The sequence below is a fragment of the Coenobita brevimanus genome, chromosome 6, assembly GCF_032717465.1.
Source record: "Coenobita brevimanus isolate Jiangsu-jjx chromosome 6, ASM3271746v2, whole genome shotgun sequence".
Lineage (NCBI taxonomy): Eukaryota > Metazoa > Arthropoda > Malacostraca > Decapoda > Coenobitidae > Coenobita > Coenobita brevimanus.
In genome coordinates, this window is record NC_136959.1 from 36941154 (window position 1) to 37013242 (window position 72089).

Below are 72089 nucleotides of genomic sequence, written 5' to 3' on the forward strand. Positions count from 1 at the left end.
ACCAGCATCATATCACAGTGTTCTTTGATTTGGAGAAGGCGTATGACACTTCCTGGCGTCATGGTATATTGCAATCTCTTTATGAGTTTGGTCTCCGTGGGCAACTCCCCACTTTTATCAGGGAGTTTTTATCTAATCGTTTTATTCTGGTCCGAGTCGGGAGTGAGCTGTCTACTGCACGTCCCCTTGAGGATGGTATGCCACAAGGGAGCATACTAAGTGTTGCCCTTTTCGCAGTGGCAATTAACAGTGTTATTTCTGTGCTCCCTGATGGTGTTCGTGGCTCTCTCTATGTTAACGATTTATCAATCTCTGTCACTGCCTCACGGATGTCAATGGCAGAAAGGAGGATGCAGATGGCTCTCAACCGTGTCTCTAGATGGGCTGATGAACGAGGTTTTCGATTTTCCTTCAAGAAGACCGTTGCCATGCATTTTTGCCGCGTTCGTGGAGTCCACCCTGACCCAAACCTTTTTTTAGATGGGCGTCGTATTTCGTGTTTAAAGGAAACCCGGTTTTTAGGGCTGATTTTTGACAGCCGGTTGACTTGGGTCCCTCACTTGAGGTACGTAAAAGCTGAGTGTCTCAGAGCATTGGGTCTCTTGAAAGTTTTAGCGCACACATACTGGGGAGCCGATCACAAGACCCTCCTCCTCTTGCATCAGTCTCTGATTTTATCCAAACTTCATTATGGATGTGAAGTTTATTCCTCCGTCTCAGAAGCCCGGCTTCGTATTTTAGATTCCATACATCATGCTGGTGTTCGTCTCGCCACAGGGGCATTCCGATCTTCCCTGATTTCGAGTTTGTTGGCTGATGCTGGTGTCCTTCCTCTAGACTTGCTCCACTCTTCCCTTTTGATGAGATGTTGGTATCGCTTATCTCGTCTCCCAGACTCTGTGCCCTTTGTCAAGGTCTCTCAAGATTCTCGGTCACCTATTTTTGTCACTCGGCCATCCTTTCCAAAGCCCTTTGGTTTCAGGGTGCAGTCAATTATGTCTAGCTTCTCTGTTCCTTCTGTGCCGATCACTCCCCACCGTGTCCCGAGGGTGGACTACTGGCTTCTCCCCAGGGTGACATTTTGTCGTTTCTTCTCATCTAGTAAGGCCTCCCTTCCTTCTCAGGTTTTATTTTCTCTGTTTTTAGAGCATGCCTCTTCTCATGGGGACTCCATACCAGTTTATACTGATGGATCTAAGTCTGATGCGGGTGTGGGCTTTGGTGTGGTGTTTCCCACCTTCTGTCGAGGTGGGAGCCTCCCTGTGACTGCTTCTGTTTTTACGGCTGAGCTGACTGCTATTTTATTTGCCCTTCAGATTCTCTTCACTCTCCCCCACACTGCTTTTACTGTTTTTAGTGACTCACGAAGTGCTCTTTCTGCAATGGAGTCTTTTAATCCCTCTCATCCTTTGGTTTTATCCATTTTAGAGTGGCTTTTCCTTTTAGGGCGTCGTGGACGTTGTGTAGATTTCTGTTGGGTTTCAGCTCATGTAGGAGTGTCAGGGAATGAACGAGCTGATCAGCTGGCCAAGGTGGCAGCGGCTCGTCCCCCTCTTGCACAATCCCCTCTGTATCGTCTGCCTGCTGCAGATATGCGCTCCTTTATTGCCTTCAGGGTTTGGTGCTGTTGGCAGGAGCATTGGGATGCTGTGGGTGCCAATAAGTTGCGCTCGATTTGCCAGAAGGTGGGCTCATTCAGTTACCAGGGCTTCCCTCGTCAATGGGAGACTGCTTTGTGCCGCCTCTGCATTGGCCACACCCGTTTCTCTCACGGTTTTTTAATGGAGAGGGCTCCTCCTCCATTCTGTGATGACTGTCTGGTTCCCTTGACTGTTCGGCACCTGTTGGTGGGGTGTCCTAGTCTTGAGGATTTGCGGCGTCGGTTCCTCTCTGACCACCAAACGGATGGTGGTGTGTATCATCTTTCCTCCGTGCTTGGGGAGGATGCCTGTGTCTTGGGAGGGGCAACCCTCTCCTTTGTGAAGGAGGCAGGACTTCTTAAGGATATTTAGAATTTCTCCTTTTTGATTGTGTGGCTTATCCCCTGTTTTTTGTTTTTTTGCCTTTTACTTCTTTGTTATACGGCGGCATATGACCCTGGCAGTTGCCCCGCCATGATTATTATAAAAAAAAAAAAATATCAGATGAGTCTGATGTCATCAGCTTCTCCAAATAAAATACATTTAAATGCTATTAGGGAGAGAGTGTGCTGAGCAGTTCTTCCCCCTATAACTGCTGTATACTCTGGGGAATCGATTCTAGAGTAAGTTCCTGCGAGTCCACTGCCAATGTGATTGGAACCGTTAGTGCTAGTTTTGCCAAATCTTGCCAACCATTATGTTTGGCAACTCACTCGTTCTCGGCCTACTGGCAGAAATGCTATAGAGGAATCGGTTCTGAAGTTTTAAAGCATATTCTGTGGCAACTCAGAATCGCAGGAACCAATTTTGAATTCTATTCTTGTCCAGCTTAACTGGCTGGGGGTAAGCCAGACCCAGACATGAAGGTTTGGGGAGCTGGACGTGATGCCCTCAAACAAGGTGCTGGATCATTAGGAAAACTGTTTATTAAAAACTATGCATAATACAACGCCAAGATAACACAAAAACCAAATCTAAGGAGTAAAAAGGACACACCCGCCTTCCTTATTTCCATAGTTAGGGGAAAAATCAGAATTAAAGCAACAACAACAACAACAAAAAGGCTATCTTGGGAAAGCTGGGTAGAACGCGTCTGCCTGATACACTGTAAGTCAAACCAATGGAGGTGCTACTGACAACCTCTCCCAATTACCGATTAACAGTACTCACGTAATGGTACCCCTGTCCCAATGGTTATGATACAACTATACATATTAGTCAATGTACTTAAAATTCATCTTGTGTTTAATGCATAGAAAGAAGATAACAATGGCAAGCAACTTTCTGACATTCTTCCTCTCTTATATAATGCTGTTAAATTGTTAATGCTTAACTGGCATAGAACCACAAAACCAGTAGAAAGAAAGGACAGAAGTGGGAACGAAAGAAAATTGTAAGTCAAAAGTGAAACTGAAGAAAGAGAAAGAGGCTATATGATACAGAATGGCAAAAGAAAGACAGGTAGGAGAAAAATAAAGGGTAAGAGTAAGAAGAACAGGAAGAACAGAGGAGAGAAAGAACTATGTAGATTGGAAAAGCTAGAAGGGAATGGGGCACACGAATGAGGAAAAAGATGGGAGCGAGCATAGTAATATAATGAGATAAATAATGGCGAATACAACAGCAGGGGAGAAGGAAGGAAATTATGATGACAGACGAAATAGGTCATGGAGAATAAGACTGGAGGATTGAAGGTAGAGGTAAACAAGAAGACACATGAATGAAGCAGAATGAAAGGTAAGGGAAACAGGCAAGAGGGGAATAGGAGAAAAAATTAGTTACGAAGAGACTAAAGGAACGGAAAGGAACGATCAAGAATACGTTGGAACAGAGGATAGAAACGGCAAATAAAATGGCAGCAATAAGGATGGAGAAAAAAGTGTTAAAGGAAAAACAGTTAAATAGCCACGGAATATGGAAGAACTGTGGGAAAGACTGAAATTTCATTCTGTTCTGTGAAGGAGCGCTGCCTCAGGAGTGGCAGTGGTGGAGGGATTGTGGTAAGGAGGGGAGGCAGAGAACAAATAGGCCTGAGGCCGGGAGGGAATGGTAGTGACTGGCTAGAGATACTGGAGGGGGGGAGAAGAAGGATGAACATGAATGAGGAAGAAACTGTGAATGGGAAAATGAACGAAAGACTATATGGGAAGGACGAAAGGATTAAAAAGAAATTATTAAAGGTTACAATAAATATCACAGCCTGGAGTTGATAGAAACGACAGCCCCATTTTTTGTCATTTAGGAGTAACATACATCATTTGAGGTGAGGATACCATATTTTGTCAGTGGAATACATACAGTCTTCTTTGTTTCGCGTTCTTACTTAGTATGTACAAAAAAAACGAAGATGAGATGGGAGACGAAGATGAAAAGAATGTGGGACATGAAAACGGGAGAGGAAAGAGTGATTAGAAAGGAATAATGGGGTAGGGAGAAGTAGATAGGAAAGGAACAGAGAATATAACCGTGTGATGGGAGGGAAAGTGAGAAAAGAGACGAATGGCGAATGGGAATGTAAAAGGAAATTAGTTGAAGAGAAGGGGACTGTGAATGAATAATATGATGCGTGTAGAGGAAATCAAAATATCAGAAACGTGAGTGAAAAGGGATAACGGGAAAAAAGAAGAAAGCTGGGAAAGTAAAAACATGCAGAAGAATGGACAGTGATGAATGAAGGATAATAAGGAGGAAAACGAGGGACGTCGATCGGTAGAGAATCTGGTATAGCTGTTATGAGTCCATATTATATTTACAAATCACAATAGATAGATAGATAAATAGACAGATAGACAGCTCTATGCGAGCCTGGGAATGGGAAATGATCTTGCAAGTTAAACTGAGGAAAAGCTGGCGACAGATTAGGAAGTAGCAATGTCAGGAGATGATGCAGGTAGTTTGTCTGCGAAATAGCAGGAGAACAAAGCCTAGTGACATACACACATACTCACACACAGGTTTCTGGAACTTTCCAACTACAGTGTAACACACGTGACACGACCCCTGTTTCACCAGAAGTTAGGAAAGAGAGCTCAGAAGGAGACAGGCCATAGAATCGGCAGGTAGTAGGGAGAAAGGCTTAGCAACTTGGAAGAGAGAGAGAGAGAGAGCGAGACAGGGAGGTACCTAGCGGGACTCTGCTTATACTTCACTCGTGTGTGAGAGATTTTGTTAATATTTCCAAGACATATAAAAATAGTCCCATACTATTCTTTACCTCTCCTGTCATTGCATGACAAATGGGAACCAAGATTATCTACTTACAAACAACTCAAGTATAACAACCGCTCGTCCACAAGTCTAATATATAACTTCTCTACAAGTAACTACAAAGTCGTTTATGACATTTGGTAGCAGTGAAAGAACGCACCTCGTCTTCGAATCAACAGTGAATTTCTACAAAAGCAGGCGACACTCTACAAGATTAACTTCAGTTCTACAGTGAATTCCTACAAAATCCAGCCTACAATGCAAATACCCTACAAGTCTACAAAACAACTCTATAATCTTCACGTAACTTCAAGCAGCAGCGAGAAGAATAAAAAAACAAAGCAAGTAAAGAAAAGGAAATATTAAAGCAACAAGCTAACATACCCCTACCACTCTCTTCCGCCTACCTCCATCACTGACGCAGAGGTCAAGACACGCAGCAAAACACCAGAGCCACATTTATAACGCGACTTACTCACCTTTCTTCACCCAACTTAAGCATCGCTACTCAGTATTCACCACAGCTACCAGTGTGGGAAGCCGACGTCATCATGTGCTGAGATGACATCACAACGCGAGTTTGCCACGCCAAGCAACGTTTGACTGACACAAGGCACTTCTCACCCACTACTCATTACTCATTATTCACATAGCTCCTACTCATACTCATTTACTTCCACAGTATTGAGTTGGAAATTCGATGTTCTATGCTGAAGTTTGCCTGGGACAGCTGTTAACCACCACAAGCACCAGGCCATGGAATTTCCTGAGTAATATCGTCCATCAACACAGCACTAGAATCATCAAGAGATCTTCAATCAACCCTGCATTTTTCTTCCGAGATCGACTTTTGTATCGACACACCTCTACGATCTGTATCAAGTGGGTAAAATTATACTTACTCATTTCTTCTCAGTGCTAAAATTAGCTATATTCAACTTTTTTACTTATTTCCATATATACACTTATACACTCACTATCTATCATTTATTTCAACTTATTTACTCATCTATTTTGTTAGGACATAAATAAACAAAAGGCGTATTTCATAACACCATATCTTAATGACAGGAATATTTTCGCCACCACCCACGTTAATACCAGACGACACACAATTAGCCACAACAACAGACTCACAATTAAGAGAGCACCAAGGCAACCCACCCCTTGTACAAACCTCACCACAAACTAAAGACCAAGAAACAAATACGGCAGTTTCAGATGATGAGTGGGAAATCCCCCCTGACGTAGCAAGTGAGGACTTAATTTCTGCCTTGCATACCTATCAGGATATACTTGATATAGTGCAACGTACAGGCGAATCCTATTCCACCATTCCCTCACACAACGATAAACAAGTCCAAGTTGAATTAACAGAGCAAACAGTGAAAATGAATCAAGAAACAAATACCGCTGATCTAACAACCACACCTCAAGTGTTTGTGTACCATGAGGATAAAACTGCCCCAAAATTCTCTGGCACGGAAAAAGATCGCATTGATGTCATTTCATTAGTCAGTCAGTGAGAACAAATGTTCATCAAGCGCCACATACTAGATGAACAAGAGAAAATTGCTATTTTTTCATCTTGCATAAGCCAGGAAAGATGTCCAGCAAGCAATTTATTGTGATCAGATAAGCTCCATAAAGCTAGGACATATGATGAATTTAAAACTGAATTTTTAAAGAAATTTTCTGGAGGTATGAACTTCTTGCCAGGTATAATTCCAGAATTACATAAAATTGTAGATCTTGTAAGGGAGCACACTACAAACCATGTGCTCAGTGAAATAACTGCTGATGTCTCCACAATCAAAAGAACATTGTTAGTTACTTTGGAAAACTCAAATTGGATAACAGATGATGGAAAGATGTCCCCAGACCTCGTTGTAGACATCATTGGTTATGTAGCTGCCTTGTGTAAATTACCTGATAGGACCCTTAAGATCGCCAAGACGATCGCGTACACCCCAGGCATGTGCTTGCTAGACTTAATGAACGAGGTAGAGATGCAGTGCAGTAAAGCAGGTATGGTCGACACACATGCACATTCTAGTAGAATAAGGGTACCTGAGACAGTATCAGCTGTGAAAACATCTACACCGACCCCAAACAGAGAACAAAATCGATCGCGACCCGAAAGCAGGCAGACCAAACAACCAAACATGACGAGGCCTCGATCACAGACGCCAGGCTACAGGCAGTTTCATAAGTTTTCGCGCAGCCCGAGCAGGTCTCGCGCCATAAACAACACTACTTATGGGAAATCACATCGTAGGTCACAGTCAAGGGATAGGTCCATTCTATGTCATTATTGTGCAAAACCAGGACACACAAGGTATGAATGCTTTATCAAGGCAAAAGAGGACAAACAAAAGACACAAGGATTTGGTCCTTACTGTAGGCATCATAGATATCAAGGGCACTGGACCAGTGATTGCAAAACAGTAGAAAAAATTGTGTCTATGTTCAGATTGGGGGAAGACCAAGTCATGACAAAAAATGAACAAACGTAAAGAAAAACAAGTCTAAAATTCACATAGGAGGCATGTTGGGAAATGAGTGTATCTTGATACCAGCTGTATGTGAGGATCAGAACGTTTCCTTATTTTTAGATACAGGCTCTCCAGTGAACTTAATAACACATGAAGAAATAAATAGAATTCTTAAAAATAAAAAGAAAGTAACTTTTCTGGATGAAGCTGATTTAGATTTATACACGGTAGATGGACAACAAATTACAGTGAAAGGTATGATAAGATTAAATATCAGTTTCACAGAGACTACAAGACCATTCTCTGCATTTTTCTATATCTTTGAAAACTTAGCAATTAAAGCTCATATGTTACTGGGCTTAAGATCCATGAGAGCAGAGAACATATCTATACTCCCACAAATGAATGGAACAGACTTTAACACTGAATTCATAGAGGAAATACCTTCAGAGCCCTCACCGATTGGTAAAAGAGAGCCAAAAAGAATTGGTAATATTAAAGGCTTAAACAAACATACACAAACGGATGAGTGTATAGATACACTCCCACCACCAACCCCATCCTCCAGAATTTGTGACCCAGATAACAGTACTGATTTATCAATTTTTCCAGCCCATCTCACTAATGATTTAGTTATACCACCTAATTCCTACATGAAAGTTACCATAAAGAGCAAATTACGGAATAGTACTGTTCTTGTCTTAGAAGAATTATGTAAGGTAAAGGGATTGTCAGTAGAAAACGCATTATGTCATACGAACGACGAAGGGCAAACTCAGATATTCATAATTAATCACATGATTGGGGAAGTTCAGTTGAAAAAGGGGACTTGCATAGTTAATATTGAAAAATGTCCTGCCCCTGTGAAGGAAGTAGTTATAGCTGGAGTGACAAGTGAGATAAAATCTACGAATAGAGAAAGAATAAAAGAGAATTTAATTCACTCAGGTGAATTTGATGAAGAAAATTATTTGTTAACCCTGCTGGAAACACACAGGGACACCGTAGCATTGCCCGGAGAACAATTAGGGTGTACTAACTTGATTAATCACATAATTAATGTGCACCCAGAAACACCACCAAATTTCGTACCAGCTTATCGCATACCACACTCCCAACGTACACTTGCAAATATGTATGTCGATGAAATGTTAAAACTTGGAATTATTGAGCCTTCAGTCTCCCCGTGGAATGCCCCATTATTCTTCGTGCCCAAACGAAATGGAGAAATGCGTGCGGTAGTAGATTACCGTAAACTAAATAATCACACAGTCCCAGACAGATTTCCCATGCCATTGCTAAGCGACGTTCTACAGAATATTGGTCCTGAGAATAACATATTCTCAACCATCGATCTCCTAAACGGCTATTATCAAATCCCGGTATCGAAGGAGTCACATAAATACACTGCCTTTTCCACAAACAGAGGCCATTATCAATATACAAGAATGCCAGTGGGACTGAGGACAGCCCCAGGCACATTCCAGCATCTTATGAATTACGTATTGTCCGGAATTTTAGGACAAGGAATATTTGTTTATCTTGACGATATTATAATCGCAACGAAGAATATTAAGGATCATCTCAGGAAATTAGACTTACTCTTACAAAAGCTTAGTGATGCTGGTTTAAAAATTAAAGTTTCTAAATGCAAATTTTGCTTTAAGGAAATAAATTTCTTAGGCCACAAATTAAGTTCTAATGGTATTCACACCACTGATGACCAAATACAGGCAGTGAGAGATTTTCCTGAACCCACTACGACTGACGAAGTTAGACAATTTTTAGGTCTGGCTGGGTACTATAGGTTATTCGTACCACAGTTCTCTCATATAGCCTTTCCTCTATTCCAACTACTCAAAAAAGATGCTGTATTCCAATGGGAAGAAGAACAAAAAAGGGCATTTAACAATCTACAAATTAAACTAACAAATGCACCTTGTTTAGCATATCCAGATTACACAAAATCATTTCTTATTTGTACAGACGCATCAGTTAAAGATAAAAGAGGAAAAAATCAACCAATTGCATTTGCCAGCAGACAAACAAGAGGTGCAGAGAAAAATTATTGCACTACAGACTTAGAGGCACTTGCAGTAGTTTTTGCATTACAAAAGTTTCGAGATTTGGTATATGGTTAAGAAATCCACTTATTCACTGACCATAAACCACTGGTGGGTATGTTTAAAGAAAAACTCCTTTCTGGGAGGAGAGCAAGATGGAAATGTACAGTTGAAAACTACAATGTACAAATTCATTATATACAAGGTAAAATGAACATAGTAGCTGACGCATTATCTAGGAACCCGAACACAATTCAGGTCGCGGCGTTGGATCTCAAATGAAATATCCCAAACCACGATGATATCGCAAAGGCACAAAGACTTGACCCAATATGGTCTAAAGTTATATACAAGTTAGAAAGTGGAGATGACATACAATTACCCAAACTGCATGTCCCACTCGAACAATTCACAATGGTCAATAATACATTATACAAGATTAACTCTAAACGACCAAAACGCCAAAGAAATACTAACCAGTTGGTAGTACCTAATGACATGATACCCCAAGTATTACGAACGATACACGATAGCCCACATGCAGGACATCCTGGAAAGGATAAGACATTCAATCAAGCCCAGCTGTTATATTACTGGCCTTCATTACGAAAAGATATAAACAATCATATAGACAGATGCGAATCATGCTCGAAACACAAAGGATACCCAATCACACCTGCACCGATGGGTAATTACCCTGTACCACATCAACCATGGGACGTTGTCGCTGTTGATTTACTCAAGATGCCATTATCATACAATAATGACCTATACTTATTCGTAGTAACGGATCATTTTTCTCGTTATGTCATTTTAGCTCCAATTAAAGATATGACAGCAGAGACAGTAGCAAAGGCAATAACAGATAATGTAATATGTCGCTTTACTACCCCAAAGGTACTAATAAGTGATAATGGAGGAGAATTTAATTCTGAGATCTTACAAGAAATATGTAAACAATACAACATCAAAAAGGTTAACGTTTTAGCCCATCACCCAGCATCGAATGGGTTGGTAGAGAGACAAAATAAAAAAGTATTAGATGTGCTACGACACATTCTCAGTGAAAATTATGCAAGCTGGGATGATTGGATTCCCAGAGTAAAAGCCTCAATTAATGGATCTATAAATAAATCCATAAGTGACACACCACATTTCATTATATATGGAACAGATAAAAAATTACCATATGAGCTCCTAGAAGGTGACAGTATGCCCATATACAATTACGATGATTACTCTAAACTCCGTTTACGTGAATTCCAGGACATTCACAAAAGAGTCAAAAAACAATTAACGATGTCCAAGGAAGAAATGACGGAGGCATTTAACAAGAAGGCAAGAGATTCACCTATCAGCTTAGGAGACATTGTTTACGGAGTCATTCATACGAGAGACAATAAATTATCCCCAAAATTTGAGGGCCATACAGAGTAATTAACATAAAAGCAAACAAAGTTTTAATTAAGTCACTGTCAAGTGGCGAAGAGAAACAAGTTCATATTGACCATTTAAAACGAGTTTCAAGGGAATTATCCAATAATTATTCAGCCTCGGATACAACCGAACAGGCGAACGTACCTCAAGAAACCAAGCAAGAACACAACAATGATTACAAAAAGAAATTAAGGTCATATACCAAACAATCGAACATAGGTGCAACTGTTCCAATAAAATCTACAGTACATCATTTACGAGAATTAAATATCGGTTTAAACTCCTTCTATAAATGAAATAACAATCAACCGTAACGCAAATCATCACTATCATCGACCACAGCATGACCATATTAGGAAATTAATAGATTTTTTTTTTTTTTCGGTAGGTTACGATGAAGGAACTTATGCTATGGATTCTCCTTTACATAGCAAGAGGATATGCGCACTTAGACCCCCAACACATAGTACGACAAGGATGCCTCATAGCTCCAATGGCCACGACTACAATCGTTAAGGACGTCATGAGTACTGAAATAAGTCTAGATTACTTGTATGAATTACCTACTTATCTAGACAGCCTTGCAAAGCCGATGCGAACTCTGGACTTCATGATAGGAAATTATGTTTCACAAGCACATAACACTAAGGATGTGAATGAAATGGTAAAGTTAGCGAAATGGAAACTAGAACAGGCAAAGTCAACTATGCTCATCATGATCCAAGATCTCCCATCTTATGGAACGGAGGTACTGAGCGACAGGAACATCACACGTACTCGCCAAAAGCGCGGTTCGTTCGACCTGGGTGGCGCAGTTCTTGGGAACATCTTTGGATTGGCTACAGAGGATGACCTTAAAGAAATAAACAACAAATTTAATAAGATAGCTCAGATACTAACATACCAAGATAAATTCATCACAGGACAGAACTCAGCAATGAAGACAATTGTGAAAAATCTGAAAAAGGCAGAAAACATAGCTCTCGAGAGTGTAGATAAAATAAATGAAATGGAAGGAAACATTACACTTTTCCAACACTTCTCCATCATCACAGAACATATTGACACGATTCTACTACAATTAGACAACACTAGAGATCGTTTCAGGGCACTTATGCAAGGAATTTCGAATGCTAGTGATGGCAAGATCACAATTGACTTACTCCCAGTTCATGAGCTACGTCAGATAATTAGTCAAGGCATACATAAACATAAATTGAAGCCGTTGTTCCGCAGTAGGGAATTCATGCAATATTATCCATATTTAGAAGCAACACTAACACCAACATCAGTAGTAGTTCATGTACCATTCATAACTGAAGACCTGTTCACAGTATACCAAATACATCCCTTCCCCTATAAAAATAACAACACTTTGGTCATCATCAACATCAACACAGACACCGAACTCATCATGGTCTCCAAGAGACGGGACACTGTCACTTTCGCAAGTGAATCAACGATTGAACGAAAGTGCCGCACATCCTTACATGCTGTTCATCTTTGTCCTGCGTACAATTTCACGTTTCAGCCTACTGATACAGTCCCTTGTGAAATGGAAGTTTGAAACTATGCAACTGATCAATGAAACAATGAAGCCCTGGGAAGATTTGAGTTTGAGTATATTCAACCCATATTATGTGTATAGCCCAGCACCTACTGTCTTTATAATCTTCTGCATTGTATTTGCAGTACTGCTGTTCGCAATGCACAGAATGCATGCAAGAATTGCTAATTTGGAGTCAGTATTTAGTGGGGGGAGAGTCAACATCCAAGTTAACCCCCCTGAATGAAGTGTACATATTTTGTATATAGTATCAATTATATATATATATATATATATATATATATATATATATATATATATATATATATATATATATATATATATATATATATACAAAGAAGAATGACCCATGTATGGCATACCAGTACCATTATCTTTAAATGAACTATCAGTAACTTACCATAATCTTAATTTTAAACTTTTTTTTTCTTGCATGTATGCATTTCACTACAATAACCCAAGTACATACTGTATTACAGTTAAATAGTTTACTTTTAATGCATTTATTCAAATATGTATACAACTTGTTTAAAATGTAATATTACTGGATAATTGCTATTTACTAGGAATGTTATATGTATACAATATTATAATCAATATTATGTACTAATAGATTAGCATATGTCAATGATAACTGCTGTCGGAGGACTTTCAGTGGCGTGTGCCGAGCAATGTTATGAGTCCATATTATATTTACAAATCATAATAGATAGATAGATAGATAGACAGATAGATAGCTCTATGCGAGCCCGGGAATGGGAAATGATCTTGCAAGTTAAACTGAGGAAAAGCTGGCGACAGATTAGGAAGTAGCAATGTCAGGAGATGATGCAGGTAGTTTGTCAGCGAAATAGCAGGAGAACAAAGCCTAGTGACATACACACATACTCACACACAGGTTTCTGGAGCTTTCCAACCACAGTGTAACACACGTGACACGACCCCTGTTTCACCAGAATTTAGGAAAGAGAGCTCAGAAGGAGAGAGGCCATAGAAGCGGCAGGTAGTAGGGAGAAAGGCTTAGCAACTTGGAAGAGAGAGAGAGAGAGAGCGAGACAGGGAGGTAGCTAGCGGGACTCTACTTATACTTCACTCGTGTGTGAGAGACTTTGTTAATATTTCCAAGACAAATAAAAATAGTCCCATACTATTCTTTACCTCTCCTGTCGTTGCATGACAAATGGGAACCAAGATTATCTACTTACAAACAACTCAAGTATAACAACCGCTCGTCCACAAGTCTAATATATAACTTCTCTACAAGTAACTACAAAGTCGTTTATGACATAGCTTATCCGTCTAAAATCCTGCTGATGAATTATTCATAACCACTCAACTCAACCGTTAGAGTCAGCTGGGAAAAAAGTTAATGAGAGAGAGAGAGAGAGAGAGAGAGAGAGAGAGAGAGAGAGAGAGAGAGAGAGAGAGAGAGAGAGAGAACACTGGACCTCAAAAACAGCTTTTTTTTCAAGTTGCCAGTAGTCGTTGTGCAGTTACTCACATCAGATCCAGATCCTGGACCATCTTACACTCATTCCCACATATTCCTCTCCCATTAATTTTTTGCAACTTATGTCTGTCTGCCTGTCTCTCTGTCTGCCTGTCTGTCTGTCTGTCTGTCTCTCATTCCTATTTCACTTATCCATATTCCTCTTATCATCGCTGCTTTCTCCTTAACTTTTTGTCCTTTGGGATTTTCGATTTTATTTTTTAAATTAACTTTCTGATTTACTTTTATTTTTCTCTCACTAGCACTGAATTCGGCATTGCCCAAGCAAAAAAATAAAACCATACCGGCATCACCTCGGGCCCTGCGGAACCACCCGGCTTTGGGGGACGACATCTGGGCATCCATGTTACCTAGTGAACCTGTAGTCTTCCTTGGACCCTTATCCACATAGTTACATTCACAATGGACCTATTCCTGTCATGGACATATTCACCACATGGACCTGTTCCTCATAAACCTATTACTCTACTACCCACGCACCCATCTACCCTGCTTATTCACTCACCCACCCACCAGTCCTGCCAATACACTATGAACACCTTAGCTGTTCCACTCTGCCATTGTCATGCTGGTAGTCTTAGAGCTGTTAGCACACCTTTTTACCAGTCATGGCACCATCCTTCGAACATCCGAGCTGCTCCACTCTGCCAGTGTCTTGCTGGTGGTCTTGTAACTTTGAAGGATGCACCACCATAAACTGGGAGACTGCATTATGGGATCGGAAGTAATAACATTGCTGGAATCACGGGAGAGGGCCTGTCGCAGAGTAGTGAAGGCATTGCTGGACCAGTTCATATGGAGCAGGATAAACTAAATGTGAGTTAATTGACAGCCTGGAATTTTTTGCCAAGTTGAATTAGTTGACCTTAAGACACAATTATATGAAAATAAAAGGGAATGAGAAGACAATTAATTGATTTAAAAGTTAAATAGTACAGTATATCCAGTTCAACGGAGCTTCGGATCAGTGAGTTGGAGCACAAAAGCAATTATCAAGAGGACTTCGGTCGATGAAACAATCTTCGGATCACTGGTGTGGAGGAGTGGCCGTGTGAAGAGAGTTGGGAGCAGGACTGCTAATATGATGAGGACCCTTTTGAATAGCAATCTACAGCTTCTCTTGGCCTCTGTGGTGCGCACTCACATTGTGAGTACGTCCATATCCACTCCCTGGTCGGGGCCTCGAATGATCATCGTCCACTTTACTCATTATTCAGATCATAAACCAGTGATAAAAAATATGAATAAATTACATGGAATCCGTATAATTATAGATAATAACCAATGTCCAGCATCACAGGAAACCAGAAACAAACAAGTGCCACAACCGAAACAGGCGAGACCTGAGGGGAAAATATATTTCCAGCACAGTATATTAGTTATTTAAAAAAAAAAAAAAAAAAAAGGGAACCAGACGGCTGTCTCTCAGGATGGAAACTGGAACAAGGGAGCGGATCAGGATCAGACCCTAGAAGGGAACCGTGACCAGGACTGCGAACAAGTCGGAGACCACAGTCCGAAGCTGGACCAAGATGGAGTTCAGGGAATTAGCCAGGAATGGGAACAAGACGTCTCGTGATCTGAATCGGGAACGACATGTGGCTCGGCTTCAGGACCAGGTTGCTGCTTCACGGGACCAGGTTAATACCTCACCTTCACCACAGGGACCACAACAAATAAAAAAATAAACAAATCAACCAATGAAAGACTTTAAAAAACAAAAATGAACTTTTTTTCTTGTCACTCTTTTCTTTTCGAGATGCTATGAACAAAATTTTTCATTTCACTCTCTAAGCGATTCAGAGTCTGCAACTGCCTTATCTGATACAGTGATACATTTAGTTAGTGATTTAGATAATAACGGTTCTAATCCTGTCTGTGTTCAGTGTGATACCTATGACATGAAGACTGAGGTTGATTCCTTCTTAGTTAATCGGAAACAAAATTGTCTGTTTCCCAGAGTACGTATTTCGGGGGGGAACTTCGGTGTCGTGTGACGCCTCTGTTAATTTTGCAAACATTGCTTTATTATTTTTTTTTTTTTAATGCGAAAAAGAAGGAACCAAAGGCCATGAGCCCGCAGTAACAGTTCCCACCAAGAGAAAAACAAAATACAATATAGAGCCAAATTCAAGATCCGATCATTTTGAGATGCCTGGACACACTGCGTTTGAAAGACTGGAGATCATAGGCAGTAGGAAATACAGACAGAGGGAGACAGTTCCAGAGATGACCTGTTGCATAAATGAAAGACTGGGAGTAACGGTTAACTCTTGCATTAGAGAGTTGGACAGAAAAAGGATGAGAGTTTGCTGCCAGACGGGTGCTACGCGCCCGTCGTAGAGGTGGAGGAATGCAAGCAGACAGTTCAGAGGAGCAGTGACCATTAAAGTAGCGATAGAAAAGAGATAAAGATGCAACAGTGCGGCGAAGAGACAGAGGTTGAAGGGAGTCAGTAAGAGGAGGAGAGTTAATGAGACGAAAAGCCTTTGACTCCACCCTATTGAGAAGAGCTGTATGTGGGGAGCCTCCCCACACATGGGAGTCATACTCCACACAGGGGCAGATAAAACCCCTGTATAGAGTCAACAATTGCGCAGGGGTAAAGAAAGAGCGGAGTCGGCTAAGCACACCCAATCTCTTGGAAGCAGATTTTACAAGAGATGTAATATGATCTTTCCAAGATAAGTCCCGAGTGAATGAAACCCCAAGCATGTTCAAGGATGATGCAGGATTAAGCTGAATATTATTAAACATTAGTGGGTATACCTGTGGAAGATTTTGTCGGATTGATAGGTGTAAGAACTGAGTCTTAGATGCATTAAAGACAACCATATTATTTTTACCTCAGTCAGAGATACGAGCCAAGTCAGACATTAGGTGTGCCATAGCCTCATCCCTTGTTTGTTGAAGTAACTGTTGAGATGGGCGTTGCGGGAACCAAATGGAAAGGTGAAGGGTGGAGTCATCAGCATATGAGTGGATAGGGTTAGATGTACAGCTTAGAAGATCATTGATGAATAAAAGGAAGAGAGTTGGTGATAGGACAGAGCCCTGAGGAACACCACTGTTGATAGATCTAGGAGAAGAAGGATGGCCGTCTACAACAGCGGCTATAGAACGACCAGAAAGGAAGCTAGCGATGAAGGCACAGATAGAAGGATAGAAACAGTAGGAGGGCAGTTTGGAAATTAAAGATTTATGCCAGACTCGATCGAAAGCCTTTGAGATGTCAAGTGCAATGGCAAAGCTTTCGCCAAAGTCCCGAAAGGAGGATGACCAGGAGTCTGAAAGGAAGGTGAGAAGATCGCCAGTGGAGCGTCCCTGACGGAACCCATACTGACGATCGGAAAGAAGGTTGTGATAGGAAAGATGCCTTAAAATTTTTCTATTAAGAATTGACTCGAAAACTTTTGAAATACAGGACGTTAAAGCAATTGGACGATAGTTGGAGGGTTGGGAGTGGTCACCCTTCTTTGGGACTGGCTGAATGAGAGCAAACTTCCAGCAAGAAGGAAAGGTACAAGTTGACAGACAAAGACGAAAGAGTTTGCCTAGGCAGGGTGTAAGCACAGAAGCACAGTTCTTGAGAACAACAGGAGGGACCCCATCAGGCCCATATGCCTTGTTAGTACTGAGGCCAGTGATGGCAGAAAATACATCAACTGAAGAAATTTTAATGTCAGCCATGAGGAAGTCAGAGGGGGGAAGTGATGGAGAAACAGCACCAGAATCGTCTAAGGTGGAATTGGAGGAGAAAGTCTGTGCGAAGAGATCTGCTTTATCAGTAGAAGAAATAGCTACAAAACCATCAGAGTAGAAAAGAGGAGGGAAGGATGATGAGGTAAAGTTGTTAGAAAGATTTTTGGCAAGATGCCAGAAGGAGCGGGAAGAATTCGAGTTGGAGAGTTGAGAGCATTTAGTATGGATGAAATTATTTTTAGTAGAGCAAAGAACAGACTTAGCACGATTCCGGGCAGAAACGTAAAGATGATGTGATTCAGGGGTGGGTTGGCTCCGGTACCTTTTGTAGGCCCTCTCCTTGTTGCGGACAGCATTAGAACAAGCGTGATTAAACCAAGGCTTTCTTGCGTTAGTCAAAGGATATGAGAAAGGAATGTATGCTTCCATGCCCGAGAGAATAACCTCCGTAATGCGCAAGGCACACTCAGATGGCTCACGGCCATGGAAGCAATAATCATTCCAGGGAAAATCAAAGAAGTACTGCCTGAGGGCCTCCCATGTCTGCGGCTCCAAAATGCCACAGACGACGTTTCCCTGGAGGGTCCACAGGCCGTACCGGAGTGATAGGACAGGTTAAGGTAATAAGGTTGTGATCGGATGAGCCCAACGGAGAGAAAAGATTAACAGAGTAAGCAGAAGGATTAGTTGTGAGGAAGAGGTCAAGTATGTTGCAGCTCTCTCCAAGGCGGTCAGGGATACGGGTAGGGTGCTGTACAAGCTGCTCTAGGTCATTAAGGATAGAAAAGATGTAGGCTTGTTCACCAGGTGGATCCGTGAAAGGAGAGGAGAGCCAAAGGTGGTGGTGAACATTGAAATCTCCAAGAATGGAGATTATTATTACAAGTACTTTATGAATTCTCTAAATCTTTTTTGATCAAATATTACCTGAGCAGAACATGAAATTTGATATCCTGGGGTTCATCAGACTGAACGAGACGATCATCTAGCATCACTATACAAACATCCAGAGTATAAATTGTTTGGAAAGTGTCAGAACAGACACAAAAGTGGTGAAGAAATGCATGTGTCAGGTTTGTACTTTTTACATCTGTTTCAGAATTTGAGTGTGACGTTTTTGGAATGTGTATATGCTGAAATGGTCATTGATTGGAAAAAATATTTTTGCAACGCAGTGAATAGACCGCTGATGAGCAACATTAATGAGTTTATTAATTAATTAGTTGATATTTTTAAATTTATTAATAGTGGGGGTTCTCACCATCCACTCACTCGAAGTAGTGCTGCTCTGGGGTGCCTGCCCTTTCCTCTCTTCTTTCCTTCCTTCCTCTTTGGTCATTCTTTCCTTCTTTCTTTCTTCTTTTTTCTGTACCCGGGTGACTCTACACTGAGTGACAGGCCAAATGGTTTCCTGTACACCAGAAACCATTTACTACGCTGGGTGTTAACCATGTAACCAAATTATGGTGCCTGGTGGTTTAATGGGTAACTAAGGCCCTCCAGTCGGATTGATACGATGCAGGTATATATCCAAGGGGTGGTTGGGCTTTATTGCTCAAGCAATGCCATTCGTGGATGAGTGAGGCTGGTCACTTTTATCTTAAATGTCAGGAACAACTTACCTAGCCCCGGCCTCCTATGCTTCTCATAGGGCAACAATGGATTAGATGGTGAATGGAAATGAAAATTAATAAAACTAGTCTTCGGTGACTGGTACACTCGCGGAAAAAACAATCTTTACATTGGTGAGATGTATATATATTTGTGTGAACGGAGTCAATCGGGTGAAGCATCAGTCTGTTAGGCTGGCAATGCTACGTCAAGGACAAGTGAGATCTCCAACAATTGGCCCTGGCCTGAGTAAGATTAGCTAATACAAACGTGTCATTGAGAAACACCTGCATAAGTCCATAGATAACTGATATAACCATCCCATCTTGAGGGTGAGACGTGAACACATATCTTTATTACAAATATATATATTTTTACATCCGTGATTATTACAGGTATTTCCTATAATTGGTGGTAGGTGGTGGCGACCATCATCCACTCACTTGATGTAGTGCTGCCTACTTCTTTCTTAGCCTTTGTCATTCTTTTTCTGTGCCTCCCCTCCTCTCTTCCTATTTCTCGCATCTTTCCTTTCACTTCTTATTGCTTTTCTTTCCTTTGCAGGTGGCTTTACATTGAGTGACAAGCCAAATGGTTTCCTGTAAGCCAAGAAACCATTTACAATGCTGGGTGGTAACCATATAACCAAACCATACGTGCTCCCTACGTGTGAACAAGTGGGTTGGTGGAGGGTTAGTGCCCCTCCCCTTAAAACAAATAACTCAAAGTCAAATGGCCACCCCTTAAGGGATTATGGTGTCTGGCAATAGATAGATAGATAGATAGATTTCCTATAATATTACTAAAGCATTTTGTAAACAGTGGCTCAAAAGTGGGTCAGTATTGAAGTAAAACATTGCTGGAAGAGTTGTCAGATGCCTAAAATGCTGAATTGTGTTTTAAGTGCAGGAGGCTCATACACCCTTTACTAACTGTGTAAAAAAAATGGGTGGGGGTCAATATTACTACTCTCCTGCAGAATATCCTTTATATGGATGTTGACACAGCCTACTTGGGCTGCAGATAGAGATAAATGAGGGTGTATCTAGCTATATGTAAATATAAAATATTAAAAAATACCAATATATGAAGAGAGAATATATATATATATATATATATATATATATATATATATATATATATATATATATATATATATATATATTAAAAAATACAAATATATGGAGAGAGAGAGAGAGAGAGAGAGAGAGAGACTTTTCACGTTTATGTATTTGTGTGTGTTGAGTTAATCATAATAAAATATCAAATTTCACTGAGGTGTTTATTATCATATACTATTATCTTTAGAGCGTATGTCATTGGGAAACTGAATATACTAAGTAAATGAAGGTTGTTAACACTATTTTCTTAATGGTGGTGATTCTTTCAAAGACTCGAATAAATGAAGGTTGTTTACATCATTGTTTTAATGGTGGGGATTCATTCGAAGACTCGAATTATATACTTTGCGACCTCCAGCAGGGTTACCAGTATCTCAGCTGAGTGGATGCAAATATCGTCACAAGATTTCGACCCACATCCGGAATGTTTGGAGCGTTTAGTGTAAAGATTTTTTTTTTTTTTTTTTTTTCCGTGAGTGTACACAGATCTTTTTTAAGCAAAAATAAACGAAGATTCGTCAGTAACTGATTTCATGGTGTTGATGTACTCCTACATTCCTATAACAACTAAGCCCACTCCAGCTATTGATACATGTGCCTCATTAATTGATCACATTTGGATGAACCAGCCTGAACCTAACATGAAAAACTTCATATTACATAGGGACATCTCTGACCATCTCTCGATTTCACAAGTCAGAATTACTAATAAAAATGCTAAAAAACATACATACAGTATATAAAAAGACTTTTCAAGATGGCTGTCTTCAGAGATTTATTAACTTATTCTCTTAACTGAACTGGAATGAAGTACTGACAACCGCTTGCCCAGACAGGGCCTTCAAAATCTGGTCTGAAAGTTTTTCTCATTTTTTCAGAGAAATTTTCTGGTTAAACCTTGTCACATTAACTGTAAACAGGAAGGGTGTCCTTATATCACTATTAGGTTAACGAAAAGAATTAAAGAAAGAATATAGCTTAGGTAGGTTGCCTAATGAGTGACTACTGACTTACAGGGAAAGATACAGGCCTTTACGGAAATAACCCGACTGCAGATGTACGGATCGCAAAAAATGAGTACTATAAAAGTAAATTGAGAAATCACCAACTAAATGTAAATTTTACTTGGAAGACTAGTAGCTCAGTTTTAAGAAAGACTGCTAAATCTACCATACTTCTACCACTTAACTGAAACAGGATACTTTAAATATTGGTAAAGTCTTCAATGAACATTTTTTTAAAGTACACTGATGTTTCTGGTGTCTCAAAGTATGAGGCCAGTAATGTGTATAAATTTTATTTGAGGAAATTAATCATTTTAACTTCCCTATGTGTTTGTCAGCAGTAGCAGAAAGGGAAGCAGAGATGTATATTTTATCCTTAAAAAAGAAGACAGCTTGATAAGATAACATTCCACCAACGTTATTTAAAAAAATGTTCATATATTCAGGTCCACTGACAAATGTGATAAATGAACATTCCACTGTCGAATCTTCCCAGATTAAAAAGTAGCAAAACCTGATCCCTTCCACAATTCAGGAAGAAAAGACAAGATTAACTGCTACACGTTATTTTTCATTCTCGTAGCACTTAGCAAAATCTTTGAAAAATCAGTATCAGTACGGCTAATGACTTCTTTAGAATGTTAAAACATTTTATCAAAAAATAATAAGTATATTTTCTCTTTAAAAAGATCTACCCTAGCTGTGCTGTTAAAGTTTACTATATATATATATATATATATATATATATATATATATATATATATATATATATATATATATATTATTGTTACGTCCCTGTCCAACACTGCCACAGGCTCCAACAGCAGTAGTACAGTACAGGAAGGACGTTGCCCAGCGAGTTGTTCTTCTTATGGTAAGCCTTTAGGTGTGCAGTACACAAGATCAGCTGAGGCAAAAATAAACACTGGCTCCTTAAAGATCACTGTCTTTATTTTCCAACTAATTCCACTTAATGCTTTTCAATTTCACTGTTCTCACAAGCACTGGCGCTATACACACTTCATAGATTGCAGTTACACTTAATGTTTAACAACACTTCACAATTAGTACACTTAATGCTTGCTAACACTTCACTTATTACACAAGTACTGAAAATAATCTTCACTGACGGTAATTACACTTAATACACTTCACTGTCTTCTCAAGTTCCACTGATATACAAACTTCAATAACCCGTCACTGTTTGCCACTGTTTTCACAAGTACCAAAATATACAACCTTCACTGACACTGACACTGCACCAAAACCGACTGCACTTCACACAAACTGACCTGAAACCCGACTCCCCTTGTAATAGTCTCTACACCATCTTATATAAGCTTTCATTACTCTCGAAACTTCTACTTCTTCAACATTCTAGGACATATTTTTGCATCAGCCCCTAGCAACAACAGTTTACCAACTACGAGACATCAAAACATGCTAGAGTTGTCTCACATTACATAACACTCTAAATCATTTACCAATACGAACTTAAATTACATAATTTAACAAGCAATCACTTAAATAAAACATTATAAAGAAAAAAAGTACAAACACTGATGCATAACTTACGAAATTACTAAGCTCACAAACAGCAGGCTAACTGGCAATTCTGACTCGTACATGAACTTACGGTACCAGAAACGTCTCGAAGGTACGAGACTTCCTAACTGGCAAATCCCCCTTCATAACACTACCCCCTCCCTAGTTCTTTGTCGTCCCGACAAAACTACACAGTATACACAAACATCAACATAAACCCTAATTCTAATGAAGCATCTAACTATACACAAAATAATCTTTCAACTTATCAGGTCTTCTTCTATGCCACTTCCGAAGATGTCCTTGCTCCTCCACACTTGTCCACTCCTCCTGGAAGGTCTTGGTCCTCTTCTTCACACAGCACACATCACAGGTCCGACACCACTGTTCAACATCCTGACGCATGCCAATCCAGTAGAACTTGTGTCGCTGCTGGCTTAGAATTGTCTTCACTCCCAGGTGTCCACTAGTGATCTGGTAATGGGACTCCTCAAAGATCTTGGACCTCATCTTCTTCGGAACCACCAGTTGCCAACACTCACTGAGGCCATTGGGCATCTCCCACTGATGCTCCAGTAGTCCGTTGCAACGAAGGTCCCACTGACTCCAGCAGCTCTTGGTCACAGGGCCCAGCCTGGAAACTCCTCCCCATGATGGTCGCACTGCACTCTGCTGCAGCCACTCCAGTACCAGTTGCAAATCTGCACCCTCCATCTACATCCTCCCCAGGTCATCTTCGTCCGACGCCAGCCCCGTCACTACAGTACAGCTGCATTTCTGCCTCTGATTCCCATTCCTACTACACTGCATGTCATCTGTCCTGTCTTCTCGCACACTATTCTTCAAGGTTCTCCTGCATTTCTTCAGTGGTGGGTCTTCTACAGCCTTCTTCTTATCATCCCAACCATTCTGATCCGCAAGTAACTCAAACTGTGAACGGTAAGCTTCCCAAGATACACTACCATCAAATTCTTGAGGTTTCTCTTTAATTGGACCCCCATTATAGCCATGCACTTCACTGGTTTGGGGCCTAAAAACTGAGGCATCATAATTAAGTCCAGGACTCGAACCTCCAACATTCTGATTATTCAACCCTGCAGTGCCATCTTCAGATGCCCGGGATCTGTCAAGATTCACCATACACTGTCCTCTCCTTTCATATGCTCTCAGTACAATAACCTGAGGCTCAGCAGTGCAATATTTCTCTACAGCCTCCATTTTCTCACTAATTATCTTCTCATGATCAACTACATGCTTCAACTGCTTATCTACATGCCGTCTGCACTCCGTCACTATTTCTTCACTAATTGACTTCAACTGGTCATCTACATGCTGTCTGCACTCTGCCACCATTCCCTCACTAATCTTCAGCTGGTTGTCCACATGCTGTCTGCACTCTGTCGCTATTCCCTCGCTAATTTTCAGCTGGATTTCCACATGCTGTTTGCAATCCGTCACTATTTCCTCATTAACTGTCTTCAATTGTTCATCTACCTGCTGTCCACACTCTGTCACACTATTGCTTACCTCATACTTGTGCTACTCTAGCTCGGCATCTACTTCCTCCTTAAGCTGTTGCTGTTCTTCCTTGATTTCCCCCATGAATGCATCTAGCTGCCCTTGCATCCTCGGTTGTACTTTCTTCTGTTGTACCTCTGATGCCTCTTGAAGTTGCTCATATCGTGTTGTTCCCTTTGTGCCTTCACTAGTAGAGTTCGTGCTTCTAATAGTTCTTTGAGTTCTTTCTCCCCTTCAATCATTGTCAGTAGTTGGACACTTCATGCTTCCAATAGCTTCATGATTGCAGCCAATGTCACATTGTCTTCCTGCCCTGCCCGGCCTCTTGTCTGGACACCTTCTTGCTCCATGTCGAAGATTAGACTCACTGCAGCCCTGAATAATAATCCACACTCCTGACACCAGTGTTACGTCCCTGTCCCACACTACAACAGGCTCCAACAGCAGTAGTACAGTACAGGAAGGACGTTGCCCAGCGAGTTGTTCTTCTTATGGTAAGCCTTTAGGTGTGCAGTACACAAGATCAGCTGAGGCAAAAATAAACACTGGCTCCTTAAATATCACTGTCTTTATTTTCCAAGTAATTCCACTTAATGCTTTTCAATTTCACTGTTCTCACAAGCACTGGAGCTATACACACTGCATAGATTGCAGTTGCACTTAATATTTTACTACACTTCACAGTTAGTACACTTAATGCTTGCTAACACTTCACTTATTACACAAGTACTGAAAATAATCTTCACTGACAGTAATTACACTTAATACACATCACTGTCTTCTCAAGTTCCACTGATATACAAACTTCAATAACCCGTCACTGTTTGCCACTGTTTTCACAAGTACCAAAAATATACAACCTTCACTGACACTGACACTGCACCAAAACCGACTGCACTTCACACAAACTGACCTGAAACCCGACTCCCCTTGTAATAGTCTCTACACCATCTTATATAAGCTTTCATTACTCTCGAAACTTCTACTTCTCCAACATTCTAGGACATATTTTTGCAACAGCCCCTAGCAACAACAGTTTACCAACTACGAGACATCAAAACATGCTAGAGTTGTCTCACATTACATAACACTCTAAATCATTTACCAATACGAACTTAAATTACATTATTTAACAAGCAATCACTTAAATAAAACATTATAAAGAAAAAGAGTACAAACACTGATGCATATCTTACGAAATTACTAAGCTCACAAACAGTAGGCTAACTGGCAACTCTGACTCGTACAGGAACGTACGGTACCAGAAACGTCTCGAAGGTACGAGACTTCCTAACTGGCAAATCCCCCTTCATAACAATATATACGATATATATATATATATATATATATATATATATATATATATATATATATATATATATATATATATGTGTGTGTGTGTGTGTGTGTGTGTATTTTCCTGTGGCACCCTACGGGATGCATAGGGCCTCGATGAACTCTCTCCACCAATATTTGTCTCTTCCCATCTCCTTCAGGTCACACCAACACTCCTCTCCTGCTTCTCTTTTCATTGTCCTCAACCAGGTTTCCCTCGGCCTACCTCTACCTCTTCTTCCTGTGGCACCCCACGGGATGCATAGGGGCTCCATGAACTCTCTCCATCAATATTTGTCTCTTCCCATCTCCTTTAGGTCCCACCAACACTCCTCTCCTGCTTCTCTTTTCATTGTCCTCAACCAGGTTTCCCTCGACCTACCTCTACCTCTTCTTCCACTAGCAGTCCACTCTGGCACATCCTGTATTAAACTGCCTTCTTATCTGTATATGTGCCCCAGCCACTTCCAGCGAGACAGTCTCACATATTCATTAACTGGTTCCACTCTCGTAATATCCCTTATTCTTTCCTTTGTAACTCTGTCTTGCCACTTTACCCCAAGAATCCTATTCAGTATTTTATTCTCAATTCCTAATACTTTCTGATCTGTTGCAGTTGTACTGTACCATGACTCATGCCCATAAATTAAAATTGATCTAACCATGGACTTGTAAATTTTCACTTTAGTATGTACCGAAAGCATATTATTATTCCAAACAGATTTCAACATTCCAACAGCTCGCCAAGCCTGTCTAATCCTCTCTTCAATATCATTGTTTAATGATCCATTAGATGATACAATCGTTCCCAGATATTTAAAGTTTTCTACATTCTTCACCACATTATTCCCAATTACACAATCGATTTGGTTCTCCACGTTCATATTAATAATTTCAGTCTTTCCACAATTTATTACCAATCCCACTTTTTCTCCTTCCTCCACCAGACAATTAAGCACCCTCTGCATCTCGTAAATACTTCTGCAAATCAGTACAATATCATCAGCATAGTCCAAATCCATCAGCTTCTTATTTTCTTTCCAGTTAATTCCTGCACCAGTTCTTCTTACACACTTTCTCATAACATAATCCATAACCAAATCAAACAGCAATGGAGAAAGAACTCCTCCTTGAATCACTCATGACCTAACTTGAAATGGATTACTCAAAGAACCACCCACCATTACCTTACAAAAAGTACCTTCATGCAGGCTTCTAATAATATTTACAAACTTTTCTGGTATACCATAGAATCTCATAATTTTCAACACATTTCCACGTGAAACACTATCAAAAGCCTTTTCAAAATCCACAAAACACACACTAAGAGGCATTTTCATTTCATTAGCTTGTTCTATATAGTGTTACATAGCCTATGATTTCATCATCCTTTGTATAATTCTAACGTACAGTATGCTGCATGTTTGATCACGATTCGCCTCGTGGCTTCCATAGTGACCAAGCTTCCGTGTTCTACCTCACTCCCCCCTTCTCCTCCCTTATAGTAGAGTAAGTCGTTCTTTCTGTTGTTCAGAGTAGGAGTGTCAACTCTTTGTCCCCTATGGCTTCATTTGCGTGTCCTTCTTACAAGTTGTATCAAGCTCTGCCGGCCCCTATATAATGAGCTCAGTCTCTGCATTAATTGCCACTTAGATCTACTCCTCATTTTGTTCACATCTCTGTCCTCCCCTGTACAGTTGTTATTATTTTTGTGAGTGCTCAGGAAGTCTCCAACCATCTAGCAGCTGTGTAATTTGAGTATAAGTGTTATTACATTTTTTTCTTGTACTGTATAGCATAAGGTGTTAATTCGTAGACCTGGTAAGGTTTTTGTGATTCTTGTGGAGTTTTTGATGTCAGCCATTGTTAATATTATTTTGTATCTGTAATAATATATCTTGCACTAACTGAGCATTATCCGGTTTTCTCATTTTATCAGGGCTGACTTAGATAAATTTACTCTTGCTAATTTCGTGATAATAGAGGCTATTGTAGTTAACCATATATTTAACATGTTTTTTGCCATTACATTATCCTTATGAGTCCTGAATGTTTAGTTGTTAGTTTGAGCATTAAACTTTAACTTGTAATTTTACCTAACTCTTTTGTTTTGAACCTGGAACTTTGCGGGACAGTAGTGATTTTTAGTATTCTCACTTGAAGTTTTCATTATCTCTCTCTGTTCCGTAACAATAGATATAGACACATAGAACTAAACAGTGTCTCCCTACTCACAAAAACATTCCACCAGACATTATTAAACCCCCAAACACTCTCCTTTCCGCACCACCACAGACTCGTTATAGATTCACGCTTTTGTTCCTTCACCATCAATACTGCCCACCAGCATCAGAAATTCTCCTCATCATCACTGCCACACCTTCCATTACATCATCTTTCTGATTCCCCCGCACCCTCATCCAATCCTTGATATTCCCTATTCCCCTGCACTGCCGCACCACCAAACTTCTGCCAGGCTACTGGGCCATGTAAACTGGGCTCTTCATAATAACACTGATATTGTTCTTCCGGTGGGCGAGCAGCAAAGCATTTGCGGGGATATAGAGGCTGGGAGGGACCAGGCAGATAGGCAGTCTAGGAGGTAAAGAGGTTTGCTGGGAAAAGACAAGGTAGGCTGAGAGGAAGGTAGGCAAATGGGAGGTTGGAAGGAAGCCTATTAGGTAAGAAGATAGGTAGGGATTAAGAGATGCTGGAGGGGAACCATCGATTCCTCATCTAAAAATGTTTAGTATGAATCTTGTTATTGTTCTTGTCCTCTTTCGAACTTTTATTTTGGCAAACACCAAATGAAACTACTCGAATGAATATCCTAAAGTAAAGCATTTAGTAAACAACTCTACTTGTTTTTTTATCTGCACGATAAAAATAAAACTGAATTTACCGTAAAACTTACGAGTAAGGCAAATCATTGGCCTGTATCACAAGTGAATAAGGTAAATACTCCTTTTCTGCTACTAGCTCATCAAATTGGACAGTAGATGCACTGCAGCATTAACCGTGTTCGTTGAGTGAAACTTCAGTTCAGTCCCTGTAGACTGAACATTATATCTGAGCGCTTTACTATAAAACCTTTACAGATGAGAATGAATGTAGTCGTTCAAATATCCTTGACCGCACGCCAAAGCATTCTTTGTGTTCTTCGACAAACAGGTGTGATGAATAGATTGTAATGAGCAATATCTAACACGGACAATCTAGTTAATGCATCACACAAAGCTGAAATTATACATGAAATTTTATTTTATATTCTTGTGGCAAAGAACATTATTAGACTGGTGCGATAGAGCAAAGATTGAGGCAGATGCAACTACTTTTAGTTTAAAACGATGGGTGGGTGGTTGGGAAGCTAAGTAAGATGAGCAGTGTGGAAGAGAGTGGGTGAGTTGATGGTTGGTTGCAACACGTGTTTGTGTGTGTGTGTGTGTGTGTGTGTGTGTGTGTGTGTGTGTGTGCAGTTGGTTGGGAGACATAGCAGGAGCAGCTGTGTGGTCTGTAGGTGTTTGGTGGAGAGACCTGTAGGGATGGCGCAACTCGGCTCGGTCATTTCTTGGAATGCTGTACTTTATTTCTGGCAAAACACACACACACACACACACACACACACACACACACACACACACTCTCTCTCTCTCTCTCTCTCTCTCTCCGTACGAGGCCTGTAGACAAGTCTATGTAGAAGTCATGAACCGTAATGGAGGCAAGGACATTAATGTTGTCGTGAATGCGTGTAGTTTGCAGAATAAATGTTCATAAGACTACCGTGCAGTGGGCGTTACAGAACCATGGCTTAATGCCGAACATATTTTTAAGCAGAGTACAACATACCAGGTTACAATATTTTCAGAAGTGAGAAAACTAATAGTGCAGGGGGCGGTGTACTGTAATACATTACGGTGGGATTTCACTCGGTCATGATTTCTAAGCCCTCTGTCGGTACAATTGACAGTATTTATCTCCAGCTCTGACATCAATAACATAACAAAATAGTACTTGGGTTAATTTCTTGGCCACCAGCACAGTCCAGTGAAACTGATAGTGATACTTACAACCAAACTGTTGAAGTATGTGGCGCCCCAAACACCGAAATCTTCGGTGATTTTAATTTGCCGAATTGTCAAATGGGGAGAGGCCCTGTTGTCATAAACACGGTTGGACCTGTACACTAACTCGAAAGAAAGTTCACTGCATCAGCTCGTAGACTATCCAACTTGAGAAATTAGCATATTAGATCTGGCTTTAGCAACATCGGAAACTTAGTAGGTACTGTAATGCTTTGGTAGGGGAGGAGCTTATTACTAATAACCATTGCACAGTCACAATCAACATTAAATTCAGTGATGGTAATGTCAGGGCTAGTTACAAGAAAGTGGCTGACTACGAGAGAACAGATTTTTTTGAAAGTTAAAGGAAATTATTGGTTAAAGTGACTAGAATTCCATTGTTCAAACAGTAGATGGAAGCACAGAAATTATTCAGGATTATTCTCAGTAAAGCAGTCATGTTATATATTCCAGTACACAACAGACGGCCTGCTAAAAATATTTAACCCAAATGGTTGAACAGTGACATTAACCACTGCCTGTCAGCGAAAAACATGCACACAAGAATTATATTTCCACCCAAAACTAAAGTGATAACAATAAATATGATATTCTTCGCCGTAAGCCCCCCTGCCCCCCAAAAAAAACAGTGAAGTCAGAAAAACTTTGAAGCTCATGTTTCACATATTGGTAAATCCTCCCCTGAAGAATTTGCATCTGAAATAAGAAGCTAATAGCACCAACAATTTGACCACTAGTCACAGGTAGTGGAGTGCATACTGACAATGAAACAGACATGGCTAAACTTCTCAACACGTTCTTTACATCTGTACTAATAACTGAAAATACAGATTCTTTTCCTACAGCTCTTCCTGTTCTCTTAGAAGAGTATTACATAGTGACATTCCTATTAGCGAGAATGATGTATGACTTGCCACTGTAAAGTGAAAGTGAATAAAACCCAGGGGCCAGATAAAATATCTCTAAACACGCTGAAGGATGCAGTGAATGAAATATCAAGTTCATTAGCTGTGCGATTCAATAAATTACTAACAAATTGTAAGGTGCCTCATGAATGGAGACTGCCAATGTAACTCTAATATTAAGAAAAGGCAACAGATCGCAACCAGAAAATTATCGATCAAAAAGCTTAACTTCAATGGTGTGCAAGTTGTTGGAAATTATTATTGGAGACAAGTTTACTAACCCTTAAAGCTCGGGGATTTTACGAGTCAAGCCCTTCACCTGTGATTTTCTTTTTCCCATGATGACGTCTGTTTTCAACCAGTCACAGTTCTGTAACTCGAGAACTTAGAACTTTCAGGTAGAGATAAGATTACTCAACAATTCTTCCTCCATTGCAAATCTCCCCAGGTTTCTAGGTGGAGACGTTGTGGCGATAGGCGATAAATGGAGGCAGTCTGGGGGTTTGCGGAAGGCTGTGCCATTGTGAACTTGAATCGATGGCTACTGGGCTATGGCTTGCAGGCGGCATACTTGAGTGAGCAATCGCTCACTCCTTGCCCCACTTCAACTTAACACTCCTATCTACTGCCCTCTGCCACTGTTACATGGATGAATCATAACCCATTGTACTGTACGTGTGGCAAAGAGAAAAGAAATGCTAAGTTTTATTACATATTACATGCTGTGAAAGACTCCCCCTGGGAGTAGGGTTTTTTTTTTTTTCAAGAATACTCCCCCAGTATCCCTGCTTGTCGTAAAAGGCGACTAAAAGGGTTGGTGGAGGGTTAGTGCCCCTCCCCGGAAAACAACTAACTAAAAAAACAAACAATAAGCCTCGGACAAGGACTGACCAAACGATGACGACCAAGGACCGGACAAAGGACATGGTTATTGGAACGTGGAATGTAAGGAGAGCGAATGATGAGGTGAAAGAGAGAGAGATTGTCCAGGTGCTTCAGGGTGCGAAAGTGGATGTATGTGGAATGACTGAAACAAAATGGAGAGGGGAAAGTGTGAGAGAATGGGAGTATGGATGGGGTATATGTGCAGGAGTAGGTGAGAATGAGAGGGCAAAGGAAGGAGTATGTATAGTTGTGAGTAAAAGACGGAAGAGGAGCATAAGACAATATGGATCTCTTGGGTCAAGGATTGTGTGGGTAAAGTTGAAAGTAGGAATAAAAATGTGGGCGATTGTGTGTGTGTATGCGCCAACGCAAGATCGTGCTAGAAGAGTGAGAGAAGAGTTCTGGACAAATGTAGAAGTGTGCATGGAAAAGTTTGGAAGGAATGAGAAAGTGTTTTTGATTGGTGATATGAATGGTAAAGTAGGGAATGTGAAGGTTGATGGAATAGTTGGTGAGTGGGGTGTGCCTGCTGAGATAGATGAGAATGGCAGTGCGTTAGTGGACATTTGTGCTGGGAGGGGGTTGGTGATAGCCAATACCCTCTTCAGGCATAAAATGATCCACAGGTATACATGGCGAGTGATGAGAAGGGTGGGTGGTGAACTGAATGAAAGGAAGGATTATGTGTGTGTGGATGAAAGGATGCAAAGATGTGTAATGGATGCAAGAGTTTATAGAGGTTGGGGGAGTGGACTTTCTGACCACTACTTGGTGGTGGCCAGAATTAGAATTCAAGTAAGATGCAGGAATAGAAGAAGGGAAAGACGAGAGGAAGGAGTAGTTGCAAGGAGAGTGGAAAGGTTACAAGAGGATGAGAAAAAGGCAGAGTATAAGAGAGAAGTGGAGGAACGATTGGGCAAATATGAATTGGAGCAGATGGGAGACGTGGAAGGTGTGTGTAGGATATTTACAGAGGAAATATGTGCAGCATGTGATGTGGTGTGTGGAAGGAAGAGAAGACGGAGGGGGGTGCAAGGAACAGCGTGGTGGACTGAAGAGGTGAGACAGGCTGTGACACAAAAGAAGAAAGCATACAATGAATGGATGAGAAATAGGGTCGTGGAAGAGGTTGAGAGGCGGAAGAGAGAGTTATATGTAGAAAGAAAGAGCGAGGTGAAAAGATTAGCAAGAGAGAGTAAGAAGAGAGTGGATGAGGAATTTGGAAGGAATTTGAGTGTAAAGTGGAGGGACTGTAAGAAAATGTTCTGGAAAGAGGTGAAAAGAGTAAGACAGGGCGGAAGTGAAGTTAGCAGGGGAGTGAAAGATAAAAATGGTAGATTAATAGTAAAGAAGGGAGAAAAAGTGAGCAGATGGAGAGAACACTTTAAGAAATTGTTGAACATAGAGGATGGAAGTAATGTGAGTATAAGTGGCTAGGGAATGGCTGGGAGAAGGAGGGAGGTGAGAAGAAAGGAAGAAATCAGTAGGATAGAAGTTGTGGAAGCAATAAAGAAAGTTAAATCGGGGAAAGCCCCAGGAACTGATGGAGTGTGTGGTGAAATGCTGAAGCATGGGGGAGAGATAGTAGTAGAATGGATGTGGAAGATGTGCAGATTGGCCTGGGAGGAAGGTAGAGTCCCGGAGGACTGGAAGTCAGGTATAATTATTCCCTTGTACAAAGGAAAAGGGGAAAAAGAAGTGTATGGTAATCATAGGGGTATTTGTCTTCTTAGTATAATAGGAAAAGTGTATGGTAGGATACTTATTGACAGAGTTAGAGAAAGAACAGAGAAATTAGTTGGAGAAGAACAGGGAGGCTTTAGGAAGGGAAGAGGTTGTGTAGATCAGATATTCATTATTAGATCTTTAGTGGAAAAGTTTCTAGAGAAGGGAAAGAAGTTGTATGCGGCTTTCATGGATTTCGAGAAAGCATATGACAGGGTGGATAGACAAGGATTGTGGAAAGTGTTAAGAATATATGGAGTAGATGGGAAGTTGTTGAATGCTGTGAAGAGTATGTACGATGGTGCGAAGGTTGCAGTGCGTGTGGATGGTGAACTAAGTGAATTTTTCTCATTGAAAGTTGGGTTGAAACAGGGATGTGTCATGTCTCCATGGTTGTTCAATCTGTACATGGATGGGGTAATAAAAGAGGTACAAGGTAGGATAGTGGATGTTGGAGTGGCCCTAGTGAGAGAGGATAGTGTTTGGAAACTCCCTGTACTGTTGTTTGCAGATGACACTGTGTTGTTGAGTGAAGACGAAGGGGAGCTGCAAGGCTTGGTGGATGAGTTTGGGAGAGTGTGTAAGAAACGGAATCTAAAGGTGAATGTAGGGAAGAGTAAAGTGATGGTCTTTGAGAGAGGTGAAGTCAGTGAATGTACAGCGAGGTTGGATGGTGAGGAAAAATGTGAGTACGTTTAAGTACTTGGGTAGTGTGATGAGTAAGGATGGAGGTTTGGAGGGTGAAGTGCTTGAAAGGGTACAGCAGGGAAGAAAGGTTGCTGGTTCTTTGAAAGCAGTGATAAGAAACAGGGAATGAGCATGGAAGTGAAAAAGTTACTACATGAATGTATTGTGATACCAACTCTAACGTACGGAAGTGAAGCTTGGACGTTGTTGGAAGGAAACAAGTCAAGAGTGAAAGCAGTGGAAATGAGTTATTTAAGAGGAGCCTGTGGAGTCACATGGAGAGACAGGCTGACGAATGAGGATATAAAGGAGCGTTGTGGTGTGGATGTGGATGTGATAGGAAGCGTTATGAGGAACACACTGAGGTGGTTTGGCCATGTGGAGAAGATGGAGAGAGAAAGACTGACGAAGAGAGTGTATGTGAGTGAGGTGGAGGGGGGAAGAGGGAGGGGGAGGCCGAGGATGAAATGGAGGGATGGGGTGAAGAGGTATTTAAGAGAGGGGTGTGTGAGTTTGGAGCAGGTCAGTGAAATGGCGGGGGACAGGGCGACTTGGAGGCGATTTGTTTGTGGCCACCCCAAACGGGATTGAGGCGTCTGGCAATAGATAGATAGATATACGTCATTTCTTTTCTTACACATGTCACTTTCCTTTTCTAAAGCACTAATTTAGCTAATTACCTACTTCACAAGAGGCTTATCTCAGGTATACAATCCATTCATCCATCCATCATCCAATCCTACGTTGCCCCATGAGGAGCGTAGAAGCCCGGGGCTAGGCAGTTGGTCCTGCAAATGCTGGTTATTGTAACACATTTTTTTGTTTTCCTAATTTCTATAGCTTATGTATATATTTTTTCTACCACCTTACTTCACAAAACTAATATCAGTCCTTACTTTCAAAATTGCTTTTACTCTTCAGTGAACTTAGCACTAATACAGCAAATTTCTTACTTAACAATAGGCTTATCACAAATGAATGAATTACTGGTTACTTAACACTTATTTACTGTTATCCTCCCTGTCTAATGCATATGACTATATTTTCTATATTCATATTCTATAATCATACTTCACCACATGAATATCAGTCCTTACTTCAGTAAACAGTTATTCTTCCCTGATGTTTTCTTCATTTTCTAAAGCACGTTTTTAACTAATTTCTTATTTCATAACAGGCTTAACAGAGATGTAAAAATATTTGAACACCGTAACAATTATTTGTATTTTCCTTTATCTTGTAACATTATACCATATATATATATATATATATATATATATATATATATATATATATATATATATATATATATATATATATATATATATATATATATGAAAGACTGACTAAGAGGGTGTATGTAGGTGAATTGGAGAGAGAGTGAGGGAGGGAGGGACCAAGGAAGAGGTGGAGGGATGGAGTTGAGAAGTATATGAGGGAGGGGCGAGTGAACTGAGAAGAGGGCTTTCGAATGGTAGATGACAGAGCGACTTGGAGGCGTTTTGTCTGCGGCGACCCTGTGCGTGATAAGGGGGGGTCGGGCTATCTATCTATATAGATAGATAGATTGATAGATAGATAATGTCTCTCTATCTATCTATCTATCTATCTACACACACATATATATATGTATATATCTATCTATCTATCTCTATAGATAGATAGATAGATAGATATAAGTTGTAGGTGGGGGCGCTCACCATCCAATCACTCGATGTACTGCTGCTGTCGGGTGTCTGCCCTTTCCTCTCCTTCTTTCCTTCCATCCTCTTCTGTCTTTCTTTCCTTCATTCTTTCCTTGTCCTTCTGCCAATGGGTGACTTTACACTCCCTCTTCTGTCTTTCCTTCATTTTTTCCACTTCCTTATGCCATTGGGTGACTTTACACTAAATGACAAGCCAAATGATTTCCTGTACACCAGGAAACCATTTACAACGCTGGTTGGTAACCACGTAACCAAATTTTGGCGCCTGGTGGTTTAGTGGGTAATTATTGCACTCCAATAGGATTGAGCCTGTGAAGGTTTATATCCAAGGGTTGGTTGGGGTTGATTGGTCATGTAATTCCACTCAGGGATGAGTGAGGCTGGTCACTCTCATCTTAAATGTCGTGACCAACTTGCCTAGCCCCGGGCTCCTACGCTCCTCATGGGGCAATGTAGGATTGGATGATATATATATATATATATATATATATATCCCATTAGAGCCCAGTGTCCCTAGTATTGGACATAACTGGGATTTTTCAAGTCTTTATAGAGTAAGAAACCCCCAGGTAGAGACCTATGAGCTTCGTGACTATGAACTGATAGGCGGAGGGCGGTACGCTTAGTACCCTCCTAGCCCAATGCCTCGCCCAGCATCCCTGGGATCCAGTGGGATAATGACTGGCAAACCTATCAATCTCTTTAACCCATTGGAGACCAGTGTCCCGAGTATTGGACGGAATTGGGAATTTTCAAGTCTTTGTCGAGTAGGGAACCCCCAGGTGGGGACCTATGAGCTTCGCGATCATGAGCCGATAGGTGGAGGGCGGTACGCTTCGTGCCCTCCCGGCGCAATGCCTCGCCCAGCACCCCTGGGATCCAGTGGGATAATGACTGGCAAACCTATGAGTCTCTTTAATACATATATATATATATATATATATATATATATATATATATATATATATATATATATATCCTTCTATCTATCTATCTATCTATTCATCTATCTATATATCTTCCTATCTATCTACATGTATGTATGTATCTCTCTCTCTCTCTCTCTCTCTATCAATCTATCTATATCTATATATATATATATATATATATATATATATATATATATATAAAATGATCTGACCCCAGCTGCCCTCGGCTTAGGGCTTGCCTTCTAGCGCACTCAGAGAAAACACACAGTAAAAACAAACAAAAACAAAGAATACTTCCCCTACTTTTACTTTACCCCCTGCTTTGGTCAACATAAACTCTACCAAGCAGTAATTCTCCTTTTAATGTTAATCCATACACTCAGATGACCATCAAAATAAACACAAAAGTACAGAAATGCTCCTGCTTCCTACCCAGTCAGCCTGCAGTGTCACAGAACTGCCCTCCATACACTGCAAGTGTCACTCCCCTGTCTCTTCTTCCACAGGCTACTCCTTAGCGTATCAACTTCACGTCTCCCTACTATGAACACATTGTAGCAACAACAGAGGCCTCCCCGTCAGGGTTCCACCACACTTATTTCAGTGTGATATGGTCCTGTTGTGTCTTGCCCTTTCCATTCAAGTGGCTGGATCCCTTAGTATCTTATACACCGGTTAGTAGCTCATCCACACTAGCTTACTGGACTCAGCTGCTCTCCAAGCAACTATTTAGGCACAAGATACCTGGAAGCCTATACCAAGCCCCCAGCGGTAACAATTACTATTGCCAAGGAGACGCCTCAGCATGGCCAAACATCTGCCGACCCCACATCAGCTTCGCCACTCCCACAAACTCCTACCGACACAACCTCATGACAGTCTTACCACCACATATCATGAACACAAAACTCCACAGTACCCCTTACATATTCCTCCTTATACAGAACCACCAACAGAGACACATACCGGCTCATATTAGGCAGTGTCACACACTACACCACAACCGGCACCACATGGCAGACACTGTTTACATTTTCTCCCGGCAAAAGGCAACACTGCGAGGTTGCCATGCTAGCCCGCAGGTTTCCACGCATGCTCAGTTCAAATCCTCACACTCACCTCCTCTAACTTTGTGTGTGCTCCCACACAAACAACCCTCACATACAAAACACCTTCGTCTTTCCTCCTGTGCCCGTTCAACAACACTTGTAACACCCCCCGTTGTATCTGCTGGAATCACATAATCTTGGCCCTGCTGTACAACAGCCCATCCTAATGGCTGCTGCATGGCTTTTAGCCTGGCTTCAACTGCTTGGACATACTTATCCCACATCCTAAGCAACTCAGGTAACCAATTCCCCTCAGAATTCCTCCAATCCTTTACCAACTCCACCAGGACATTCATACCCAACAGCACTGGCAGCCATGTTCCCTGGGCCACACTACTCTTCCCAGCTGCACGCATCACAAACACACTGTATTCCTTAATAACCTTTCCCGCCACCCCTAAATCCACCTGCACATACCCCAAGACAAGCAATTTTCATTCCACTTGCATCAGTAATCTGCAGCTGCATACCATTAAGCGCTACCTGCTTCGGCACCATACAGTATGTTGAGTGTACCACTCTTCTAGATCACTATGCTAACCTCCGCTCCAGAGTCATCCATAGTCTCCATTTCAACTCCATTGACAGACATCACAATAAAGGGAGTTTTTCCAAACAATTTTACGTGACTACTTCCCTTATTACCTGTCTAGGCTGACTGTCTCCACACACAATCCTTAAATTTCTCACACTGGATCCCTAAGTGGCCCCATTGACAACACATGGAACAAAGGATGGGGGAAGAGACACTCCTCACAACTCTCCCTGGTCTCTGCCACACCTTCAGCTCTACCTCCTACCTGTGGATCTGCTCCACTTCGTTCACTTTCTCTACTTTTACCCCCTCACCCCACTCTGGAAGAAACACAAGATTCTTCATGACTCTGCCCTAACTGGACCAAGCAGGAGTTTGACGCATATAACCCAAAAAGGCATGGTAACTACACGTTGCTGCTCATTCTGTAATGAGCTGATTCCAGCTGCCCCAGGCATAGGGCTCACCTCACAGCCCACTCAGAGGAAACACAAAAATAAAAGCAAACAAAAACAAAGAACACTTTCTCTACTTTTACTGAACCTCCTTCTTATGTTAACATAAACTCTGCCAAGGAATAATTCTCCATTTAATGTTGATCCACACACTCAAGTGCAAATAACACAAAACAAAAGTACAGAAATGCTTCCACTCCCTACCCAGTCAGCCTGTAACGTAGCAGCACTGCCCTCCATGCCCAGTGTCATGCCCCCGTTTCTCTCACCCGCTGGCTATGCCTCCACATAGCAATTTCACAGCCCCCCACTATGAACACACTTTAGCATCAACAGTGCCCCGCCACCTCCCCGACAAGGCTCCATCACTCTTAAGTTAGCGTGGTATGGTCCCACAGTGTCTTGTTCTCTCCATTTAAGCAGTAGCATCCCTTAGCGTCAACTACACCAATGAGGAGTCCATCTGCGTTGGCTTACTGGACTCTGCTGCACCGCAGGCAACTCCTTGAGGCACAAGATACTTGGAATGCTGTTCCAAGCCCCCAGTAGTAAAAATCTCAATAGAGGATTAGCATCACCATGGCCAAACATCTGCCAGCCTCAAGTCTGTTCCACCACTCTCACAAACTAATGCTGACACAGCTTGAAGATGGTTCTACCACCACATGCCATCAACACCCAACTCTATAGCACCCCTTCTGTCCTTCCCTTTATACAGCACCAATACAGAAGGACATACCTGCTTATATAGACATGGTCACCCACTGCACTACAATCGACAACACATTGAGGACACTGTTTACACTTTTTTCCGCCAAAAGGCAACACCATAAGGCTTACCTGCGGGTTTGCACAGTGCACCCAGTTCAAATCCTTACACACACACACACACACACACACACACACACACACTATATATATATATATATATATATATATATATATATATATATATATATATTGTTCCGGAACAGAGAAAGATAATGTACACTTTAAGTGAGAATACTAAAAATCACTACTGTCCCGTAAAGTTCCAGGTTCAAAACAAAAGAGTTAGGTAAAATTACAAGTTAAAGTTTAATGCTCAAACTAACAACAAAACATTCAGGACTCATAAGGATAATGTAATGGCAAAAAACAGGTTAAATATATGGTTAACTGCAATAGCCTCTATTAACACGAAATTAGCATGAGTAAATTTATCTAAGTCAGCCCTGATAAAATGAGAAAACACTGGATAATGCTCACTGAATGCAAGATATATTATTACAGATACAAAATATTATTACCACTGGCTGACAATATGAATTACAAAAATTTTACTAGGCCTACGAATCAACACCTTATGCTATACAGTACAAGAACAAAATGTAATAACAATTATACTCAAATTACACAGCTGCTAGATGGTTGGAGACTTCCTGAGCACTCACAATAATAACAACTGTACAGGGGAGGACAAAGATGTGAGCAAAATGAGGAGTAGATCTAAGTGGGAATTAATGCAGAGACTGAGTTCATTATACAGGGGCTGGCAGAGCTTGATACAACTTGTAAGAAGGACGCGCAAATGAAGCCATAGGGGACAAAGAGTTGACACTCCTGCTCTGAACAACAAAAAGAACGACTTACTCTACTATAAGAGAGTAGGGGGGGAGTGAGGTAGAACACGCTTGTGATCAAACATGCAGCATACTGTACGTTAGAATTACACAAAGGATGATGAAATCATAGGCTATGTAACACCTCCCCACAAAGAAAAAGAAATTTACAAAGGAAATTTCTTATTACTCTAAAACAATCTGTCTAAAGTCTAGACAAGCAATCTGCAATAACATTTTCTTTCCCCTTGACATGTTGAATGTCTAATGAATACTCCTGAAGAAGTAGACTCCATCTTGTCAATCTCTGATTTTTATCTTTAAACTTACTAAGGAATTTCAGTGGGTTATGATCGGTATAAATGACTATGGGGTCAAAACCAGAACACAAGTAAAATGAAAAATGCTGTAAACCCAAAATCAAGGCCAAAAGCTCTTTCTCAATAGTGGAGTAGTTCTTTTGAAGTGGAGTGAACTTCTTACTGTAATAAGATACAGGATGTTCAATACCCTGATCATCCTCTTGCAGCAAAACAGCCCCAGCTCCTGTATCAATTGCATCAACAGCCATCTTAAAAGGCTTCGCAAAATTTGGAGTAGCGAGCACTGGCTGACTTAATAGGATAGCTTTAGTTTGCTGAAAGTGGATTCACAGTCATCGGTCCAGACAAATTTAACTCCCTTTTTCAGTAGGTCTGTAAATGGTGATACAAGAATTGAAAAGTTAAGAACGAATCTCCTGTAATAACCTACCATTCCCAAAAATCTTTGTAGCTCTTTCCTACTTTTAGGTCTGGGAAGATCACTTATAACCTGAACCTTAGCTCCTGGTGGTGCAACATGTTCATCACCAATTACGTACCCAAGGTACTGAACTTTAGCTTGACCAAACTCACACTTTGATAAATTAGCTACAAGATTAGCCTGAACCAAACGCTCAAGAAATTTACTGACATGGCATAGGTGATCTTTCCAGTTGTCACTGAAAATTTATACATCATCAATATAAACAACACACCCTGCCAAACCCTCTGTTACAACATTCATGAGCTTCTGAAATGTGGCTGGTGCATTCTTCATACCATATGGCATTACAGAACATGCAAAAGTCTTTCCTAGTGTTACAAAACATGAGATCTCCCTAGCACGTTCAGTCATAGGTACTTGCCAGTATCCCTTTAACAAATCAAACTTACTTATGTCTATGCAATCTTCCACGCGAGGGAGAGGGTAAGTGTCTGTTTTGGTTATCTGATTAACACGTCTGTAGTCGATGCAAAGCCGCTGTGACCCACCTGGCTTAGGGACTAGAGTGACAGGAGAACTCCACTCGCTCTGACAGGGCTCAATCATCTTGTGGTCCAACAGGTAGCCAAGCTCCTTCTGGATGAGAGGAACTTTCACTGGGTTCACATGGTAAGGAGGCAGTTTAATTGGCTTTGCGTCTCCAACATCGACATCATGCATCAACACAGTGGTTCTTCCTGGAGTGGCACGGAACAATTGCGGGTACTCCTGCAGTAATGCCGAAAACTCCTGCCTTTCCTCGGGAGCTAGATGAGAAAGCTTAGTCTGGAGATCATTCATGATATCAGGATTCTTCCCCAAACTATCACTCAGGCTCATGCTGCATGGGAGAACTTCACTTGCAGACTCGGGTGGAGCAGCTACAGTGCAGACTGGGTTATTTTCGTCCCGCCTGTGATATAACTTTAGCATGTTGATGTGACAAAGTTGCTTGTTCTTTCTACGATCTGGTGTGGCGATGACATAGTTGACATCACTGAATTTTTTCTCCACGAAATAAGGACCACTAAACTTGGCTTGAAGAGGTTGCCCATGCACTGGTAGCAGAATCAAAACCAGATCTCCTGGCTGAAAGTGGCGTAACCTGGACTTCTTATTATACCAAGTCTTCATCTTCTCCTGAGCAGCTCCTAAATTCTCTCTCGCCAGCTGTAAAGCAGTGGACAGCCGTTCTTTGAACTTCATCACATACTCCAGCAGGTTGACGTCATCTTCCTCCGACAGCCAGCATTCCTTGAGTAACTTAAGGGGTCCTCTTACTTCATGGCCAAACAGTAGTTCAAAAGGTGAGAAGCCCAGTGATTCATTTGGAGATTCTCTTGCGGCAAATACAACAAATGGAAGACCTTTATCCCAGTCTTTCTGATGTTCCAAACAGTATTTCTTGAGCATCGATTTGAGTGTTTGATGATATCTCTCCAACGCTCCTTGGGTCTGGGGATGGTAAGCTGAAGACGTGATCTGGGTGATGCCCAACTCTTTCAGAGACTGCTTGAAAACATTTGACATGAAATTACTTCCCCGGTCTGACTGTACCTCCTTGGGCTGACCAAACTTTGTGAAGAACCCTAGCATTTCCTTAACCACGTTCTTTGCTGAGATATTTCTAAGTGGAATGGCTTCAGGATAACGAGTAGCCATATCAATCAGGGTCAACACATAAGAAAATCCTGAAGAAGTCTTAGGAAGAGGGCCCACAATATCCACCAACACACGGGTGAACGGCGCCTCAAAAGGAGGAATGGGAACTAGAGGTGCAACCTTTTCGGTCTGATTACACTTCCCCACAACTTGACAGGTGTGACAAGACTTACAATACCAGGAAACATCCCTGAAGATACCTGGCCAGTAGAAGTGTTTCAAAATGCGTGCCACAGTCTTCCTCACTCCAAGGTGTCATGCCAAACTGGAATCATGAGCCACTCTAATGATATCCTGCCTACAAACACGAGGGATGACAACTTGATGTACAACCTCCCATTCACAGTCGGCTGATGCTGTTGGGGGTCTCCACTTCCTCATAAGTACTCCTGACTTTATATAATAACAAGTAGAAGCACCAGCTGACTCTTCCTCACTGCAAGCAGAGTTAGCTAGACCTTTCAACTCAGGGTCAGCAACCTGCAACTCAACCAACTCTTGACGAGACAAATTATCAACACTACGGGGTACTGCCTCATCTGGTGAGTGGTCCAAATTAGCAAGAAAAGTGTCAGCTAGGATAACATCATCATCATCATTATCCTCTAAGTCACCAGTAACTTTAGACTTAGCCCTAGTGACAGCACATGCAGAGAACACATCAGGGACATCACAATCCTGGGCCGCAGCCACAGGCTCACTAGACAACTGAGGAGCTGGACACACTTGACTTCCACGAATATCATTTCCAAGTAGGAAAGTTACACCTGACATTGGGAGTGTCTCAACCAACCCAACCATAACGGAAAAATTAACAAAACCAGACTCTAAATTCACTCTGCACAGAGGGACAGAGAAGTAATTATTCCCTACACCTTGTAAGATTACAGTTTCATCAGAGGAATTAACATTAGAGCCTAGAACACTGGTCAGCATAAGGGATTGGCAAGCACCTGTATCACGATATATTTTAACTGATTTCCTGTCATTACTGTCCAGAGGACTGACAAAACCATCAGACAGGAAATTAGCACATGAACTCTTGAGAGTGTCACCCACGTTACTGCTCAAAAGAGGAGCTTCATCATGAGGATTTAATTTACCCCTCAAAGCAGGTTCAGTTAACTCAGTTAAAGATTTCTGGGAACTCTCAAGGGTGGACACTAGACCAATTGACTGAATATTTAAAGACTCCTTTTTGTTCACATCACGCTGTCTCCTGAAACATTTCTCCGTAGTATGACCAAGCTTACTACAATAAGTACATTTACTTTTCTGAAATCTAGAGGTGAAGCTGGTATTTACTTCCTGAGAAACATCATCTTTATTCTCTTTCCTGTTACCTGTACTCTGAGTAGAGGCAACATACTTACTCTCAGCTTTCCTTTTTTCTCTAGAATATCTCTTGTGAGTGAGAACATATTCATCAGCTAAAACTGCAGCATCAGACAAATTATCTATTCTTTTCTCATGAAGATATAGGCTTACATCTTTATTAATACACCTTTTGAAGTCCTCCAGCAAAATCATCTGCTTAAATTTACCAAAATCAGAATCCACATTCTTAAAATTTAACCACTGCTCTAACAGATCTTCTTTGATTTTTGCATACTCAACATGGGATTGCTTATCTTGCTTGTAAGTTGTCCTAAATTTTACTCTATAGGCTTCAGGAACAAGCTCATAGGCCTTAAGAATCAAGCTCTTAACTACATCATAATTATCAGATTGATCCTGAGGCAAAGATGCATAAGTTACTTGAGCTTTACCGGTGAGAACAGTTTGAAGGAGTACTGGGCAATACTTTTTTGGCCAATTAAAATCTGTAGCTACCCTCTCAAACAACTGAAAATACTTTGTTAAATCAGATTCATTAAAAGGAGGGACAAGTTTAACATTTTTAGCCACATCAAAATCATCAGAGCTAGATGATCCAGTTCCACCTTGTTTCATGCGATACTCATGGTCTGCCTGAATCCTAGCAAGTTCAATTTGTGCCTGAGCCTGTGCCTCCTGAATATGAGCATTTGCCTGAAATTCAGCCTCCTTAGCACGAGCCTCCTGCAGGGCTAGCTGTAACTTAGCTAATTCAATCTGCGTTTGCTCATTTGGAGGAGTTACATTAAACAAGCTTTCATTAATCATGTCAACAATTTGATCTTTAGAATGATGAGAGCGAACAGCAATTCCCAATTGTTGAGCAACAAGCTTAAGTTCATTCTTTGTTCTGTTTTCTACATCACACACTGTTTGCACATTTGAAAAAATTCTTTGGCTTCATCAAGAGTAGTAATAGTAGACATCATGAATAAATCACAGTCACAAAATATCAAGCAATATCCTTATGATAATATCCTGAATATCCTGGCGAGGTCGCCAAATTTATGTTACGGAACAGAGAAAGATAATGTACACTTTAAGTGAGAATACTAAAAATCACTACTGTCCCGTAAAGTTCCAGGTTCAAAACAAAAGAGTTAGGTAAAATTACAAGTTAAAGTTTAATGCTCAAACTAACAACAAAACATTCAGGACTCATAAGGATAATGTAATGGCAAAAAACTGGTTAAATATATGGTTAACTGCAATAGCCTCTATTAACACGAAATTAGCATGAGTAAATTTATCTAAGTCAGCCCTGATAAAATGAGAAAACACTGGATAATGCTCAGTGAATGCAAGATATATTATTACAGATACAAAATATTATTACCACTGGCTGACAATATGAATTACAAAAACTTTACTAGGCCTACGAATCAACACCTTATGCTATACAGTACAAGAACAAAATGTAATAACACTTATACTCAAATTACACAGCTGCTAGATGGTTGGAGACTTCCTGAGCACTCACAATAATAACAACTGTACAGGGGAGGACAGAGATGTGAGCAAAATGAGGAGTAGGTCTAAGTGGCAATTAATGCAGAGACTGAGCTCATTATATACGGGCCGGCAGAACTTGATACAGCTTGTAAGAAGGACGCGCAAATGAAGCCACAGGGGACAAAGAGTTGACACTGCTGCTCTGAACAACAGAAAGAACGACTTACTCTACTATAAGGGAGGAGGGGGGGAGTGAGGTCGAACACTCTCGTGATCAAACATGCAGCATACTGTACGTTAGAATTACACAAAGGATGATGAAATCATAGGCTATGTAACAATATATATATATATATATATATATATATATATATATATATATATATATATATATATATATAAATTGGTTTTACACCAGGTATCCCCAAAGGGCTAAGGCCTTGCCCCTGGGTAGAGGACTTTTGACTGGAGTGTGTAGCATTTTATGACCGGATGCCCTTCCTGATGTCTACAAATGACCCTTGGGTGGATTCGATCCTCCAACCCTTCAATCAGAGCGGAGCACTCCAACCCACTGAGCCACGGCTGCTACATATATATATATATATATATATATATATATATATATATATATATATATATATATATATATATATATATATATATATATTATATATATGTGAGGAAGATGGAACCAAAGGCAACGAGCCTGCAAAACTGTTTCATCCAAGAAAAAAACAAAATACAAGAGAGAGCCAAATTCAAGATCCATTCATTTCGATTTGCCTGGACACACAGCGTTTGAAAGACTGGAGATCATAGGAAGCAGGAAATACAGATAGAGGGAGACAGTTCCAGAGCTGACCTGTTGCATAAATGAAGGAATGGAAGTTACGGTTAACTCTTGCATTAGCGAGTTGGACAAAAAAAGGGTGAGAGTTTGCTGCTAGACGGGTGCTACGCGCCCGTCGTAGAGGTGGAGGGATGCATGCAGACAGCTCAGAGGAACAGTGACCATTGAAGTAGCGATAGAAAAGAGACAAAGATGCAACAGTGCAGTGAAGAGACAGAGGTTGAAGGGAGTCAGTAAGAGGAGGAGAGTTAATGGAACAAAAAGCCTTTGACTCCATCCTATTGAGAAGAGCTGCATGTGGGAAGCCTCCCCCCACATGAGAGTTGTACTCCATGCAGGGGCGGATAAAACCCCTGTATAGAGTCAACAATTATGCAGGGGTAAAGAAGGAACAGAGTCGGCTTAGCACACCCAATCTCTTGGAAGCAGATTTTACAAGAGATGTAATATGATCTTTCCAAGATAAGTCCCGAGTAAATGAAACCCCAAGCAAGTTCAACGATAATGCAGGATTGAGCTGAGTATTATTATTCCTTAGTGGGTATACCTGTGGAAGATTTTGTCGGGTTGATAGGTGCAAAAACTGAGTCTTTGATGCATTAAAAACAACCAGATTATTTTTACCCCAGTCAGAGATAAAAGCCAAGTCAGACATTAGGTGTGCCATAGCCTCATCCCTTGCCTGTTGAAGTAACTGCTGAGATGGACGTTGTGGGAATCGAATGGAAAGGTGAAGGGTGGAGTCATCAGTGTATGAGTGGATAGGGTTAGATGTACAGCTTAGCAGGTCATTGATGAATAAAAGGAAGAAAGTTGGTGATAGGACAGAGCCCTGAGGACATCACTGTTTATAGATCTAGGAGAAGAACGATGGCCGTCTACAGCAGCGGCTATAGAAAGACCAGAAAGGAAGCTGGAGATGAAGGCACAGATAGAAGGATAGAAACCGTAAGAGGGCAGTTTGGAAATTAAAGATTTATGCCAGACTCGATCGAACGCCTTTGAGATGTCAAGTGCAATGGCAAAGCTTTCGCCAAAGTCCCAAAAGGAGGATGACCAGGAGTCTGAAAGGTAGGTGAGAAGATCGCCTGTCAAGCGTCCCTGACGGAACCCATACTGACTATCGGAAAGAAGGTTGTGATAGGAAAGATGCTTTAATATTTTTCTATTAAGATTAGACTCGAAAACGTTTGAGATACAGGATGTTAAAGCAATTGGATGATAGTTAGAGGGTTGGGAATAGTCACCCTTCTTTGAGACTGGCTGAATGAAAGCAAACTTCCAGCAAGAAGGAAAGGTACAAGTTGACAGACAAAGGCAAAAGAGTTTGCCTAGGCAGGGTGTAAGCACAGAAGCACAGTTCTTGAGAACAATAGGAGTGACTCCATCAGGCCCATATGGCTTATTAGTATTGAGGCCTGTGATGGCAGAAATTACATCAGCTGAAGAAATTTTAATGTTAGCCATGAGGAAGTCAGAGGAGGGAAGTGATGGAGGAACAGCACCGGAATCGTCTAAGGTGGAATTGGAGGAGAAAGTCTGAGTGAAGAGATCTGCTTTATCAGTAGAAGAAATAGCTACAGAACCATCAAAGTAGAAAAGAGCAGGGTAGGATGATGAGGTAAAGTTGTTAGAAAGGTCTTTGGCAAGGTGCCAGAAGGAGCGGGAAGAATTCAAGTTAGAGAGTTGGGTGCATTTTGTATGGATGAATTTATTTTTAGCAAAGGGAAGAACAGACTTAGCACGATTCTGTGCAGAAACGTATAAAAGATGTGATTCAGGGGTGGGTTGGCTCCAATACCTTTTATAGGCCCTCTCCTTGTTGTGGACAGCATTAGAACAAGCTTGATTAAACCAAGGCTTTTGTGCATTACTCAAAGGATATGAGAAAGGAATGTATGCTTCCTTGCTCGAGAGAATAACCTCCGTAATGCACAATGGACACTGAGATGGCTCCTGGCCATGGATGTAATAATCATTCCAGGGAAAATCAAAGAAGTACTGCCTGAGGGCCTCCCAATCCGCAGCTCGAAAGTGCCACAGACGACGTTTCTTTGGAGGGTCCACAGGCTGTACCGGAGAGATAGGATAGGTTAAGGTGATAAGGTTGTGATCAGAGGAGCCCAACGGAGAGAAAAGATTAACATTGTAAGCCGAAGGATTAGTTGTAAGGAAGAGGTCAAGTATGTTGGAGCTCTCTCCAAGGCAGTCAGGGATATGGGTAGGGTGCTGTACAAGCTGCTATCGGTCATTAAGGATAGAAAAGCTGTAGGCTTGTTCACCAGGTGGATCAGTGAAAGGAGAGGAGAGCCAAAGGTGGTGGTGAACATTGAAATCTCCTAGAATGGAGATTTCAGAGGAAGGAGAAATGGATAGAATTTGTTCCATCGTTGAAGTAAGATAGTCCAAGAATTTTTGATAGTCAGTAGAATTAGGAAATAAGTAAACAGCACTATATAATTAGAGAATGACAGGAAAGACGAAGCCAAAGTGTACACAATTCAGAAGAATCGAGTTCAGGAACACGAGAGCAAGATAAGTTGTTGCGAATATATACACAACAGCCACTTTGGCTTTGAAATGAGTATAGAGAAAGGAGGAGGATACAGAAAAGGGTCTGTTGTCAGTTGCCTCAGACAGCTGAGTCTCAGTTAGAAAAAGAATGTGAAGTTAAGAGAAGGAGAGGTGGTGCTCAACAGGGCGAAAGTTAGAGGAAAGGCCACGAATGTTGCAGAAATGAAGGAGAAGAGAGTCAGACAGTGGTACCAGGCATCTTGAGTCGTCACCGGGAGAGAGACAAAAGGTGGGGGCATTTATGGTCACCCCCCTGGGGATTCCGAGGCTATGTTATTCGACGCCATTTTTTTTTTTTTTTTTTCAATTTTGAAAACGATTTGTGGTGTGTACTGTGCATATAGTTTGGTGTTGATAGTTAGAGAAACTTGTATTGGAGAGCATGCTGGCCTACTCTCTGTGTTACTGAGACACTGAAAAAGTTCAGCAAAGGGGAATGGTCAGGACCTAGTCCAGGGGGGGGGGGTAGTGATGAAACGGGAGCTCCAGCTCTCCCTGTCATCAGCTTGCTATCCACCTCGGGAGTACTGCCCTGCTCGACTGGTGCTACAGTCTACTGTGCTCTCTCTCTCTCTCTCTCTCTCTCTCTCTCTCTGTATATATATATATATATATATATATATATATATATATATATATGTGTGTGTGTGTGTGTGTGTGTGTGTGTGTGTATACACATATTAAGGTCTCAATTATTCGTTATAATTCAACCAAGCCATATGCTGAATAACATGAAACACCGAATATTGCATATCCGGTCCAAAATTCAGCTTCGAAACTGTGCATCTCGACCCTCTATCCTAAAAACTTTACCATGAGTAAAATATGAAAACTAAGCTCATAAAAACAATACAGGACAGTAATGATACAGTGTTAGGACTCCATATTATAATTACAAATAATAATAGATAAATAGATAATTAGATAGACAGAGAGACAGATAGAAGCAGGAAGTCAGATGATGAGAAGGTATTGTCTCTGCGAGAATCGAGCAATGCTAAACATGCTTACACACTCTTAACTCAAGGAATGCTTTATAGGCACACGACAGCGCCTCTTGACCATACACACACATACTCACACACAGGTTTCTAGAACTTTCCAACCACAGTGTAACACACGTGACACGACCCCTGCTACACCAAAATTTAGGAAGCAGAGCTCAGAAAGAGACAGGCCATAGAACCGACAGGTAGTGGAGAGAGTGAACAAGAAAGAGGGGCCCAACTAGACTTACTTATATTGTCTCTGTAAGACATACTCTGCTCAACTTAGATTTTCTCTGAAGATAATAAATTAAGATCAACTCACTGTATTCATCTTTAATTCCAACTACAAGAATTGAGAGTGACAACTAAAGAACAAAACATCTCTACAAGTTACTACAAAGTCTTTTGTGACATATTGGTTGGTAGCAAAAGTTCGGACCTCGTCTTCGAATCAACAGTGAATTTCTACAAATGCAGGCGAGACTCTACAAGATTAGCTTCAGTTCTACAATGAATTCCTACAAAATACAAGCCCACGAGTGTACAATTGATTCTGCATTATGAAGATTGAAAACAAAAAATACCTCTCACAACCAACAACTCACAACCAGCTCCTGACAGTATTCTCTCCAACCAGCCCCCTCCGTCTCCCCGATCATCATGCCGATGTAGAGGTGAAGAGGTCACAGGACGCCTTGCCAGTAGTTTAACTAAATACTGATACAAACAATCTTGCAATTTCTACGACGAACCAACGAACTACAACCATCTGCAATCAACTACAAGTAACAACTCTACGAGTCGTCTGTATAATCTACACGCACCTACAAGTAGCGACAGTCTTCATCCCACAACGAGTAAATCACAAGAAAAAAGGAACACGAATACCTCGAGACAGAAAAACAAACCAAACAAACGAAGAATGAGACACGACTCACAACTCACAACCACCAGACCTCACCCTCCTCTCTCTGCTACATCCACCCAACCTCCACCGCTGACGCAGGAGTGAAGAGGTCAAGACGACGAAGCAAATACCAAGTCCATATTCGCAACCCATCTTACTCACTTATCTTCACTGAAGTTACTCATCGCTACTCATTCACTCACCGCAGCTACCAGTGTGGGAAGTCGACGTCACCATAAGTGGTTGCTGAAACGACAACACGTCAATTAACCCGTGAAGAACAACGCTATCACCACGTGCAACACCACTCACACCATTTCCACCACGGTAAAAATTAGTGAGTTATATATTTCATTTGTACAATACACAGTGATAGACAAAAAAACTTCTGCACAATCATATAAAACGTGCTGTATAGTTACAACTTAAATACATATACCTACGTCAATTATCATAATTCAATCATTAAATACTTGCACCAACAATAAATATTCTACACTGTATATATTCATTCATTTATTATAACAGTTATTTACTACCAACGAGTGTTACCATTTATACCTACATAAAATACGTGTTGCATACATACAGCTATACATTATTACATCTACAAAGTAATAAAGAAAATATACCATCACAGTTACTCAGTGAGCGATTAAAAGAACTGTATTAAACAATTATTAATTAAAGCTACCTAGTGGAAACAGATAAATTAAGTTACAAGAGAACCAGAAAAAAAAAATGGCCAACACAAAGGACGTTAGCAAGAATGAACATCTTCAACACAGTCGTGAAGACAAAGATTTCCACACAGTGCTGACACATATATTGACCACGATAGGTACAAGTGAAGAACAAGTCAGTGTATATAGTTAATACTGTATATAGTGTATATATATTCTTTATATAAAATAACAAATTATGGGACTATGTAATATCATTTTCAGTAATATCTGTGCAATATAAACTAAACCTTCAAAAAGGGTCCCAAGGAAATTAGCCAGCAATTATGCAACCTCGAGCAACCCCGAAAAAACGTAGACAAACGAAGAAAAACAAACTATAGAAAATCAATACATACAAAAAAAAAAAAAAAAAAAAGAAAAGAAAGAAAGAAAAAGAAACAGAGTAAGATCACATAACAAACAAATGAAAATAAGTGTAAGTGTTACTACAAATGCCAAAATACCACATAAACTACAAACAAAAAAGCAAATTGTTGTCTCCACAAACTAGTGGCATGGCACATCATATCATCGACCGCAGCATGACCGGATTCAATGTGAGGACTGCAATTATTACAATTATGTAACTACAAACGATATGTAACAATTATGTAACGACAAACGATTGCATTATGTTATACTTGCTACAATTATGTAACTACAAACAATATGTAACAATTATGTAACAGTTGCATTAACAAGATGTAACTTTTATGTAACTTTAACTACAATTATGTAACTACAAACAATATGTAACAATTATGTAACAATTGCATTAACAAGGTGTAACTTTTATGTAACTTTCACTACAATTATGTAACTACAAACAATATGTAACAATTATGTAACAGTTGCATTAACAAGGTGTAACTTTTATGTAACTTTAACTACAATTATGTAACTACAAACAATATGTAACAATTATGTAACAGTTGCATTAACAAGATGTAACTTTTATGTAACTTTAACTACAATTATGTAACTACAAACAATATGTAATAATTATGTAACAGTTGCATTACCAAGACGTAACTTTTATGTAACTTTAACTACAATTATGTAACTACAAACAATATGTAACAATTATGTAACAGTTGCATTAACAAGATGTAACTTTTATGTAACTTTAATTACAATTATGTAACTACAAACAATATGTAACAATTATGTAACAGTTGCATTAACAAGATGTAACTTTTATGTAACTTTAACTACAATAGTAAGGCCAACACAATTATGTAACAGTTGCATTAACAAAATGTGACTTCAATTATAAGGCCAACACAATTATGCATTACCACAATATTATGTAACAATTCATAAAATGTTACAATTATGTATTACTACAATGTTACTATAATGTAACAATTACAATATAATTATGTAACAATTCACAATGTTACAATTATGTAATACCACAATGTTACTACAGTATTATAAGTCATACAATAATATCACAATTCTGTATTACCAGAATCATCTTACAAGTTAGGTGAAATATTAGACATTACTAAAGGGATAACTCAGTATGTAATGTAATAACCTGGCAATATTACCATCGCACAATTATATGCGTATGTCTGTTATACATACACATCTTACAAAATGTCATACAACAACCATGGCATTTATTCAAATATGTATACAACTTGGTTAAAACGTAATATTCCTAGATCATTGCAATTTACTATGAATATTATATATATACAATATTATAATCAATATTATGTACTAATAGATTACCATATGTCAATGATGATTGCTGTCGGAGGACCTCCAGCAGCGTGGCCGAGCATATGTTAGGACTCCATATTATAATTACAAATCATAATAGATAAATAGATAATTAGATAGATAGAGAGACAGATAGAAGCAGGAAGTCAGATGATGAGAAGGTATTGTCTCTGCGAGAATCGAGCAATGCTAAACATGCTTACACACTCTTAACTCAAGGAATGCTTTGTAGGCACACGACAGCGCCTCGTGACCATACACACACATACACATATACTCACACACAGGTTTCTAGAACTTTCCAACCACAGTGTAACACACGTGACACGACCCCTGCTACACCAGAATTTAGGAAGCAGAGCTCAGAAGGAGACAGGCCATAGAACCGACAGGTAGTGGAGAGAGTGAACAAGAAAGAGGGGCCCAACTAGACTTACTTATATTGTCTCTGTAAGACATACTCTGCTCAACTTAGATTTTCTCTGAAGATAATAAATTAAGATCAACTCACTGTATTCATCTTTAATTCCTACTACAAGAATCGAGAGTGACAACTAAACAACAAAACTTCTCTACAAGTTACTACAAAGTTTTTTGTGACAACAGTACTGTCATATAGTACTCTACATTGTGTACTATTTTATGTATTGTACTCACAAACTGTTGGCATTGATGGACGGTAGAGTTGTACACTGTGAAATACAGTATCACACTGTACTGTACAGTACACATAATCCCAGGTGGTCCAATGGCGAATGTCTCCCTTAAAGACTACTCCAGTTCTATCCCCTGAGGCTCAATCTCTGCCAAGAGTGCTGGAGTAGGTAGTGATAATGGGAGATGGAATAGCACTGGGAGTCAGGTAGATGTCCAGTGTGGCCTCTGACTAGAGGGAGACCTCAGCTGGTGGTGCTATGGCCGAGGTGAGTGGCTGAGATGAAGGAGAAGTGACCGTGGTGGTGCCTGGCTGGAGTAAACAACGAAAGTGTGAGGAAGTAGAGTGTTGGTGTGACAGAGGCTAGTTGAAGGAGGTCGACAGCTGGGGCGACAGAGAAGGATGCAAGGAGGTCGAGGGCTGTGGCAATTGAGTGGTAGGTGTCACAGGGCAAAAAAGGGACGTGATGGAGTACTGCCTAGGGATCGTACTCGACTGTAGCATTATCATATTCTCACAGCCCTGTCACAGGTAAATTGCCATGGCACTGGCAAAGTTGGGTCGCCTATTAGGATGCTTGCAGCATTCGAGAAGGACGTCCACTGCATCACGAACCTGCTGGAGCCACGGGATTGCTGCCTCTTTGTTGTCAACATCGCCCTCCTCCTTCAGGCTATGTGCCCTTGCGGTCACAGACTTCACAATTTCCTTGTCGGACAGAGTCTGGTACCCAGGATCTCCCTCATCCACTTCCAGCCAGTCGTGGATCATGTTCTCAGTTACCTGTTCTCCTGCTGCCTCCATATGCTGGATGAAGTCCTGAGCTTCAAAGGTGGCAAAGTCAGCAGTGCCCTCTTCAAACTTGAGGAGCTTGTTCCAACCATGCCCAAGCGTTAGTGAAGAGAGTTCCCTTCAAGCCGTCACCCAGTTGTAGATTGCAGACTTGAGGGAACAATGCTTGAGGTTGGCCAAGGTCCACTCCCCCCCTACTGTCCATACCTTTGGCTGCATCCTTCTTATCCTCGAGTACAACCATCACATTTCCCATAAACCTCTTCAGGTACAGCCGCTTCATTGCTGTGATAATACCCTGGTCCATGGGTTGCAAGACTGAGGTCGAATTAGGGGACAAGAACGTGACCCTAATACAACCCCCATCTCCAACAAACACCATCTCAGATGGATGAGCAGCAGCATTGTTGAGGAGCAGCAGAGCCTTCACTTGGTCGTGGCAAGGCTAAGACTCTCCATCTGATAACAAATAATCTTCACAGCATGATTATGGAGCCAAATTTGACAATCTTGGCTGTAAACCAAGCCTTCAGCAAGTGGAAATAAATCACTGGGAGACAATCCATTAACCCTCGGAGACAACGTGGTTGTTTGGCGTGCCCACTACAACAGGATTCAGGCAATGAGAGTCTATTGCACTGGCACAACACAAAACAGAGACACACTTATTGCTCGCCCTACGACCAGATGTCAACTTCTTGTCAGCCAAGGTATGAATTGGCACTGACCTGAAGAACAGACTAGTTTCATCATCAGTATAAACCTGATTGAGACATAACCCTTCGCTAATCAGGATTTTAAACTTAGTTATGAAACGCATCTATTTCCTCATTGTCTGCATCCAGCACTTCACCATAGGTTATCTTATTGGACAGCCCATGTCGAAGTTTGAACCGGGCCAGCTAACTTTTAGACGCCTTGAAATGCACTATCCCCAGTTGCTCAGCGAACTTGGTGACTGCAACCTTCAGCTCAACAGGATGCACAGTCACACCACTGCCATGCTGTTGTCAAAACTACTTCAGGCAGGTCTGGTCACAAGAGCGTGGCTTGGCCATCATCTTGCGTGTGTGCTGTCGCAGTCTTACCACGTTGACCCTGGAAGAACATCTTGATGTAGTGTTTGTTCTTTCACAAATCTTGCAGTGTGGTCTGGGCATGTTGTAGTGCTCCATTAGTGTTGCGATGGTCCAGCCTCGCTCCATCTTCTTGATTATCTCCATCTTCTTCTCAATGGAGAAAATGATACGATACCTCTGAGCAGGTGGTGGAGGCACCATCGAGACAAGGACCAGGACAAAACACAAGGGCAGCAGGACCTGCACCAGTCCTGGCATCACCACAAAAGCCACAAACTCAGCCATGACGCACAACTACGGTACTGTTGAGATGTCACGTGCAATGGCAAAGCTTTAGCCAAAGTCCCAAAAGGAGGATGACCAGGAGTCTGAAAGGTAGGAGAGATGATCGCCAGTGGAGCGTCCCTGACGGAACCCATACTGATGATTAGAAAGAAGGTTATGATAGAAGAAATGCTTTAAAATTTTTCTGTTAAGATTAAACTCGAACACTTTTGAGTCACAGGATGATAAAGCAACTGGATGATAGAGTGTTGGGAATTATCACCCCTCTTTGGGAATGGCTGAATGAAAGCAAATTTCCAGCAAGAAGGAGAGGTACAAGTTGACAGACAAAGGTAAAAGAGTTTACCTAGGCAGAGTGTGTGCACAGAAGCACAGTTCTTGAGGACAACAGGAGGGACTCCATCAGGCCCATGTACCTTGTTAGTATTGAAGCCTGTGATGGCAAAAAAATACATCAGTTAAAGAAATTTCAGTGTCAGTCATGAGAAAGTTAGAGAGCATAAGTGATGGAGGAACAGCACCAGAATCATTTAATGTGGAATTGGAGGAGAAAGTCTGAGCAAAGAGATCTGCCTTATCAGTAGAAGAAATAGCTACAGAGCCATCAGAGTAGAAAAGAGCAGGGAAGAATGATGAGGTAAAGTTGTTAGAAAGTTTTTGGGAAGGTGCCAGAGGGAGCAGGAAGAATTAGAGTTGGAGAGTTGTGAGCATTTAGTACAGATGAAATTATTTTTAGCAGAACGAAGAACAGACTTAGCATGATTCCGGGCAGAAACGTAAAAAAAGTTGTGATTCAGGGGTGCGTTGGCTACAGTACCTTTTATAGGCCCTCTCCTTGTTTTGGACAGCATTGGAACAAGCATGATTAAACCAAGGCTTTCTTGCCTTCATCAAAGGATATGAGAAAGAAATGTATGCTTCCATGCCCATGAGAATAACCTCCCTAATGCACAAGGCATGGCTCTCGGCCATGGAAACAATAATCATTCCAGGGAAAATAAAAAAAGTACTGCCTGGGGGCCTCCCAAGTAGCAGCTCCAAAAGGCCACAACCAACGTTTCTTTGGAGGGTCCATAGGCCATACTGGAGCAACAGGACAAGTTGAGATAATAAGGCTGTGATTGGAGGAGCCCAATGGAGAGGAAAGATTAACAGTGTAAGCAGATGGGTTAGTTGTAAGGAAAAGGTCAAGTATGTTGGAACTCTCTCCAAGGCGGTCAAGATATGGGTAGGGTGCTTTACAAGCTGCTCTAGGTCATTAAGCATAGAACAGATGTAGACTTGTTCACCAGGTGGATCAGTGAAAGGAGAGAAGAGCCAAAGGTGGTGGTGAACATTGAAATCTCCTAGAACGGTGATTTCAGAGAATGGAGAAATTGATATGATGTGTTCCATCGTAGAAGTATGATAGTCGAAGACCTTTTCATAGTCAGTAGAATTAGGGAACCAGTAAACAGCACAGATATATTTAGTCAGAGAATGACAGGAAAGCCAGCCAGAGAGTAGAGAATTCAGAAGAATTAAGTTCAGGAACTCACAAGAGAGCAACATAAGTCGTCACTTACATATACACAAGAGCCACCTTTGGCTTTGAAATGAGTACAGAGAGAGCAGGAGAATACAGAAAAGGGTTTGCTATCACTTGCCTTAGACACCTGAGTCTCAGTGAAAGAAGAAAAGATGAGGTTTAGAGGAGAGGTGGTGCTCAACAGAAAGTTAGAGGAATGACTGCATATGTTACATATGTTGCAGAAATTTATATCTATATCTATCTATCTATCTATCTAGCTATCTATATCTATATCTGTATCTATCTATCTATCTATCTATCTATATATCTATATATATATCTATATCTATCTATCTATCTATCTATATATATAGGGAAGAGTAAAGTGATGGTCTTTGAGGAAGGTGAAGTCAGTGAATGTACAGCGAGGTTGGATGGTGAGGAATTGGAAAATGTGAGTACGTTTAAGTACTTGGGTAGTGTGATGAGTAAGGATGGAGGTTTGGAGGGTGAAGTGCTTGAAAGGGTACAGCAGGGAAGAAAGGTTGCTGGTTCTTTGAAAGCAGTGATAAGAAACAGGGAAGTGAGCATGGAAGTGAAAAAGTTACTACATGACAGTATTGTGATACCAACTCTAACGTACGGAAGTGAAGCTTGGACGTTGTTGGAAGGACACAAGTCAAGAGTGAGAGCAGTGGAAATGAGTTATTTAAGAGGAGCCTGTGGAGTCACATGGAGAGACAGGCTGACGAATGAGGATATAAAGGAGCGTTGTGGTGTTGATGTGGATGTGATAGGAAGCGTTATGAGGAACACACTGAGGTGGTTTGGCCATGTGGAGAGGATGGAGGGTGAAAGACTGACGAAGAGAGTGTATGTGAGTGAGGTGGAGGGGGAAGAGGGAGGGGAGGCCGTGGATGAGATGGAGGGATGTGATGGCGTGGTATATGAGAGTGGGGTGTGTGAGTTGGGAGCAGGTCAGTGAATTGGCGGGGGACAGGGAGACTTGGAGGCGATTTGTTTGTGGCCACCCCAAACGGGATTGAGGCGTCTGGCAATATATATATATATATATATATATATATATATATATATATATATATATATATATATATATATATATATATATATATTCTCCAACCATACTTCACTAAGGCAGTATCAGTCATTGCTTTCATAAATGCTTAGTCTCCTTTCTGAAATTCTTTATTTCCCTATGCCACTTTTCTTTCTGTTGTTTTGTACAAGTTTACACTATATATGGTACACGTCCCCACACACCAGTGAAGCGTCATGCTGGGGTAATGTGGATGAGGGATGAGAAAGTGGTTATGCACAGGCACTGACAAAGCGATGGGATGGAAGCTGGTGGGCAGTAAAGGGTGGGCAGCACACATCACTTTACACTCTGTGAAGTAACTCTTCCCCTCAGACAGCGTCTCCTCACTCGTTAATGAAGACACTGTCGTCCCTAAAACTCTCCCAAACGATCGATCACTCAACCCCTTGCCTGCACGAGTGGGAAGCAAGGCAGGGGTGGAGGTGGCAATGTCCAAGTAACTGCTTGCGGCAACAAGCAAATTCGACTATATCGATTCAGAAAACATTTTTCCTATCCCTCCTGATTCCCGAAGGAGACTGACAGTGTTGCTCACCCAACTCCAGTATGCCTAAGTCACACTGGGCACCATAGAAAATGCATAGAAATTCAAAACATCATCCCAAACACATGTTTTATGATGGCCATGGTCAAAAACATTGTTTTGGAATAGTCACTCTTGCTTTACGAATCTCTTGGATTTCTTCCATGTTATACTTAATACATATGATGAGATCAGATTTGTTGACGTTGTCCATTTCGATTTTCGAAAACCATCTGATAAATTTTCATAGAAGACTATTTCAGAAACTTTAAGCACATTGGTTAAGAGGCAATGTGCTGGGGTAGATCAATAATTGGCTTACTGGAAGTAAACAGAGAGTTGTAATAAATGGCAGAGAATCAGATTAGAAAAATGTTACAAGTAGCATACCACAGGGCTCAGTATTGGGCCCTGTTCTGTTTTTAATAACAGAAATTATATAGATGATGGTTAATTATGTAAAACATTCAAATTTGCTGATAATACTTACGTTGAAAACATAGCAGACACATCTATAACAAGAAAAGGTGCCAAAGCACAGTACACCCGTTCTGGGCAATCATTTTAGTACTGACGTATAAACACAACAGGATATCTAATCAAAGAAGTCACATATCAAATTTGGAGTAAATTGGGTGAAAACTGACGATGTTACGTCTATTTGAAATTATAGGCCCGACCCACCTGACACTGAACCCCCTACCGCTAACTGGGAGGTGCACCTCCCTGTGTAATGAGGCATGTTATAGGATGAAGATTTGAAAAATGCACCTCTAGGTTTTGGTTTCATGTTGGTATGACGAATTTGAAAGGAGTTACGGTGGAAAAAAACAAAAAAATTTTACCCGTCCCCGATTATTATTATTTTTTTTAAATTTTTTGGGCCTGCAACCTGGGCCTTTGGACAATTTCCCCCAAAATTTATTCAGGTAATCAGAAGGTCATTGCCCATCATCCCTGTAAGTTTAATAAAAATCGCGCCAGTAGTTTTTGCGTAAAGTTGTTAACAGACAGACAGATAAACAAACAGACAGGCAAACTGAGTGAAAACAATGCCCGTCTTCGAGCCCCTCCGGGGCGGGGACGGGTAAAAAGGCAGGCATTTCAGAGTGACCTCGATCAACTGTTTAATTTGGCCCACACTTGGCAAATGAATGAAAAGTACTAAACAGTGGAAGCAGAAATGAAAACGCCAGTTACACTATGAACAATATGCAACTAGATAATGCCAGTCATGAAAAAGACAAGAATTATAGAAACAAATACTCTTAAACCAAAAACGGTGCATGAAGGCTGTTCAGAAAACCAACAAACTAATCTGAATTGACGTAGAGCATTGGAATATAAATCGGAAAATATCATCCTCACCTTGTATTATTCTCTAGTTCTCCCATATTTAGGGTATTGTGTCTAATTTGGGTTGCCTAATTATATATATATATATATATATATATATATATATATATATATATATATATATATATATATATATATATATATATATATATATTTAGAGATACTTGAGAAAGTACAGCGAAGTGTGAAAAAAATTGTACCTTGACTGAATAAAAATTCATACAAGGAACATATAGAGACCTCAATTTTCTTTACCTTCAAAAACGCAGGTTAAGAGTAGATTTGATTCACGTATGAATAATATTTAAAGGGCATGAAAATAACGATGTTGATAAATATTGCACAATCAATCTCATGAACTACACGAAAGGTAATGGGAATAAAATTATTGGCAAATGATTCCAGTCATGTGAGGCTAAGAATTTCTTCTTTAATAGAGCTGTAAATACTAGGAACAAATTGCCCAACAGTGTAATGTACTGTGATAAAGTACTAACCTTTGAAGGTTGCATGGATAAGTATCTGTCTTCTCATACCCAACTAGGTATGTTCAATCCTGCATAATACATTTCTGTAGTTATATAATTTTTTTCTATTGTCAGAGCATGGATGATACAATTGCAGAATAACATCGATAAATATTATTGACGACATTAGTTTCGTTTGCAGGTAGAGCGTGCAGAAAAAGAAGTTCTTCCCCTCACTCCTACGAATTTTCCATGATAGCTTTTCTATGCTGTATCGTGGTCTTTCTCATTGTTTCCTGACAGCTTCAGCTGGAGGGCTTGGTGGGTTAAGGGGAGCCTTCCTGCCTTTCTATCCTTGTCTTTAGCTGACAGAATGGTTTTGTTATAATCTTCCTAACACCAGTCAAGAAAGGAACAACTGGTCGATTGCTGTTTGCTTTCCTTTGCACTCTTTATGTAGATAAGACTGAGTAGACTGTTGGTTGATCATGTAAATGAATACCGACTGTATAACTGCCTGAGTGACTCAGAGTATGGATATATGGTTGAAAGGGTAATGAATGAACAAGTATCAGGTCGAATAAATGGGATGAGTGGATGGACAGTATATTAGCTTAGTGAGTGGATGGACGAGTGCATAAATTGCTTAGTGGGTGTAGGGTAGACCATCCCTGCAAGTGGGTGTGAGGTAGACCATCTCTGAAAGTGAGTGAGAGATGGATCAAAGCCAGTGAATGTGAGGTGGACCACCCAGCCAGTGTGGTAATGTGTAGGTCGTAATATATTTTGTTTTACAAATTGTTCTGTCCTCTCACGTCCTATGTACGGGGGAAAATATTTCATCTGTAATACTATTAAAAATCACTAACCCATGTTTCCAGGTTGCAGGTTTCTTCCCACCTCCTGATACACTTAAAGACGATTGAGGGGCACACACCAACGTCACGTGCAGTGGACAGCATTGAAAGGCTGTTACGGTGTTCGACGACGGTGGTAGATTGAAGAGCCAAATTTTTGCCTCTCTGATTCATGTCGGGTCAATGGAGCTTCTGCCGTGCCAGGTTTCTACCGTTAGGTATACGACGTTACTTATCCCACCCACCACCTTACTCCTTCCCTCTCCCCTTCCCAGTATGCCTGCTACCTGGCTCACACACCGGCAAGGTCTCCACTCCCTCCCTCCCCAGCACATGCTGCTATACTATGAAACTCTGAACCCCAGTCAGACACCAGAATGGCAACGCTGACTGTACTGTGAATTTGTGTGCGCAGCTGTACATTACAGTACGTGATTTTCAACTAACTGACCACTCTGGACTGAGTTATACTCCATGTATCATAGAAAATGATGTGTTGTATGAATGAAGAGGATTAAATTTAGCTACGAGAACAGGTAAACCGATACAGAAATCATTGCCTCCATAACTACAGAAGATATAACAAATATGCACTTTCTTTCACTATCTCCACCGAAGATAGCACCATACCGTCCATTTTTCAGTCACTACTGACCGCCATGTATAATAACCGCAATAAAAACAGTTTTCGGAGGTGAAAACTACATTTAACACATATGTAACACCCATATTTTGTTTTTTCTCTTACACTGTTTTCCCTGGTTTCTTCGTCTGAATTCTGAACTATAAATGTTATCGAAGTTCTTTTTTTTTTTTTTTCAATACAGGCTTCGTTAGGCTGAGAAAACATGCCTCTTCGTGTTTTGCATGCTTACAAAACCCCGGTAGGTGACCGTACAGATAAATAGACAGCACTGTATCCATTTTCACAGTAAACTCACACCTTGCTTTAGTCTTTTCCAAAATGGAAGTGAAATGAAAATCATTCATGAAAAAGAAAATAATTGGCCATGAGAAAAAAAAATGAATACGAGAAAAGGTAAAGTTCGGGTCCACTTGCATCTCTTCTAACGCAGCCATCGCCATTGTTATTTGTAATATGAGACATGAGACTGTGTCCTACTCTTCCTAGCTCATTTCCCTTTCTAATCATATACGTTTCATACATATAGCTTCAGTAGTGTCTGTACAGGCAAAGAATAAAACACGACGATCCAACTAAGCTTCACAGCACTGAAAATGATTTCATTGCCCGGACACACTTGTCCTCAAACATGTGATCGACAAGACAAAACGAAACACCGGGTTAGAGCTGCTTGAATATTGGAGTTTGAACATTGGACGGACCCCTGAGCGTCGTTTACTTCTGATGATCACATGCTCGGAGGCAAGTGTGTCCTGACCCTTGGTGCACGTCCGCACGTGCCCTCGAACATATGTTGACAACACAGCTGGCAACTTGTTTGGGTACATGCATGCAGCAGTACTTGGACAGATGTATGCAAGCATGTTTCAGTGCACCTTCGAGCACTGGCGCAGAGGTGATGGGATAAGTGTGCCCATACCATGCAACTTTAGACTTCGTCATGATGTTGCCAACATGATCTGGATGCTGCTGTTCCCAACTTGTTTGCAGCGTGTTCTTTATTGTGTTGTTTTCTTGTTGCCAGCACTTCTTCCAGAACATGTGTAGACGCGCCCTGGTTTGTTTTACATATTCATTCAGCTGGGTTTACTCTTGAGAAAGGATAGTGCTATAAAAAAAATTCATAAAAAATAGCTAATTGAAATCTCACAATGAGAAAAATTATACAGAAAGATTTTTGATACCCTGGCAGAATTTTTTTTTTTTCAAAGCTTTGTAGCTTCATAGCTATTTAAGTAACTGCTATATTTGATTTCTGTTCTTAACATTATAGTCTCACGATGTTTTCTTTCACCAGCGCCTGACTCATGTGTCATAGGTCGAATGGGCTCGGTACAGAGTAAAGATGAAGATAATGGTTTTGTGCTTTTTGTGAATACTCGTTGAGTTTTCTTTGTAACTATTTCATATGCAGGGTATTCCTGTGACGATTCAGTTTCCTTTACAGCTTATGGTCTTCGTTTCATAACAATAGAACAAAATCTGCAAGTCAAAAACACACAGTAAAACAAGGTGCACTCAGAAAGTGCAATGCCAGTATCCACCAATGGTCTGTGATCGGAACATTTGACATTATCCTGTGACCTTGACCTTCAGCCAATTGCTCAACAAAAATGAATTATTTCATTCTCGTCAAACACCTCCATCATATTTGGTCCAAATAATTTCAAAACTGAGTTGATGTTGCTCTTTTGCAAGAATTTTTACCCCTCTCTGTGAATTAACCTTTGATTAATTGTTCTCCAAATAAAATCTCTGTACCCTTGAACTACGCTGAATATTGCCACAAAGTTTGGTGTTAACTGGATAAAAAACGCATAAGTTAACCTTGCCATGTAACCTTGACATTTCAGCTATTGTTCCAAAAAAACAAGAAATCGGTACCTAGTCTAATGCTCAAGCTTATATTCAAATCGGATTAAAACTACTGTAGTTATTTTGTTCACACTCAGACACATCGTTCAAAATATGACCTTACCCTGTGACTTTAACCTTTGACTGACTGATTGCTTGAAATTGAACCCCTTTGTTCTTGCATTCCCCACATATCTTCCACCTAGTTTTACGTAAGACAAATAGGAACTGTTCAAGTTGATCTTACTAAATAAAACTTTACCTAGCCCTTTGGCCTGGACGTTTGACCGGCTGATGTATAAACATTAAATCAACCCCATAGCTGTCCCTCAACCTCTCCAGCAAAATTTTTCGTAATATAAACTGTTCCAATTATTTCACACACACACACACACACACACACACACACACACACACACACACACACACACACACACACACAATGTATTGGTTAAAATATAACACCCATTTTCGTTTTGCAAGTTGCTATTGCAATAACATCTTAGCGCTTTTTTTTTTTTTTTACTTAAAATCTTATCCTGTCCCTATTCACTTAGGGGTTCCAAACTTCAGGGTACAGAACAACAGGTATCCTCAAGGGTGGTAAACCATTTGATGTTTGCAAGATTGCAGTAAAATGTCATCATCTTACTAAAGGTGGGCAGAAAGGTGGAACAAATTTTGAGTTTGTGCTACCCTGGCATTGCCTTGGCTCAAATGCGAAATTGTCTTTTTGGTGTTTTCAAGGTGTATATGATTGCTGAGATATTTTTAACTGCCCAGAGTAAAGTGATTACTTTGACAACACTAGGTCACAAGCAAGGTCAGTTTAAACACCTTTGATTTCATAGAGCCCAAATTTAGTTGAAGTGATGAGGATCAGGCAATGATGTATTTCAACATTGAGAACATTTGATCAGAGGCCAAGAATACAGGGCAGGGTCAAATTTTCCGTCTTACACCGATTACAAGGCTCTGGTTTTGCGATCTGGTATTGGTTCTTATATTCATATGATTTTCTTCAGCTGAAGAGAGTTTTTCGAACAAGAAGGGGTTAGTCAGAACCTTCATTAATCCTTTCAGTATTACGACTTGTTTTAATTTGCATTACTTATATAACTTTCATAACTTTTTGTTGCAGGTCCTTTAAGCATCAAAAACCACAGAAACAAGGTCAGGGCATTGCGTATGGAACTCCATCCCCATATTTTTTCCGTCATTTAAGTGTCATTATGGTATTAATTCAATCGTAAGTGCATCAAAATAGAACAGTGCCATGATTATGATATATATACTCTTATTACTCAACCAAGCATTGCTAAAAATTATGAAAAAAAAAAAAAACCTAGGGATGGAATTCATGTGTTTTTAATGTTTCGGTCTTGCTCGTTGGTTTTTTATTCTGTGCCATCTTTATATTTTCACAAATTTTACAAAATGCATGTCTTACGTTTGCCAGGATTGACACTTCACCATATGGTGGATGAAAACGATAAGGAACAACACAGTTGAGCAAAATGAGAGAGAGAGAGAGAGAGAGAGAGAGAGAGAGAGAGAGAGAAAGAAAGAAAGAAAGAAAGAAAGAGAGAGAGAGAGAGAGAGAGAGAGAGAGAGAGAGAGAGAGAGAGAGAGATTGGTTGAGTGATTGCTTGCAACTGACGCTGGGAGAGACACAGAAAGTTAGGGAGCGGTAGGAGAGATACAGCAGTGCGGTGGAACCAGCGAGGCAGGTAAGATAAGAGGGTGTTGAGAGTTAGAGGGCCCTAGGGGTTACTTGACAACCTGGGCAGGAGGGGGTGTAGTGAAGTGGGAGGGCGAGTGAGTAAAAGTGAATTGATAGTGGGTGTGAGATGAATGGATGAGGCGGGAGGGTCTGGGGAGAAAGGAGGAGGTCACAGAGTTGGGTGGATAAGAGGGAGGGGGGAGAGCAAGATAAGCGAAATGTTGAGGAAAGAATAAAATAGTTTTGTTCTTATTCATTAGTCGAGAGGACTGTATAATATGAAGGACATGAAAACCATTTTTGCCCCATTTTTATATATTATCTAGATTCTAGGATAAAGAATTAGTGAAAGTAAAATACCACTGGATTATTAAACTGGCCAATCTTGGCTCTAGAATTTCTTTTTATGCTTCTTGTGCAAGCATGCTGAATAATTAAGGTCTCAACTCTACTGATGCTTGTCTCGATTTTGGAAATTAATGCATTGCTTGATAGTGGCTAGGCATTTACTCCCGTCAGTTCTTTTTCCTCTCTGTATGCACTTTCCTGTTTTGGTTAAAGTGCTTTCATTCAGTAAATTCATTTTAAATATTTTAGGTTTTAGGATGGATGGAGCTACCGAAAGTCACCCTTCATGAGGAATGGCGGCCCTTATGGGTCCCATTGTCAGGACTCTAAAATATCCTAACACTACATAATAGCTAGTAACGTGCATATGTAATCGATAGGTTAGATGAAAGTCATGGCTAGGACTGGAGGAAATGGCATTTGCATTCTCAGTTAGGAATTTCAAAACAGCACAATGTGATGCCTGATCGGAAAGTCCCCAGGATCGAGAAAGTTCCACTCAGATGTGCCTTACACGCGACACAACTACTCATAAACGAGAAAGGAGTTAGCAGGCAGAAGAAGTTAGGAGAGAGAAGAGAGAAGGGGTTTAAGGAGAGGCAGAGAGAGGCACGGTGAGGAAAGATAGGTGCGAGGGTCAGCGAATAACTCTCATCTCATTGCACTCTATGAGACTCACTATTTTACACTTGAGATAATCCCTTTGTAGAAAATAAACTACAATCAAACCTCAGACTCATCTCTATCTTTCTCCTGTAATCAACAATAAGTACAACTAACATTTTCTCCTTTCATAAAGTCTCTACAAATCAACTCACTGTTCCAGTACCTCTGTGACGACTACACTATATCTACAATCACAATACCTGCAAAACCATTATGCTAGGCCATATATATATAAATATATATATATATATATATATATATATATATATATATATATATATATATATAGATAGATAGATAGATAGATAGATAGATAGATAGATAGATAAATAGATAGATAGACAGATAGATAGATAGATAGATAGATAGATAGATAGATAGATAGATAGATAGCCGATTTATTTATTCATTTATTTATTACCTGTCCCAGCCCTGGAGGGGCTCGGGGAAGGGTATTGTTTTCGCTCGGTTTGTCTGTTTGTTTGTTTGTCTGTCTTTTAACTTCATGCAAAAACTATTCAAGTGGTTTTGACTAAAATGACAAGAATGATGGGCCATGCCATTGTGATCGCTTGATTAAGTTTTTAGCCAAGTTTGGCCTAGGCCCAGGCTGTAAGGCCAAAAAAAATTCAAAAAATTGTTTTTTTTTTTTACATTACTTCTTTCAAATTCGTCATATCGACATGAAACTAAAACCTAATGGTGCATCTATCAAATCTGCATCCTATAATATGCCTCAATACATCACGGGGTGCCCCCCTCCCTCCAGTTACGGGTAGGGGGCTCAATGTCAAATGGGTTGGGCCTAAAATTTCAAATGGGCATCAAATCGTCAATTTTCATCCGATTTACTCCAAATATGAAATGTGACATCTTTGACTAGATATCCTCTTGTGTTTATACATCAGCACTAAAATGACTGTCAGGGACGGGTTTGCTGTGCTTTAGCACAGCTTGTTGTTTATTTATTGACTGACATTTAACCCGGCCATGTTTTATGCAGGTTGCGACCCCCGGTGACCAACTTCCTTTGGAGGTGACTACCTCCCGGTGGGGCGCAATGCCATAGTTTTTATGTAGCTATGGAAGATTTTGCACGTTAGTAGACCGTCACCTGGACCAGACTTTAGAGCCAGTGAGATGCCCAGGTTTCAGGCCTTCGCCTTCAGTGTAAATAATTTGTTTCTTTCGCCTTACAATATTGCAGGGACGGATATGGCAATCTAAGGTGTCCTTTGTCTTGTCAGAGTAAGCTGAGTAACTATGTTATGTTTGGGTTGCCTACTAAGATATGAGGAAGGTAAAATAGGGAGATACGAAACGTTCTGAGCACTGTCATAAAAAATTACAAAGTGAAGATCCATAAAATGTTGTGCAGTTGACCGACACAAGTTAAACAATACCTTCAGGATGATGATTTTTTTGTACAGTAATTCTTGCTATTTCCAGATGCATTCATTGGCCTTAGGAAAAGCTTTTTGATGTGAATGGGTAGTGAAAGTTTTATATAACCTTTTCATTTCATCTCTCCTTAGCAGACCTAAGTATTCTGCTTAAGACAAGAGTTAGGGTGAGGAAAATTATCCTGTGTGGTCTGACATTACAAATGATGTGAAGGACAAAAAGGAAGAAGGGGAAACATATGGGTTTGTGAGGTATGATAGCCGGAAAGTAACACAGCGTTGTGTGATAAACCATGTTTGGAAAGCCAATGGTGACAATCCATGCCGGTTCACCTAAGTTATCAATGACACATTTTGCTGGAAGTGTACTGTACTTAGCGTACCGTACTTCGCCTATCGCCTCATAGTTGTGAAGCTCAGAGGTTCGTAAATGGGAGTTCCCTCTCTGTGCTTTTAACATTTGCTAATGTCTAATTCGCCTCTTAAGTGGACAATGGGTCCTAATGAGGTAATGACAATGAGTTTGTCAGGAAGTTGGTTTTTAGCATCGTCTTTTTCCTGTCAACAGTACTCATGCACTTTTTCTTAACTCGTCGCATCCCGGCAAATTTTTCGCAAATGATCCCCCCCAGTCCCGGCATATTTTCGAAAAGTGTTTTTTTTGGGCTAAAACCTCCACTTTTTTATGAAAAACATCGAAAACTCAGAGAGAAAGTGCTCAGTTGAGTTTAGAAATACCAATAAAGGAAACAGTACCCTCACCTCGGTACCGTGTTGTATCAGGCCAGGCTCCAGAGAAGACATTTTCTTGGGAGGTAACTATTCCAAACCACTAATTATATGTAAATATTTATTTATTTGGTACAAATTTATATGTAGTACAAGCGTATATTGGTTTTCACACAATACTATAGGCAATATAAGCATTGTTCACTCACCAAACACATCAACATATTGCACCTTTCTTTACAACGTTATCACCTCATCACTTCCTCTTGTTTCTTCCTCTGGCTTGTTTCTTCCTTTGTCCTCCACCTCAGGAATCACTTTCGCCTTGAATTTCGTCATTGGAGAGACCGTGGCATGACATATCTCTACTGGCCAGGTCACTGCCAACACATGAGTTGCCGAGAAAATGGCTTGGGGGGGGATGGGGGGTCAGGTGGGGCCTGGCATTATCCCTGCCTGGCGTTGGGTAGAGGAAGGTCTCCCACATATGCCTACCAAAAATCACCCATGAAACTTGAAAAATGTGCAAATCGCGGACCTCGCAATTGCAAAACGTATGTGTCAGGTGTCACAGTGACAAAACCTGGCAACGTATCCATACATTGTTGGGGCGCCTCGGGTTAAGTTGTTCCTCCACAATACATTATGTGGTACGAATTATTCTGATGGATGATGCAATTAAGCCCAGTCTCCAAACTGAAAGGAATGCTGAAAATATATTATAATGCATCGACCATGGACGAGGAGGGAGAGAGAGAGAGAGAGAGACAGACAGACAGACAGACAGACAGTAAGAAAGAGAGAGAGAGAGAGAGAGAGAGAGAGAGAGAGAGAGAGAGAAAGAGAGACAGGATGAGACAGACAGACAAAGACAGTGAAAAAGACAGACAGAGACAGACAGACAGACAGACAGACAGGCAGAGTTATAGAGACAGACAGACAGACAGACAGACACACAGGCAGACAGAGACAGACAGAAAGAGACAGACAGACAGAGACAGACAGACTGACAGACAGAGACATACAGAGAGAGAGAGAGAGAGAGAGAGAGAGAGAGAGATGATTTTTTTTAAGATCAATAGGTCGAATATTTTGGGCATATGGCAAAGTCAGCATAAACAGTTTTGATCTAATTTCGAGCAAAATTTGTGGAAAAGTTGAATGTAAGGCGAAAACAAAGTTGATTTTAAAAACACTCAGTTAAAAGGATAAGGTCACAAAGCAAGGTCAAAATTTCACCTGTGTTTTCAATTTCTGAGCAAAGTAATAGTTTTGATATTTTCTGGACCAAATTTCGTGCAAGAGTTTAGGGTTAGACAATGAGTATTTTTTTTTTTTTTAGAATGATGCATTAAGCGCCAGGGTCACAAGGCAAGGGTAACTTATTTATTTATTTATTTTTTAAACTTAGTTTAAACCAGACTCGATGGAAGAGTTATCAGTATACCAAGGGGGCCATGCATTCAGTGGACACGACGATTGTAAATGACCGGTGACTGCCACAACATTCTGTGAATCGCGGGTTAACTTCCCTTCCAGCTATAAAAACCAAAACTTCCAAATAATAAACTCAATTATTATTACTTCGCTGACTCTCTTAGTCTGTGTCCATGACCAGGTAATACGTAAAAAAGGCATCTTAAATTTAACACTTATATTTATAAATCACATATAATTAACAATAGCCTAATTCTAACTGGTGAGAATCATCAGACACTAGCACTGATCCGGTTTTGGTTATCTTGCCAAGGAAAGGGCCTGTCTGTAACTGTCTTGTCTAGACTTCACTAGATAGCCTCAACACATGGAACTGACCAACTCCCAAAGTCCACTTGATATCCAGGACAGTACTTCCTATGTACTCCCACATGTCAACTGTAGAGACAAGGCTCAGGGCAGAGCACTCGAGGCCACACCGGTCAGCACCAGCATCAGATCGATTCTGCCCTTCGTTTCACGAGGTGCCTGTGAGAACGAATTGGGTTGAAACGAATTAGAGTTTTGTTTGTCTTAAGATGCCTGAATCACCGACAGCATTACTCTAGTTATTTTAAAACCATTTTCCGAACCAACTAGGTAATTAATCCTGAATTAATGACTGTATTACTTGAGCTATTTTAAAACATTTCCCCAATCAAATAGAAACAGGTTATCAATATTCAACTACACAAGCTTGTCTGTGGCAATATGCCCTCACCAAATAAATATATTCTATTTCACAGAATATATTTACACAAACTTATTCATTCCAGTCTTATAATCAACACCAACATTTTCGCCACCTTTAATGTATTTTACCGGAAATGTATATGGCTGTAAAGACAAGCACCACCTTATAAGTCTTGCATTCATAACTTTTGCACTCTGTAGATGGTGTAAAGGATTATGATCAGATTCTAGCACAAAATATTTCTTACAAATAAAGCTGGTAGTACTGGATAGCTCATACAATGCCTAGCACTTCCTTCTCGATAGTGGAATAGGCTCTCTCCTTGGGCAGCAACTTGCGACTGGCAAATGCTGTGGGCAGAGTTACCTCCATCTACCTCTTATAACAAGACAGCGCCAAGTCCGGTGTTAGTGGCGTCATTCCTAAGAACAAAGGTGTCATTAACACTGGGTAAAATTAAAACAGGTGGATTA